Source organism: Oryzias latipes, chromosome 23 (assembly GCF_002234675.1).
Source record: "Oryzias latipes chromosome 23, ASM223467v1".
NCBI lineage: Eukaryota > Metazoa > Chordata > Actinopteri > Beloniformes > Adrianichthyidae > Oryzias > Oryzias latipes.
In genome coordinates this window covers 4,786,191-4,858,279 of record NC_019881.2, presented here as the reverse complement: position 1 = coordinate 4,858,279, position 72,089 = coordinate 4,786,191, and the positions used below count along the sequence as shown (strand labels likewise).

Sequence of the window (72,089 nt, the reverse complement as noted above, 5' to 3'; positions counted from 1 at the left end):
ATAGTCTTTATTTGTAAAAAAAAATTAAACTTTGGTCGTATTTGTGACCTTATTTTACTAATCTTATAAGTTATTTTTACAAATGTTAAATAAATGGTAAATGGTCTAGACTTATATAGCGTTTTTTATTTTATTAATTTTTTTGCCATCCTTGAAGGCCCACAGTGCTTTACAGTCACAGTCCCATTCATCGCCGACACATCACCACCAGGAGCCAGTAGGGTTTCAGTGACATGGGATCTTCTAATCGGCGGTCGAACATACAGATAGATTGGCTAGCATACAGATAGTGATATAATATTGGGGATTCACCCCACCATTGACTATGAATCATTCAAAAACTCAACTTAAATAATGTTCAATCAACCCAGCTAGATGAGTTTAAAAATATAAACCCAAATGATCAAAACTGTTCCCAGGAACTCCAAATGGAACTAAAGGGAATGTAGGATTTTCTGCCTGAAAGGATTCTTGGCTTTAAAACAACTCTCCAGAACAAGGGGGGCTAACAAATAGGAAAGGAAAATAGGGGCTCTGTCTCGGTCACGCCAACCAACAGTTTGTCTGCAGCTGCGAGGAGCCAAATGCTGCAGGAGAAACATCACAGCCATGAACTCAAAAGAAGCCGACTTAGAAGCTATGGGGCTCATTTAGGAAAGAAGCATTAAGTAAAAAAATGCAATAAACTAAAGTCACAACAAACTAACTAAACAAAAACTACATTTTTCAGGCTGCTTTCGGTTTAAAGACATTAGTACTAATTGCCCTTCTTATTTATAAACTGTTTTTATTGCTGCATTATAATATAGCACTTTGAGATTTTTTTCACAATGTAAAGCGCATTTCTTTCTAAATAAAATACTAATTATGATTATTATTATTATTTTAAAGGTTTTGACAGAAAGTTGATTTAAAAAACATTGTAAACCTTTAGGACTTGACGGACGGATTGAACTGTTGACTTGTGAACATCCTGTAGTGGTAATGCCACTGTACATGGATACCACCTATTATTATACCTCTATTCACATCACATTGGATAAATGCATATCTGAGTCTCATATCTGATCCAAACTTTCCTTAAAAATCCATTGCATTGAAAGTGGTCCATATTTTCTGCCCTGTAGTTCATCATTATTCCACTGGGGGGGGGGGGTAGGCTTTTCCTGCTCATTTCAAAATAGCCTCTTTGAAATCTCAAAATCGCTTTTGGGCGGGAAAAAGTTTTGCTAATTTTCAAAACTTTACGGTGAGAATAACTAATCCAGTGTTATTTTTTTTAAATGACTACTTGCTGTATTAAAAGAATGTAAAATTTCTTGATAATTAATTATTTATGGCACAGTTACACTACGTTAAAAATGTGTGGATCTAATTTGAGACAGTGGGTAAATAGGGTGATTTTTTTCCCTGTACATTCATGTCAATATTCACCACACTACTTAACATATCATAATAAGTACTATTTATATATTATGAAAAAAAATAAGTTGCAACATTTGTTTTGTGGATTTCACCTTAAGAGTTTCAAAAACATCCTAATTCCAAAGAAAATTGAATTTTGTGTAAATTCTTTGATGTAGTGGGCTTTATAGGGCTAATGTTGCAAATAATATAAAGAAAAGGCGTCCATCTTGTGGTTGGCTATGGCCCATCTAGACGTCAGTACAACGGTGACATCACAGAATTTGGTCAATGAAAATCTAGTCCATCTTAAATCCTCTAAATGCAACACATGAAGGCCGTAAACTAGGAGAATTTTTTACCTCTGAAACCATCATTACGATTTTGTTTACCTCGTTTATTGTTGTTTTCGTTTTTCAGATAGAGCTCTGAAATAAGCAGTAAAATTTGTAGTGAATTGAAAAAAAAAAACATGTTCGAATTCTCTTCTGTGTGTCAATGCTCCCTCTTCTCTTTAAAGCTTGAACGGTGGTGTGGGATTACGTTATCTGAACATGCAGGGATCATCAGGGTGTGCAAAGCGATAGCGAGCCTGAAGGCTAAGTTTGTGCTGCAGCGTGAAGTTGAATTGAAGATGTGTTGGGATCTCCGGTTTGACGTTGAAGGCCAGAAGAGGGAGAGATAGAAATGGCCGGATCAACAAAGGCGTGTGGCGGATAAGGGCGCCCCGAGGGGCTAAGTGAAATTTGGAATGATTAGGAGGCGAGAAAGACCAGAAGCAGTGATTTAGAGCGGGACTAGGGCTGGAAAATTGAAGAAACTTTGTGGGATTTTTCACACAAAGTTAAACTCGACATATATTTGAAGACCCACTCCGAAGAAAATCATGTTTTTTGTGTTTTTAATGTGTTCTTGTGGCATTTTTGTGAGGATGGAGGACATGCTTAAAGAAAATGAAGGTCAAAATTGTGTTTCTTAGTATTTTTTTTTTCAAACCGCTTTGACTCAGGAGCAGACGAAAAAATGCAGTTGGAAAAAGATCGTGTTTGTGAAGTGGAAAATACAATGGGCGGGGCCACAGGTTTCTTACTCCGCTCCGACTAGACCAGTGGTCTCCAACCTTTTTTTCACCGCGGACCGGTACAACGCAAGACACGTTTACCGCGGACCGGTGGGGGGGGATGAGGTACAACGCAAGACACGTTTACCGTGGACCGGGGGTGGAATTTTCTCTTTAGTAATAATAATAATAACAATAATAATAATGAACGTGAATCCACTGTGTAATCTTGTGCAACTTTATTAACGGTGTCCTCATAACGTCACACCAACAACAGAACATCACATGAGCAACATCGTTTCTACCGCGGCACACTCTGGTTGCTATGGTAAGTGTGACGGATGTAACAGAGAGAATCCGGTCACTTTTCAAAATAAAACTTTTTTTTCGAAAAAGAAAAAAAAAACACAATAAAATCGAAATTATTTTTTCTTTCTGTGCCAAGTGTCCCGCGGCCCGGTACCGGTCCGCGGCCCGGTGGTTGGGGACCACTGGACAAGACGACTAGATCTACGTACGTCTTCATTTTCCTTGTCTTAGCTGGCATCTGGCTTCAAACTGTGGGGGCGGGGTGTAAGCTAGCAAGTAAACAGAGAGCTCTCAGCAACGGGGAGGGGAAGGGGGGGGGGGGGGGTTGCTGTGTACCAACGATCCTGCCCACAACTCAAAAGGGCAATTTCTAATGAACTACTGCTGCTCTGCAGAAACTATAATCTACACAATGACAGAATCGTCATTTAAAAAGAACACTGGGAACAATTTTAGATCAAGAGATGATTAGATTGGGACTTCAAAATAACCTACTGAGATGGTTTCCTTTAAAAAAAACTTAAGCAGAACCCCAAACTGTGGTCAGATTAATGCAAAAACAACATCTTCGTCAGCGAGTCTCAGGTATTCAGCGAGAATTTTGTCCCCTGCAGGCCATTAGGGCCGAAACTCTGTATCTAAGTTAAAGCAGATGGGGTCCCTGCTGAGAGGCAAACAACAGTCGGGGAGGTGTTGCGATGTCCGTCAGGGGCTGGCATTTATTTTGGCGTGGACAAGTGGTGCAATTAACTTTTAGACCTTCCTGTTCATGGCTGCGTCTCTGGGCAGAGGGGGCCAAGCACAACACGCCCAAAATTAGCCGCCCTCCTTTTTCATGCTTCCAAACACATTAATTGGCACAAACGTGATCTTTTCTTTTTTTCTTTTTCTTTTCCCTCATTCTATCTCTAATGGTACGCTCCCCACCACCTCTGGTCTTTCCCGCCTCCTTACCTACCATTTTGCCCTTCCTTCTTTTCCGTCCGTCTCCTCCTTGCAGCACTGCAGGCAAGCTTTAGGTTCGCCGACTGCAGCGGCTTTCTGTTTCACTCAGTCAACGCAAAAAAGGCGCTCCCTTGCTTTGTAACAATTTTGTTCTCTGGGGAAAAGGGCTCGGTATAGGCCTCACAACTTCACTTCAACCACTGTCACGCAACCGCAGATGCTTAACGCAGCACTTTTTCCTCATCAGCCTGGCAGTTTTGCATTGGAATGACTGACAACATAAAGCCATCAGCGGCATGTTTGTACCATGTATGTGTCAGGAAAACTACAAGTTTCCCATAAGTTTGAAGGTTTTTTTTGTGTTTTTAAAGACGGCACTCGTCATCCTCCACCTTTCAGCTGCCTGCCGTGTTTGAAGGCAGGCTGAATAAATGAATAAGAATGAAGGAGTACCATATAAGGTAGAACATTTCAAAAACAAGTCCTTTTAGCCTGTTGTGAAGCAGCGTCAATGAGCAACACCAGAAAAATGAAAGTGTGAAACCTTCTGAAAATCACAGGTACTTTTATTTTGAAAACTACTCCTGTGTTGGCCCAAGTCTTCGTTAATAATGACGGATGATGGCTTTTTTTTTGGTTTCGTTTATTTGCGTGAACGGAAACAAAACCGGCCTTGTTTTGAGACAGATACAGGTTAGTAATGGGAAGCAGATGCACAGGTCTGGTTGCCGGCGAGGCGTTTGTTTGCACAAGCTGATTTCTCATACCGAAACCGGCATCCCCTCCTGGCAGCTGTTGCGGATCAAAGCCGGCAGCCGGGGCAGGAGGAAAGGGCTCTTGTCCACCTGGCAACACGAGATGGGACCTCGAAGTGACGGCGAGGGTAAAACATCTAAGCTAACTAATGAGCTGTTTACGGAGACGACACATGCGAGGAGCCGTCACTGTTGCCTTAACATAAATAGAGTTGAGTAGGTCAGGGACGAAAAAAAGTGAAACTGTGAGCTTATCTGGGGAAAAGAAAATTGTGTTTTTTTTTAACATGTTCTAGCATTTTTCTGATGGTGGGCATATATTAAGACAATAACTTTATTTTCCACACTAAAAAGCCCAGTTAAGACTCAGTTTTTTCAAAAAACAACAGAGCACCTTATAATCCAGGGCACCTCACATATGGATTGAATCCGGTTGTGTTTATTGATGTCAGAGCAATTTTGAGGGGTACATGTTGATTTGTCAGAATGTCGGCATGTTTTTTTTGCGAAATGCAAAGAAGGTTGATTGTTCATAAAAATATATTAACGCAGCTAAAATGTAGTAATTTAGGACTATTTTTTTTTTTTTACATATCACTAACAAGGTAGGCAATAAGCGTAGTCAAGTAACCTTTTTAGCAGTATCAATGTGGTTTACTATGTGTTACAAACAAGGTTAGGAGTTGGCGTATTCACAGTAATGTTTTTTATCATTCTGCTTTTTACTCGTCACAAACAAGTTAGTGAAGTCACAGTAAGGTTTTTAGCAAAAACATGCTATTTTTCGACGTGTCACAAACAACATTAGGAATTAGCATAGTCACAGTAACATTTTTTCTTAGCGAAAAGATGCTAGTTTTCTACTTGTTACAAACGTTAGGAATTAGCATAGTCACAGTAAAAAAAATTCAGCGAAAACATGCTATTTTTCTACGTGTTACAAACAACGTTAGGAATTACCATAGTCACAGTACAAAAAAAATTTAGCGAAAACATGCTATTTTTCTATGTGTTACAAACAACGTTATGAATTAGCATAGTCACAGTAACATTTTTTTAGCGAAAACATGCTATATTTCTACGTAGTACAAACAACGTTAGGAATTAGCATAGTCACAATAAAAAAAATATAGCAAAAACATGCTATTTTTCTACGTGTTACAAACAACGTTAGGAATTAGCATAGTCACAGTAAAAAAGTCTTTAGCGAAAACATGCTATTTTTCTATGTGTTACAAACAACGTTAGGAATTAGCATAGTCACAGTAACATTTTTTTAGCGAAAACATGCTATTTTTCTATGTGTTACAAAGAACGTTAGGAATTAGCATAGTCACAGTAACATTTCTTTAGCGAAAAATGCTATTTTTCTACGTGTTACAAACAACGGTAGGAATTACCATAGTCGCAGTAAAAAAGTTTTGAGCGAAAACATGCTATTATTCTATGTGTTACAAACAACGTTAGGAATTAGCATAGTCACAGTAACATTTTTTTTGCGAAAAACATGCTATATTTCTACGTGTTACAAACAACGTTAGGAATTAGCATAGTCACAGTAACATTTTTTTAGCAAAAACATGCTATTTTTCTATGTGTTACAAACAACGTTAGGAATTAGCATAGTCACAGTAAAAAAATATAGCGAAAACATGCTATTTTTCTACGTGTTACAAACAACGGTAGGAATTACCGTAGTCGCAGGAAAAAGTTTTGCGAAAAACATGCTATTTTTCTATGTGTTACAAACAACGTTAGGAATTAGCATAGTCACAGTAACATTTTTTTTGCGAAAAACATGCTATTTTTCTACGTGTTACAAACAACGTTAGGAATTAGCATAGTCACAGTAACATTTTTTAAGCGAAAACATGCTATTTTTCTATGTGTTACAAACAACGTTAGGAATTAGCATAGTCACAGTAACATTTTTTTAGCGAAAACATGCTATTTTTCTACGTGTTACAAACAACGTTAGGAATTAGCATAGTCACAGTAACGTTTTTTTAGCGAAAACATGCTATTTTTCTACATGTTACAAACAAAGTTAGGAGTTAGCATAGTTACAGTAATGTTTGTTTTAGCGGTATCAGTCTGTATTTTCTTTTTGAAATGTCTGAAACAAGGCTATGAGTTAGCGTAATCACAATAATGTTTGTTTTATTTCTCTGAATCTGGATTTTACGTGTTACAACAAGGTTTTGAGTTGGCATAGTCACAGTAATGTTTTTGTAGCCGTAAAATTCTGGTCTTTTATGTGTTACTAATAAGGTTGGGTGTTATTAGTATTGTGAATACGCCAACACGGTTAACGCTTTTAAAATCGATAACATGTAGCTTCTGACAAACAAGTTTAAACAAATTCACTGTGAACGCTGTAAATAAAGGTTTACTGTTGGTCTTATCTCTGACTTTTTTGTCAGGTAATGTGCCTTATAAATGGTTCGTCTTAAATATGACATAAGTTAAAAAATAGACCATTCACTGACGGTGCGCCTTATAATAACAGTGTTGTGTGATGCATGCACTTGAAAACGACTACATCCGTGTACGTCTTCTGGACTGTACAACTGGATAGCTGTAAGTTTACTCGCCATTTTTGTTGCCAATGTAATGTTAGATTGGGGGTGTGAGGTGCTGTCAGCTAGCAGGAGTGCATGTAAACAGAGAGCTCTCAGCAACAGGGAAGAAAAGAGGGGGGCGAGGTTTTATCTACACCCACAACTCAGAGGTCAGTTTTTAATGAACGACTTCTGCTCTGCAAAAGCTATGTACTAGAAAACAACAAACATTTTTTTACATTTTTGCTAAAAACGCATTAATCATAATTGAAAGACCCCTGGGAACACTTTTAAAATAGATCTAGAGATGATGGAAGTGGGACTGTAGGAGTAACTCACTGTGACAATGGCGCTCTGGCCTGTTCTACGGTTCTGCAGGCATTTGGTTTTGGTTTATATTAAACCCTTGCGCGTGTAAATGCACCGCTGTTTTTGCTGTCACGCACCATTGAACGCAGTCAGACGCCATCTCTTTGGTTTCTTTGGCCATGAAGAAGACGGTGAATCACAACAGTCGGTCCGGGGGAAAACAACTCGGAGGGGATGGCGCCCCAGTGAACCCGTCGATTTGTGCCCCGACAGCCTCCCCGCAATGGCAAAAAAAACACGCACATTTCCCTGCAAGTTGTGTGAAACTTTTAATGACGGGTTTACCCAGAGTGCATACAGGCGCTGGAGCGAGGGCTCAAGGTAAAGAGGTTACAGCTCAGTCCACAGAAAGTTTAAGCACAGCTGGCAGGGAGGACAGAGCCGACAGAGGAAGAGGACATGCAGACGAGTTTGAATGAGCTCTGTGTGTTTCAACAGGTTTCTGCATCTCAAGGAAACCTGCTCGGCCAGCAGGCTGCAGCCCCGGGGAATCGTCAGGAAATGTCCTCATTTTCTGTTTTTGGAGGCACACCTCTGCTTGAGAGTGAGAGCGTGTTTGCAAAATGCCCAGAAGCAGGTGGTTTTTCTTTTTTCTTTTTTTTAACTTAAGGCTGACTTATAAATCAACGAGTAGTGACATATCTGCAGGGTGTGCATGACTGAGTGGCAGGATTAAGGATTTTTCTATTTTCTGTTATTATCATCTCAAGCACAGGATACAGCCCACCTTGTGACCAATGTCAATTGGTAGAAACCTGAGCATCCGCCTGTTCTAAAATGATAATGCAGGTTTAAACCACAGGAGTCAGAAGAATGAACCAAACAATATTTTTTTTTGAGGAGAGGAAATCTTATTTTAATAGTTTTTTTTTGTTAATTTTCTTTAAAGCTAACAAGTTTATCATTATACAAACAATTTAAATTTGACTACAATAACTAGAGCACATAAGTCAGTAGCTTTAGAAGACAAAAATGTGAATTTTTTTGCACTTTTATCTTTAAATAATTATGACAAGAATCACAAAACTGATAAGAAAAGAATCGTCATTTGTCTTTATTACTTTTCCATGCATTTTGTTCTTTTCATTCTTTGCATTCTGTCTTCTCCTGCTCGTCAGTACAATAGAGCATCTTAGTGTCCTTTTTCAAGATGCTTTGACATTAAGATGTTTGGTTCAGAGCAGTGTTCATTTCTTTAAATAGTTAATTTTTGTCTTAAAATTTCACCTGAATTCTGACCTACTAGATGACTGAAAGTGTCCATGTCATGGAAAATCAACTTTTTGGAGCTTTTTAGTGTATTACAATGTCAATCCTCATAAAAAACAACAACCACAAAGTGTTACGCCTCCCTGGTAGGAAAATGAACACTAAAATAAATCATGTTTAATTTTAAAAAGAACATTCTTTAGTGTACCAAAGGCATTATCATATATTTGGATGTAGTTTACACTGGTGCGGTTCACTTATCTAGAGGCAAGTCGATATCTATTGAACAGAATGAAAAAAAGAAGTTAAGTTACCTCAGCTTTAAACAACATTTGGATTTTTTAAATGGATGTGTCGGGCACTGGTAGATAAAATAACAGAAACACCAAAGACCAGGTTGTTTTTGTCACTGGCATCACCTAATAACACACGCTCTGGGACCTTTCGTAACTCCACCGACTGCGATCAACGTGAATCAGCTGATTCTGTAGCAGAGGGGGGAAAAAGGCTTTGCTTAGGTTGTTGTGTAAACACGTCACTTCTGTAAAGTGTTTAGAATCCGCTGGAATGACGTTAATTGCGTAAATAAGCGACTCGTCGCATTTCGGGCAGACACTCGGCAGAATTGCAGGTTACTCCCCTAGGGCGGGTCTGTTAATTAACCCACCTGCTTAGCGTCCTATTTAAGTCAGGTGTACAATTGTTCATTCTCTCTTACCTTCAGCGCTCATTCTTTGCCCCTCCCTCCTCCCCGGCTTCCACCTGTGGGCTCCGTTACGGGGGTTGTTACCCGAAAGTGTATGGAAAAATAATTGTCTCAAGGAATTGAACGGAGCCTTATGCCAAAACGAAGTTGTGAATCAAATTGTGAATGTCATCCTAAAGATGTTGTGAAATAAATGTTCTTCTGCAAGAGTTGTCTGACTGAAATGGTTGAAGAGTTACTGTAGCTGAAAGAATGTGAACACTGGTGTTAAAAGGTGAAACAATGGAGCTGCAGATGACCTGACCAGACTCGACCGAAATCTAGACACTTAAACATGAACTTGATCAACATAAATGAAGTTTGGATCTGGTGAGACTCTTACAGAAGTACGAAAACGTCACTGGCAACAAACCAAACTAAAGGTCACCATCCACAAGCTAATACGAAAAGAAAATATCTCAACAATAACTTTGTGTAACAAGGATGTTAAAGTATTTTTAACGATTATTTGGTTGTCAGAGAAACAAAACATCTTTTGGAAAGAATAAAAAGTTGCAGTTCCTCAGATGACCTTTGGGGGCTGGCTTCAGAAACAAACAAATACTCATCTATTCCTATGTGAAAGAGTACAACTTCACACTAAAAACAAACAGTCAGGAGTTTTAAAAATCTTTTTCTGTTCAGATTGGTGGAATTCTTTTTATTTTTGAAGACCCACACTGATAAATGTTTTTTGCTATATGATATATATAAATGTATATTAAAAAAAGCTTACAGTTGGATTTCTCAGCTTTTCTCTGTTTAAATCATTGTGAATCAGAAGCAGAAAAAAATAAATGACCTACCTCTGAGTAGCTCCAATATTCCTCTCCATTTTTGATGCACTGCCAATGTCAGTTTGGGGGTGTAAGGGGCTGTAAGTCAAGGGGACTCGGCTAGAACAGGAAGTCCCCTCATTGTTGTTAAAAAAAAACCAACAACTTTATTTTAACTGGCGACCCTAACAAAGATTAATTATTAGTATTTTCTACAAATCTTACTGCTTTTGGATTCAAGTTAGAAAATAAACATTTATTTAATGTATTTTTATTTATTTATTTAGTATTCATTTCAGTCAGACAAGTCTTGCAGAAGAATATTTATTTCACAACATCTTTAGGTTGGCATTCACAACTTGATTCACAACTTCGTTTTGGCATAAGGCTCCGTTCAATTCCCTGAGATAATTCTTTTTCCTTACACTTTCGGGTAACAAAATCCCCCGTAACGGAGCCCACAGGTGGAAGCCAGGGAGGAGGGAGGGGCAAAGAATGAGCGCTGAAGGTAAAAGAGAATGAACAATTGTACACCTGACTTAAATAGGACGCTGAACAGGTGAGTTAATTGACTGACCCGCCCTAGTGGAGTAACCTGTAATTCTGCAGAGTGTCTGCCCGAAATGCGACGAGTCGCTATTTATTAAAAAAAAAAAAAAAGATACATTTTTGGACCCCAGCATCCCAAAGAAGGCGGAGTCAGTGCACATTCCATCCAGTCCATCCCAGAAGCGAGTTCTGGACCCCCCATCCCTCAGTCCCCGGTTTGCTTAGGCTTAGTAACTCCTCCTTACCTCTCCTGCAAATTAGCAGGAGAACATCCAAACAGAGAGCTCTCAGCAACGGGGAGAGGAAGGGGAGGCGGGGGTTGCTCCACGCCAACAATCCCGCCCACAACTCAGAGGTGAATTTCTATTGAACTCCTGCCGTTCTGCAGAACCTGTGTCCAAGAAAACAAAACATTTTTTTGTTTGTTTTTGGCTAAAAATGACACAATCATGATTTAAAGACCACTGGAAACAATAAAAAAATTGACAAAGGATGATCGGACTTTAAACCAGCTTTTCTTATAGCTTGCACTATTAATAGGGGTGTGTTGATTTTTACTTAAAAAAAACAAACTTTGTCCCATACATTCATCTAATTTGGGAGAATTGTTGAGATGGCGGAGTAAAAATGACCCGGTCACATCCCCTCAGGGTTCATTTTTGCTATCTGAAGCCCTCAAGGTGACGTCAGTGGTCCAGTTAATTTATGCCAATGAGTCACAGAACCATCCGAGCTTGAAAGGGCCCTAAAAAAAGCCACGAGGATTCTGAGCAGCGCTAACTATATCCTCCTTTATCACCTGTTCCTATAGGTGCCACTCCATAAAAAAAGACATTTCTATGACGGGAAAACAGCAGAGGATTGTGTGTTAACAAAGACAGACTGAGCAGGTACTTAGACCGTCGTCACTGGGGAGCTTTAACCCTGAAACCCTGACCAGCTCAGTTCAGAAATGAAGGGTTTTATGGGACGCTGGAGAGCACCTCGCCATGTAGTAAATAGAATATCCACTGATGTCGGCCCGAGTCTCAGATAAAGCTGCCAAATCTCAGCGGGTTTATTCCACTGACGGAGGTGTGTGGGGATACACAGCGGCACATAAAATGATAACCTGTGAATATAAAAAGCCATGCGGTACTTGTTATTATGCTCAACATGAAACAATATGTTCTTCTTGGAGTGAAGGGCCCCACTTTTGACACGTCACACAGCCACTTTTTGCGACCAGGCACTCGCCTACTAGCCACTACCCCAGGCATGGCTCCAGAGGGGACCCCAGGGGCCGCCAAGTGATAGGAACTGCGTAATGCCTCAGTCACTGGTTGCTACAGGTTTTTGGATTGTCCAGGCCTGTGGAGGGTTGAAGACACTGCAAGGGGGGGCTTGTGCGGTCATAAAAAGGGAACATACCATTGTCGTGGGTGTGGGAAGTGTATCGTAAAGTATTTGTAAGGCTAATGTAAGTTACACGCACTTATGACAGGAGTCGTAAGAAGCCCTTGTGCCACGGTCTAGTCATTAGTGAGGTGGGCACACTGCCCCCGTACTGACCACACACAAAGGCTATGCGCTGGATTTTGGGGGTTGAATAAACAAAAAATCTGTATGACATGCCTCCTTCTCACCTACTTACCACAGGGCGGTGGTAACCGGATCGCCTGCTGGCAGAAGCCCTGATTGGTCGATGTCACAGCAGCCGTCCATATCAAGTGCCGCCGGCCGGGTGTACAGTATACAAAAAGCAGCACACATTATAATTTTTAGGCAACATATTGCCCAAGTGCCCTAGTGCCCAAAAAGAAGGTCCAAGCCGTCCAACCACCGGAGTCTTCATGGGATGAAGAGCATTGATGCTGTCTCCCCATTTTCATACTGGACTCATGGTGGCGTGACTCGCCAGATTGACGTCTGACATCTGCTACTGTACGATTTCGAAACAATCAGACGGTTGCAGTGGGACGGCATCAGGGATAGAGGGGTGGCTTTGGGGGACCTTGAAGACCCTCCTATCAGTCAATTGTTGCTCTGCTGCCTTCCTGCCCTCCACCTGTCACTGGACCGCCACCACCCGATTTCGAAATGTGCCCTGGCGGCCACTGACCGATTTGAAAAAAATCCTGACTTGGCTGTATAGTTTCAACTTTTTCTTGGCGGTCAGCGAACAGAGTGTGAAAATGCGACTGCCGCCTCCCGATTCCAGACGCTGCCGCGCTGCTCCCTGCAGAATTTGCTGAAAAACCTGCATTTAGGTTGCCGGCATATGCGACCGAAGCATTGATGGTCTCAGAGCAAACTTAAAGAAAGAAAAATGTAAACCACACTCCTGATGTTGCCCTTTTCCAGGTGGAAATACAAAAGGGGGTAGATTCACTTAGCTACAAGGCATTAAAATGAAAGTCTATGTAGAAAAAAACAGAGAAGTCCAGATCAGGCAACAAAAATGCGAAAAGATAAGATAAGATAAAGATACTTTATTGATCCCAGCTTGGGAAATTCAGTTGTTGCAGCGTCGGCGTTAGGCTCAAGATACAAACATGCACACAATAGACGACAACAGAGAACCAGAACAATCAATCGGAAAGGAACATCAGTGAATTAGAACAGTTGTATTGCGTGCCATATCATGAGAGAAAAACAGACAGACCATAAATGACTTTATCTATTGCACATGGATGACAAGTTATAGAGTCCAATGGAGTGAGGTATGAAAGATCTCCTGAAGCAGTTTGTGTGACAGCGAAGCTGCCGTGGCCTGTTGGAGAAGGAGCTCCCCTGACCATCCAGTACAGGATGAGGAGCAGAGGGTGAAACTGCCATTGACTTTGCTTTTCTGGAAGGCAAAGAGCTTTCGCAGCTACCCAAGAATATCTACAGCTGGAATTAAATAAAAGAGCTAAATATTGATTTTTCTGCTTCCCTGACACTTCTAGAAACACTTACTTACCAGTCGCTGGTGATATTTATAGCCTTCCCATGGATTCCTTTGGTTTGCCGGATTGAACTCTCACTCGTCTATATAGCGCCATCGGCTTGCACTGCTGTGCTCACACGCTTCCAGTACACACACGTTAACAGACGCGCACGCCAAAGGCAGGCAAGGTGTATCATTATTTACTAAACAGGATGCCTAACAAGAAAAGACGGATTCCCCTGCAGGCTTGTAGCAAAACCCTGGAAGCATGGCAGCGGAGCAATATCCATCATAATTGATGTGTTGCAAAGCAGATTACACACATTAGCGCACACTGTTCTAGCTATGACAGCTCCAACCGAATATGACAAATTCCGTAACGTAGGGAGGGTAAAGCATTAAACGGCATCTAACAAAGGAGCGTTTGCATCAGAGAATGTGAGATGTTTTGCAAACGCTAGCATCCGCGTCTGTCTGCGCCTCCCCCACGCTCCATAATTGTTTGTCCCAGGATGGAGCGGAGGGTGCTGTAAACTGTTCAGGTTCTCCGACAGCTCAGTGACGGGGCCTTTCTCTGGAGGCGGCTAATCCCCGGATGACAAGGCCGCCGTCTGCGGCTGTTTATTTGCCAACGCGGCGTTATTTACAGGGGCTTGTTCGTTTTAGCGCCGGGCCTAACGTGAGGGCTGGATGCTGGAGGGATAAATACGCTTTGGTGGGGGGGAGCCGGCTTGCTACCTCCCTCCTGGCTTCCCGCCGTCTCCCCGTCACTCTCCTCTCGGCCCTTTAATCAACTCAGCAGCATTGCAACTGATGGAATTCCAGCTGTTTTTCTATAAATGCTGCTAATTTATTGTCATAATGGTTAACTAGAAAAACTTTTTTACAGATTTTCTTTCACGTATTTCTTTAAGTTTATATTGTTTTTCATTCAATTTTAAAATGTTTGGTTTTTTCTTTGCTTTTTACACCTTAAGGCGGAATCTTAAATGACTTTCTAACACAAAAGTCATCATTTAAGGTTAATTCCATGGGTGCAAATCTCTCCAACATGTCCCCCAGTTGTGTTTCAGTAGATGTCAGTATTTTTTTTTTACTTTCGATTAAAGCCAGCATATTAAGATGTGTAATTCAAATAATGTTCCTCTGTGTGAACTGCCAAATCCATTTTAATTGCAAAAGAAGGCCTACGAGTGTGTGTTTATGTGTGACCGAGCTGTTCCGAGTCGTGTCGTTAAAGCCGCACACCCACTCCTGACGACCCACTAATTAACACCCCATGTTAATCACTCCCGGCCCAGCCAATAACCAGGGACGTGCCATCATGCAGATCGCTTCATCATGCGCGGGCACACCCCCTTTCTTCCTCACTGTTGTGCCACACAGGCGTCTCAGCCAGTATTTTGACTGGCTCCAAAAAAAAAACAAAAGAAATCAGGGGGGCATTTCTGTTTTCCCTGCAGTGGAAATTGAACCAAACGTTATCGATATGCTGTAAATATGCAGCAAAAAATGTGCTAATGGTTTTTTTCTTTTCTTTTTCTGCTCTTCGTAGACCTGCATTCGGTCCAATCCACTGGTCCTGCTTAAGTGCATGTTGGCTAAATATCTCCTCAGTGAATCTGTCGTTGCATCTCCAGTAACGATTTTAATATAAGTTAAGCTGATTTGCCTGAGCTGCTGAGTAATTAACTGCACCTAATCATTTCATTTCAATTCATTTCCATTACCTGAATTCTTTTGCCAGCGTCCCGTCTCCTCTGGAAGGGATCTGCCTGGCCAGCTGTTGGCTCAGGAAGAGGCACCATTTGAATGAACCCTGTGGCAATACTGACCTCTAGTGTCAGTTTAGACTGACTTTCTGGCGGCTGAGGGAGTTTTAAAAGTGTCATTTTTACCAGCTAGTCCCATTTAAGGCAATAAATCCGCTTTGGACAAACTGCCTACTTTAAAGCTTTAGCCTGCAGATGCCTGGAGCGGGGATAGTCCAGGATAGGGCAGAGGTAGATTAGGAGTCAGGGTAATGAGAGGCAAAGCATTTCTTTAGCTCCACGTTTTGTCTTTGCCTTTTTTTTTTTTTCCCAGGGAGATTCAGTTCCTCTTCCTCCCTGTTTGCCAACTTCCCTCTCTTTTCTCATCTTCACCTGTTCTGACACTCGGCGGTTCCAAAGCAGCCTCACCTCCTTAGCACACGACTGTCAGATCTTTAGGAATACGGGAAAAGACAGACGCTCTGCGACTTCCGCCCGGTGTGCAGCACGCGGGTAAGAAGCCATAATAGGGTCAGGCCTGCATTTAATAAACAATTACCCATCTATAATAGATGAGTCCAGCTCCTGAGGCCGGCTCGCGGAGGCGGTACAGGAATACAGGAAAGAGTGGGAAGGTGAATGAATAATGCAAATGAGATGCCCATCACAGCACCCACAATGCACTGCTAATCAACTAACCCTAGCTAATGATGATCATATTAACGTCCCCTCCCCAAAAGCATCATTTTAGACATTTGAAGACCTGTGTTTTGGTGTTTTTAACATGCTGTGGCGTTTTTATTTCTCCCAATGGAGGACATATATATTAAAACTAAGCTTAAATTTATTCAAATAGTTGGGAATCACCAAAAAAAATGTTTGAAAAAGATTGTATTTGTGACATAGAAAGTGGTTTTCCTCGTCCGAGCTGCAGCTGGCGCACAGGGTGATTCATCAAAAGTCTAAGACTTAATTGAATTAAAATAAGGCTTTATAAAACCTCTTCAATTCTGGTGACAAGATCTTTTTTTTACTTTTTGACTTCCTGTCAACTACAAACATTTTCAGAATGTCACAAGTTCCTGAATTGTTCAACTGCTCATTAATGCAGGACAGTGGGAGAGTGCAAATTCATGGAGACTTGAAAACAGGGATCATTCTTAGTGGTTTGTAGAAATCCCTATGAAGCAAACGGTACAGTTTGGTGAAAAACATCTAAATTTGGCACATTGGGGGTCAAGGCAGTCGAAGTGGATGTGCAGAAAAAGAAGCAGCAGACTCCAGCTGTTTGGTTCATTTTCTTTGTACATACGGTTATAAATTCAATTTGAGATGTTCTTAAAAAATCCTAACATTTTGTAAATCTGTGGACATGCTGGGCTGGAACTGTGTAAATAGGATATGAGGCCCGCCCACTACATTTTTAATGAACTCCTGCTCCAGGAAGCAACACAGATTTTTGGATTGAGGCCTAAAAACGGCATCATCATAATTTAAAAAAACCAAAGGGAATGCTTTGAAAATAGATCAAAAATGATTGAAGTGAGACTTTAGGACAAAGAAACCCAAAATGCCAATGATTTCTCAGCTAGTTTTTTCGTATTTGAGTCCAACGGCGGCACGGACTGGGGAATACTGGCCATCTCTCCTCTTTAGAATTACAAATCAATCAGGGGCTTCTTCTCTTCTGCAGCATCCCATTCAGTCCCAAGGTTACCCAGATTGCACAAGGTTAAAGTGGTGCTAAAGAGGTGGTGGCGCACCGGGCTGCGGGGAGGGAGATTGCGGGGGTCAATTAGCATACAGCTCCGGCAGAGCGGGGGGAATTAAAGGCTGAACGGAGGTACGGCGGCCAAGCAAAGCAGCCCCCCCCCGCTCTCTGCTGTATTTGAATAGGCGGCCCAGGACACGGGAACACAGAGCAGCGGCGAGGAGAGCCTCTTTGGCCCCGAGGATCAGAGGAGGAGGACCTGTGGTGCTCAAGCAGACTGCTAGTGAACTAGATAAAGCCCCCGTGGACTCCCTCGCCACCAGCTCTGGGAGCGTGCAGCTACCCCCGGCTCCCTTAGGGTCTGAGTTTGTGGTAATAATGGGATCAGAGCCGTGACCCTCCCAGGACACCGTACCACGACTGGATATTCTATTAGTTTCCTCTGCGGCGGGAAGCAGCCCGTGCCCAGCTACGCCTCAAATCACATTTGTTTTGCTTTTATGCGGCTTTACCAGCGACTAATTAAATGAGTGAAAGTTTTCAAGAGGACACTCTGCCAACAATTGGGCAGAGCGGGGCCCCTTACTTCCCAATAACGCTGTAGTACAGGGGCCGAATATGGTGGGGGCCAACCATTCAGCCTGCATGCTTTGAACCCTTATAATCACATAAATGCAAACTATTTTTAATATTCTACTATTATACTATTAATAATTTCTGCAGAGCTAATGTCCAAACAAATGTTGGGCCAGTGGAAATGTCATGTGGCCCACGGGCCAGACTTTGGACATGCCTGCTCTAGTATGTTAAACTATGAAGGGGGACATCTTCTAATAGTCATCTAACATCCTTCATCCATGCCTATTGTAAAGCTGCGTTCATAACACTCGCGTGTTCAAATGGACACTCCCAATGAAGAGTCTAGAGGCGGAGCTACAGCAAGGCTTTTTGCTTGAACCCCCCCCCTGTTAATTTTTGAGTCAATATTTCTATTATTTATAAATAATACATTGCATCATTACAAATATTTAAACAAATCGTATCATAGAAATTCATAACAATCATACAACATCTGTTTTAATCAAAATAATAAGATAAATGTTTCAAAATACCTGTTTTAGATCCTTTCTTGTGCAATGGCCGTACACTGCTGCCCCCCCCCCCACACACACACACACATACAAAATTTTCTAGCTCCTCCACTGGTAAAAGCTCGTTACGAGCTTCCGTGTTCAAAACTCTCCTGTTCACGCGTCGCAATGCATGTTTGTTGAAACTTAAACCAGGTCAAACTTTGACCAATCAGGGACTCCGATTTTGCAGTGACTTTCTTAGTGTCCTAGTTCCCAGAAGTACCAACTATTTGAAAATTCTCTCATGGAGGAGAAATTAATAATTACCATTAGCAAACAAATGCTAGTAAACAGTGTCAACAAAAGAAAACGGAAATAAGAAGAAGCCCCTCCTTGCTTGTCGAGTGTGAACACTGTGGGCTAAACATGCCTAGCATAGCTTCAGACAAAATAAAAAATAAAAAACGCAACAAAAACAAACATAATGGCTGCTTTTGACCATTTAATCCCAGCACTGCTTGGTACCCGCGTGATACCATTAACATTAGCATCTCTGAACCCCACCCCCCCCTTTCCCCTCTGCACCTCCTTGATATGGCTTCAGCTTCAACTCATCTGTCTTTTCTGAATATCATCTGTATTAGAGCTACATATGGCTCTCCACTGGCTGTGCTGTGCAGATTTACATTTTTTCTAATGATGTGCTTTGATTCCTCCTCCACTATCCCCCCCGTGTCCTTCCCTTCACCTCCCGCCCACAGCCCTCTGTGATTTAAAACACACAACCGGACCGCCGCTTTTACTGCAGAGTTGCACCAAAGCGTGGACCGAGACACCTTTGGTCGCCCCGGCTCCCATCTGTTGCACATCTGGAAGTGGTGCGCCGAGGCACCAATAATTGGAAGTCAATTTGTTTGAAGTTATGTATTTGGCATCTGGCTGGATTCATAAAAACTCTGGAAATCGCATTAATTTTATAGCATCTCCACAAAGACCCCCCTTTTTGTTCATTTTTTTTTTTCTCTGCCTTCATCCTCCAGTTAAGGCCGTGCCGGCAGAGTGACGCAGGAGTTTGTCGGTCAAGGGTGGGGTCTCTTCACACACAAAAACCCAAAAGGGCTGAGTCCTCTAGAACCATTTACTGCGAGAAAACATTGATAAGTTCCTCACCCAGACTTGGGCGAAGTTTTTATAACTTCACCTTCAACTGTGACCGTAGCCTCAGATCATTTCTTTCTCCTGAAGGGGAAAAAGCTCAACCCGGTGCTAGTTTGCCACATTTCCAGCAGACGGGCTGACTGATTGAGAAGCAGCATGGTGTTGTTTGTCACACGGCTCTGAGTCACAGCTGAAAATAGATATGACACTTGATGTTTGGTGCCTCTCAGCCAGCTGTCATATTGTTATTCCCACTCAAATTTCACCTAATTTGTGCACAATTCTTGTCATAGTCCAGATCCTTATGAGGGTTTTAAGGTGTTTTTTTTTCCCTCCCCTCACTACTCGTACTCATATATTTGGCAACGGAGTGCAATGAGACACGCACCTGTGCACGGGAGTGCGTTTCTGCCTGCGTGTGCACATTTGTGTTTGCACACATTTGATTAGGCTTGTTTGCATTCGTGAATGTGTAGGGCCCATGCATATATGTGTGTGTGTGTGTTTTTTCCAAAGTAAGTCACCTCAGCTGAAGGTGATTAAGAGCTGCCAACTGCTGGCTCGACAGGTGAGTGCATTGTAGCACGCTGGCAGCCGTGGCGTCTGCGCAGGTGACAGCTTCTCCTGCTCAGTGGTGGTGTCAGTGTTGGTGGGTGGCAGGAGGTCTGACAACATTGTTTTGGTGACAGAACGACTCGGATGTGAGGTTCACGACACCACTTGCCTTCTTTAGATTTGTGTACTGGGAAGTAAAAGTACTATGGACTTCGGCATATACTGTGCTGCTGTGATACATTACTTTATCTGGGGTTTTTTTTTCAAATAAAATAATGTTTTCTTTTTTTTAACAGCCTTTAAAATGAAATAAAAACATCTGCTTTGCCATATTATTTGCTTTGGATTTGTTTCCACACCAGCTTAAGGTGGTGATTAAACACAGCTCACTGCTGCCATCTGCTGTTAAAAAGAGACATGACAGTTTTCTATGGATTTTTGTTGTGTAAGTGAAAATTGCTGCTGTGTTTGCAACACATATACAAAAATAACTAACTTGTCCACTTTTTTTTATATGTAAAAAATTAGAAAAGAATAAATATAAATATAAAACAAACAGGGCTTGAAGGGTTCTTTCATATTCTCTTCATGCATTAAAAACACACAACTTCCAGGCCACAATGAGCTGTTATTTGCTTGATAAGAAACAGCATGTTCTGATATCACCACTGTTCTTTTTGAAGCATGTGCATAAGCTGGGCATGGATGTTCAGCTTTTTATCCATAGAAAATAAGTTAGTAAGGAAGTGTACTGTATTTTCCGCACTATAACGCGCACTTAAAAGCCCTAACCTTTTTCAAAAACCGGCAGTGTGCGCTATAATCTAGGGTCTCTTATGTATGGATTAGTGCTGATGTTGAAGCAATATGATATTATTTATGAGTAAAAAGCAAACAGATTTTTACCTACAGTAGCAAACAAAGTTGGAAGTGACTGGTGTTGTGAATAGGCTAGCATGTAGCGTGTCAAACTGTTTTCTTGTATGTTTTTTACATGTTGCTAACAGGGTTGGGAGCGTAGTCACAGTAAAATTTGTTTTAGCTGTACTTGTCTTTTTCCAGATGCTTAGATACTGTAAACATGCTAACGTGGTAACATGTAGCGTGTCCGAATGTCTTTAGGTTTTTTTTTTTACATGTTAAAAACAAGGTTGTGAGTTAGCGTAGTCATAGTAAAAGTTGCTTTGGCGGTTTTAATCCTGTTTCTCATGTGTGCAAACAAGGTTGGGAGTTAACGGTATTGTGAACAGGCTTTTTTAAAAAAGGTTTACGGTCATTATCTGTGTGCCTTTTTGTTTTATTGAATGCTTTTTGGAGGCTGCTAACGTGCAGTAAATTAGGCAAAAAGGTTGTCCTTGTATTTCTGTGCAAAACCAACAGTGGGGATTTCGGTGGGTTTAGTCTCCCAAGACAAAAACATAATCGAAATTTAAGGTGTAAAACCCTTTCAAAATAAGTTCACTTCTTTTTTTGACATTAGGAAAATCCATATTTACCTTCCAAATCTGCTTTGGCCAATTAGCCAAAAACATCACTGACCGCTTTGTAGTTGGAGTGGCAGTACTGTCTAATGATTTATCGGCTCAGTCTCTTTTACAGATGAAGAGGAGTGAGGAAGGAATCGACTCTACCGGCAAAAACACACTAATAACGCCGAAGCATTAATTTAGTGAAGCCTTAATGAGGAATCCTTGCGGGAAGCATTGACATGTTGTTTTTTCATTTGTTTGGTGTGAATTTAAATAACAGGTGCATGTTTAATACAACAAAATCAGACAAACATCTTGCTATATGATCATTAAATTATGTAAAAAAAAAACAATATTTAAATAATTGGGTGTAATAAAAAAAGAATCTTCTGGATGAAGAAGATTCTTTAGGCAAACTACATTTCAAACTGAATAAAAGTTTAAAATCTTTTCAGTTATTCTGCTTAAAGTTGCTTCAAGTTGTCCAGCTTAAGCCTCAACCTCATCACTGTTGTTTCTGTATTGAATTTAAGGAAAATTTTCGAATTGGTAGCTTTGAGGTTTTACTTGTTTAGTTGTATTTCTAGAGTATTCCATGATTATGTGATGATAAAACACAAATTTGAAGAAGTTCCTTCACCTAAACTGACATGCTTAGCAGCCTCAAGAATACAGGATGTTTTTTTTTTAAATTTATAAAAATCTTATCTGAGTCGATGTAATTGGTACATGCTTGGTTTTTGTCTAATTTTTCTTTATTTGTTATACATTTTTCAATCAGGACTGCTGTGTCTGAGAGAAAATAATAGCTGGAGCACAGGAGCAAGCCTTCTGACTTCCAGATTGAAGCGCAGTAAAAAAAAAAAAAGGGAAATCCCCGAAGTTAGGCCAGTTCATCAAGTAACCACTAGGGGTCTTGTTATTTTTATCGATGTAAAATGATCCAAGTTTACAAGAAATCAATCCTGTCACACTTTGGTTTCAAAGGTTTTCATCTGAGTTTGTTGATTTGAAATATGTAATGTGAAGGAAAAATATTTACCTCATTTTTTTTAATTTCACGTTTGGAAGTGTTTAATTGTACTCAAAAAAAAAAAAAAAAAAGAATTGATTGATATGTCAGCACATGTTCCAAGAATGTAATAACTGTTTGGCCAAATCTGAATTGCTTCCCTACCCCAACGGCTTCTTCCTATCCCTACATTTATCACTCCAAGCGGAGAGATATGAACAAAAAATGTTCGTTAAAATTCGGACATTACTTCCACTTGATGACGTCATCAGCAGTCGACGGCTAAAAAGTCATGCAAAAACTCAGTAAACATAACACAACAGCACACCCACAAGAAGATATGCAGACAGATGAAATTGTGTTGCCACACTTTTTACATGACTTATATGGAACTATTCTGAACTGATAAATGGTAAACGGTGGGGCAGAGTAGAGTCCTATCTGCCTGTCTGATTACGTCTAATTAAGACTTTTAGAGTAGGGCACCACACCTGAATGTCTTGTCTCTTCTCTCTTCTCTTTTAATCTTTTTTAATAGATAGTTAATTGTAATTTGTGATTTTAAATTTGACCTGGACTGCTGATGTCAAAGGTGTACCCTGTCTTGTCCCCTTTGGGATTTTTGTCCAGAGAGAGGCAACTCCAGGCCTCGAGGGCCGGTGTGTCTCCATGATGTCCAGATATCCAAGCCCTCCTCACGACTGATCACCTGGATCAAATGTGTCCAGCCACATAGAGCATGCCAGAGCAGGGTATGTTGGAGAACATGCAGGAATGCGGCCCTCGAGTTGCCCATATTTGGTGTTTTTCAGTAAAGCACTTTAAATTACCATGAGTACCAATTGTTATCCAAAATTAAAATCACTTTCTGAAGACACTAATAGGATTCTAAATAGAGAAAATGATACATAAGACAGCCGTATTGAATGGAATTTACTCCACCCATACATATTGTTCCAAAAATGGGCAATTGTAATTGTAATTGGGTGGGACTTATGTGGAATAATGTTTGTTGGGTCAACCGAACTGCCAATCAAAGCCACACTGAAAGAGTTATCGTATTTTCCGCACTAGAAGGTTCATTTAAAAACCTTAAATCATTTAATAGTCTTAGAACCCGCAGTGCCTTTTACATGCATTAATTCTGGTTGTGTTTCCTAGTGTCAATGCGATTTCGAGAGAGAGAGAAAACGTTTGGTTGGGTTTTGCTGTAAATAATATTCACAGTAACGTTTGTTTTACAGCATCAGTTTTTTTTTTACGTGTAACAAACTAGGTTGGGAGTTAGCTTAGTCACAGTAACATATGTTTTAGCGGTATAATTCTTTTTGTTTATGCGTTGTAAACACGGTTAGTAGTTACTGTTGTTGCGAATATGCTAACACCTCCAACACAGCTAACGTGTAGCGATGTCGGACTGTTTTTTTTTTCACATGTTATTAAAAAGCTTGGGAGTTAGCATAGTCACAGTAACATTCATTTTACGTTATACCATGGTCCGGTTGAATACTCGATTCTGATTGGCTGCTGGGTATGCATTAAAACCTGATAACCGCACGGTGAAAAAAGAAGTTCGGTCATCTAGCTTAAATGTTTTGTATTACTGTGCCGGCTTCTTTAAAACAACCTTTTGCTTCATCATCTGGACAAAAACAAGCGGTAAGAGGTAAACTTTCTCTCTGAACTGATGCTTTATTCAAGCCATCGGGACGATCAGCATATATCTATCGCCGAAACTTGACTGCAGCGGTGGTGCGGCGCGACGCGGACTATATGTTACATATAGTCCGCTTTTTGTGAGAAAAGTGATTCAAATCGGAAAAAAAACAAGAATTAAGGACTAAAACCTGGTTAATATGTATTGCTTTTGTAAGTGACCATGGTATCAGCGGGTTAATGGCCTTCAAAGTGTGCGTTTATTACTTTTTAACGCACTTCGCGTCGGACGGTTCAGGCTTCCACGGCGTGCGTTAAAAAGTAATAACCGCACACTTCGTCGGCCATTAACCCTTATGTATTTAGCTGTTTATGGCAAACAAGGTTAGCGGTTACTGTTGTTGTGAATATGCTAACTCTGCTAACGCTTCTAAACGAAGCTAACGTGTAGTGATGTCGGATTGTTTTTCTTTTTTACATGTTATTGACACACTAGGGAGTTAGCTTAGTCATAGTAACATGTTTTAGTGGCAAGGTTGGGAGTTACAGGTATTGTGAATATGCTACCGTTACTAACTCTTCTAAAATAAAAACATTGCATTTATAGAATTAAATAAAATCAGATCCTGTTAGATATTAATATTTTTTATGAATACATGGATTAAACAAACATAAATACAAAAAGTCTTATTAAAAAACATAAAAAACACACACACACATAAGGCCCAGTACATGTTAAGCTTTGAGGTGAGTACATTAGTTCTCCTTAAACAAAGGTTGAAATACGGCCCCTCAAACGATACAAATATAAAGTAAAAATCCTTTTTCAGATTTCTTTTTTCTTTTTTTAGGACAGTATCAGCACATTTTTAGTGATTATTTTGCATATGTTACAGTGTGTAGCCACCACAGACAGTGTTGCTTTAAATATAGCAGTTGTGTACATCAAATGCTGATGAATGTCTCCCTTTTTTCATACAAGTCTGTTCCTTCTGTGTTTGAGTGGCAGACAAACACCAAAAACAAAAAAAAAGAAAAATTTCCTCATAAGGAGCAACTGGTCCCAAAGAGCATTCCCAAATGTCAGCCTCAGGGACAGTGGAGCACATCACAAGCAGATGCCTCTTTGAGAGGCACCCATTTCTATAAAGTTTGTCAGCTGTCATTTTAATTGCTTGCCGCCTTGGCAATAGTCTCTAGTAGTCAGTCTTCTGGAAGCTCTGTGTATGCCCTTTATGAGTGGAGAATGCAGCTGTAACGTGACAGCAACAGTGTTTTTGGTTGGGAAAAAAAGGCACCCTTATAGATCGTCGCCCTCGCCGGAGCTGAAGCTGCTCCTGCGGCTGCTGTCCTTGGACGCGGCTCCGGGGGAACCAGCAGAGAGGAGCGGGTCGGTCCCGAACGGCGACAGCGCCTCGTCCATGAGGATCTCGTCCAGCTGGTTCTCCTCCTTGAGTGAGGCTGTGAAGAAGTCTGTGAAGTGGGACAGCGGGTCAGAGAACGTGGTGCAGGCGTCCCCGCCAGAAATGTGGTCCTGCGTTGGGCCGGCAGCGGTGATGGACGGTATGGCGGTCACCGCAGCTATTCTCTGGAGGTAGTCGTTGTTTGGGTCCTCCTGGTAAAGAGTGGCCTGCTGTGGTTGTGGGGCCTGGGGAGGCGATTGCTGCTGCTGCTGCTGCGGCTGTTTGAGGAGGTGATTGGACAGTTCGACGGTGCCCAGGGCAGTGGTCATGTTTGGAAGTCCATGTGCTCGTGCTTGGATCTCAAGTTCCTGTGAAACGAAGAAAAGTGCTTTAGATTTTAAATCTTCTCTGTCCATACATTGGAGTTGAACTAAAACGTTTCCAACCACACCTACAACCCACTGACTGTATAGGAAAACTGGACCGAGTGAATGTGACGTCACCCATACAAACCAAATGAAGTCAATTTAGCTGCCATTTTCTCGTGATACGGACGTCACCATGTTGGAACCAGAAATCTCCAGCAAGCTGATTGGTCCAAGTCGGTCTAAGTCAACATTTCTATGGAAATCAAGAGTGAGCTTGATTGGCCAGCATGGCCTACCACTGGAAACGTTTCGAACGTTCAACGTGAGACCACAATCCTATAATTGAGGGCATCTAATTGGTCAGTATTACCCTTGTGCTATCTTAGATGACCCCACCCTTACATTGACATGTTCTCCCTACCATGATAAAGGTGGATAAAGGTGGAAAGATTTCATGTAATCCTTGGATACCAGTGAAGATCACAAATCATTGAAGAAAAAAGGTTCAGCGCACTGTCTAGTGGGTCTAGATGACCCCACTCCCAATGTTAAAGTGCCTAGGATAGCACAAGGGTTAACTTGAAAAACTTGCACAATAGAATATATATTTAGAAAACATAGGATTAGCAAGAACATGTTAAATATGAGGAAGTATTAGAGCCTCCGTTAAAAAAAAGAGAAAGACTTTAAGTAGGAAAGAGAAAGTCGTGCAATTATAAAAAAAGAAATTTCACCAAAAACAAAGTTGAAAAAACATCAAAACATTTAACTTTTTAAATGTTTTTACAAAGACAATCAAACCTTATGTTTATTTTATGTAGCGGAAATCAGGAGAAAATCACTCTGCTAAAGAGTCTGTTTTACCTATTTTGTAAATGTAAAACTTTATTTTCATGAATTGTTTTAGTTTCTAAAAGCCGGAAGTTTTTTTCTAGAAAATTGGGACTTTTACATTAAAACTTTTTAACATTACAGCTTTTATCTTTTCAACTCTATTCTCATAAAATATTGACTTTTTTTCTTAATTGAACTATTTTATTCTAGTAATTTTATTACTTTTTTCTCACAATATTACAACCTTATTCTCATAAAATGTTGGCATTTTACTCGGGATTTTGTGATGTTTTTGTAAACAAAATTACAACTTTCATTGTCACAAAATGTTGATTATTTTCTCTTAATTTTTTTGTTTTTTTCTATCATAAAATTTAAATTTATTTTCACATTTGTACAAATTTATTCTCGTTAAATGCTGACTTTTTCCTTATAATTTTATATTATTGTCATAAAATGAGTTTTGTTCTTGTAGTTTTATGTTTTTTTTCTTTCACATTCACTTTTTTAACTTTTGACATGAATTTCTGACTTTTGACATGAATTTCTAATTTTACAACTTTACCGTGAAATGCTGAGTGTTTTTCTCATAAGGGGGTTGTGTCTGAATTCTCTTTTTCCTCATGAAAGTAGGATTCAGAAAAATAAGAATTTTGCGAATATATTCTTTAAAATGTACTTATTTTCTTATACTTTTACAAATTTACTCTCATATGTTTCTTTGTTGTGCTTTTAAAAAAAAGTAGCAGAGCAAGAAGCAAGGATTTTCTGACAAAAATAATGACAGGTATAGTTGGAACGCCAGGGGGAGGAGTCTCTCATTCCAGTCCTCATATACAGTCAATGCCACTCCCTCACATTCTGAGGTTTGGGAGGAAAGTTTGGACATTTCTCTGCAACCCCTACCATTCACTCCTATCTTATTTAATCAGTTTTAACAAATAAAACTGAGATGACCATCATTCCAAGTTTTTAATTCTGTATTTCTGCAGGAGCATCTGCCTGTTTCTGGCTCTGGTTTCTTCCCTGACGACAGTTTTTAAATTCACTCACAGTCCTTCCATCACTGAGGCAGACAGAACAAATAAAGGTCTCTAAAAGCCTGCAGGTGCAAACATTTGTCTATAAACATCTCTCTTTGTTCTCTGTGAGAAAGCTGCTGTCTGCGTCTCTGTTTATCAGGCACCCTTCAATCACATGACATCACAAGGTGAAAGGAGCCCTTTTGAATACAAGTGGTTGTGATTGGGGAATGGGGGGGAGGGGGCCACAATTTGGGACCGTAAAGCTTTGAAGATCAGTTTGACACGGGTAAATCAAACAAGAACGCCGTGTTGAGTTAAAAAAAAACAAAAAACGCTTGACTGAAGATGCATGACCTGTCAAACCTCTGCCGACATCCAGCTTTCCCTCGCTGTGTTTGCCACAATATTTAACCCTTGTGCTATCTTAGATGACCCCACCCTTACATTAACGTGTTCTTCCTACCATGACAAAGGTGGATAAAGGTGGAAAGATTTCATGTAATCCATGGACACCAGTGAAGATCACAAATCATTGAAGAAAAAAGGTTCAGAGCACTGTCTAGTGGGTCTAGATGACCCAACTCCCAATGTTAAAGTGCCTAGGATAGCACAAGGGTTACAGACTCACTCCCATCATTTTTCTCAATGCGTTCCCAGTGGTCTAGCAAAAAAGGGGGGGGGGGGGAAATTGTTGTTTTCTAGGACACCTCCAAGATTAAAAGTTGGATCAAATAAGCCAGGAAAATTTCTAGATCCATGCCCGGTTCACTATATCTCTCTATTCGAGACTCACGCTTCCTACATTTGACAATGTAACGGCTGCAGTTATCTTAAGGCAAGACTCGTCTAAAATCACAGCCGTTAACATCCGGCCTAACCGCTTGACGAAAGACCCGGCAACGTGGCCCGGGAAGGCCACGGCCATTGAAGGAGGCAACCCCCGAATTTGGACACAGCCATAGTTTCTGCAGAGCGACAGTAGTTCATTCGAAATTCCCCTCTGAGCTGTGGGCGGGACTGTGAACCCCTCCCCCACTTCCCATCATCCATCTGTTTACACTCTCCTACTGGTTTGCAGCCCCTCACAACCTCAACCAATCATTACTGGTGCACCAAAAATGGTGAACAACATTTGAGTTATCCAGACGTACAGTTTTGATCCAGATTCAAGCTCTGACGGGGAAAACACAGACGTAAGTGAATCAGAATGGAGCGGCCCGCCCAGCATATTTACGAATACGATCTTTTACTGATACGATTTTCTTGGCTGCTCCTGATTCAGAGCGATTTGAATAAAGAAAGACCCGTCCGTTCACCTGGATCCTCAGCAGCAGCCTCCGGTTGGCTTGCTCCAGCTTCTTCTGACGGCTCTCCAGCTCCCGAGAGTGCTGCTGCTCCTTCTGCAGCCACCGAATGTACTCCACCGAGGCCTTCAGGATGGTGCCTTTGTTCCAGCGCATGTCGCTGCAACAAAAGGTGCATAACCCTTTTTATTTTTACCCCGTGATGTGGGCAGAATATCGTTTACACTCAAAGGAAGTTTTAACTGAGGCCTTTTTTTTTTAAATGAATAAAAAATGGAGACCTGCGCGGGGCAATTACTCATCCTTTGGACATCACGCAAGGACACCAAATGGGAATTTTAATAGAATAGTTAATGTGGAAAGTCCATTCACATTCGGTAAAATTAATCCTCGAGTAAAAATAGCACAGGAAAAATGACTTTAAGTAGGAAAGAAACAGGAAAGTGGAGCAATGGACTTAAGGTACTAAAGTGCAAGTCAAAGAACAAGACACCAGCAGTAAAACGTTCCTTTACATGAGCAAGAAGTTGGTCTGATCTGCACTAATAATCTCTTTGATCCAGTGTTAATGGAACAGTGACAATGCTAACCTTCCATTAAAGCAAGGTTCAGCTGTGAACAGGCGGAGGGTCTTCCACACTGTCTATGCTGTATGTTCCAATTATGCTTTAAAATTGGATTCAAATGTCCGACCTGCCCCTTTGAGCCGTGACCCTTTCCTCGTCGCTCATGCGTCGAGATGAACCCCAGTGATGGGCCGCGCATCTCAAAGAGCGTCGATCGCCACGGAAGTTCAAGTGCATCCTTGAAACACGACTAAAAATGTCCCCGAGGACTCCTTTAGATTCAGCCGGCAGCACCAGAGCCTCTGCGAGTTGAACCGCCTTCTTCCAGCACTTCAAAAACGTGAGTCATAAGCAATTGAAACTGGAGAACTTACGGGTCATTTGACTTGGGGATGAGCGTCCCCAGCTCCTTAATCCTGTAGTTAATGTTGTATCTTCGCCGTCTTTCAACTAAGCGGATCGAGAACAAAGAGGGAATTATTAGCGCCCTGTCAAAGTGACGTACAAGCCACAACTTGGGATAAATTAAAAAAAAAACACTCACTCAGATTGTGGTTGTCTTTCTTCTGCCTCTCTTTTGCCATAACCCTGGTGTCGTGCTCTGTCAAAAATAAATAAATCACAGAGGAGAACGAATGGGTTAGCCACGCTCGCAAATTTAGACCCTTAAAAGACAACGTCCACAACACACCAGACACACAGTCGTGGGTTGTGTTGCGCGAGTTCAGGGTCGAGGTTAGAATGTGAGGCCTCTGTGCATCACAATGCAGACACAAGTTTGACCTCCTTGCACACAAACACACACACACACACACACACACACACAGAGCCCGGCTTATCCCCTCTGGCATTTCTAAAGCTCATTGGAAAAAAAAAATCACAACCACTTTTGGAATACTTATTCTGCAATTAGCGAATTCAGTCCTGAGGAGGCACAAAAATGCGTCCATATTTAAATTCTCAGAAATTACATAGTTAGTGAGCTGATATTGGATTTGCCAATTTGTCTCTGTTGATTCAATCAAGTCAATTTAAAGTATCCAAAAGCCCATTGTCCTCTATGCACACTCGAAATAAAACTGACTGTAATTTACTTATTGGCCCACTGAGAGTAAAGGGTTCTTTAAGAATCCTTTCTATTATCCAAATCAATTAAATCTCTTTTTTGTTCTTTTTTTGGGTGATGTTTAATAGGCAAAGTCCAATTGAAGCTGACAAACTAAATGTTACGCCAGACAGAAATAAGCAGCCACTTTGCCTTATCAACGTCCTGATTGAAAATTGCGAGGTTTGTCGTTTTTACCACCTGCTTCTGTGTACTGCTTAGAATTTTTTATTTTGATTTTTATTTTTTTGCTCCTTTAACCTCCAAATCAAATATGAGCAACTCGATGGGATTGGCAGCTGGCTCGGTATGAGTTCATACCTGTGTATTCCCTTTTTACAGTGAGCTTTGTGGGGTTAGATGTGGGGCTCATTCCACCAATAGGGGGGTTCATACCTTGTTCACCCCCATAGACGTCCAGCATGCTGCTGCTGAGGGACACCTATAGGGCACAGAGAGGAGAGGAAGGGAAAGAGGGAGAAATCGTCAGTTGAAAAAGAGGAATTTCATGATTCTCTGGACCTCCCAGCATGCTTTGGGCATCGTGGTTAACAGAAGGCAAACTCTGGCTATGTCCAAATTCCCTCATTACTCCCTAAATACAAAAAAAAGTATATATTTTGGGACTAAAAGCAATTCAGACAAATGCTCAGAACTTCTTATTTATTGTTTAACGTCAATTATGACAATTTCCCAAAGTCAAATCCCCACAAATAGGCACATTTTACGAAAAGTATTTATAATTCCACTGTGTTTTGATAGTGAAAACTTGATTATTTGATGAAAAATGAATCAACTTCGTCAACCCAATGCATTGTGGTTTATATTCGCTAATCTAGTGAACGTCGGTGCACAAGGTTTTTCGCAGAGACTTCTGGGAAACTTCTGGGGCACTCCGTTTTGAAATTATAGATTCGAAAGGCACTACAAAAATGGCGAATGACTATAGTGCACCAAGAAGTGAGGGAATTCAGACAAAACCTCAGACTGAACTACGGTGATCCCTCGCTACATCGCTGTTCACCTTTCAGTGTATTTGTTTTTTGCAACAGGTTTCTTTCAGGGCAATACTGCATGCTCTTTTGTTATTGTGTTCTGCGTCCTGATTGGCTGTAGACCTTGTCAATGAACCTCTTCTGTGCTACGTCTCCTGTTTAGAGGGCTTTCCATTTAAATCTCCGGACGGATTTTTCGACAAAGGTTCAAACTTTGAGAGTTTAAACAAGAGGGAAAAGTGCAAACAATTTAGTGTTTGTCAAAGAAAAGTGTATAAAGTATACAACCTGAAAACATCTTCACAGATTATACATATTGTGGATTATTTCTACAACAAAACCTAAAAAAAAAAGGAGGAACTACTGTGCCACAGTAAAGCTTATAATGGTAATCTACAGTCCTGAGCTCCAAACTATAAGCTCATGTCTCTATGATACAAGATGTGTTGAGATCTCAAAATAGTTTAACCTCTTTGTCTTGAACAGCGGCGTTCTTTGTGTTAAAAACGGCACAGCATTAACTAAAAACATTAGCTAGGTCAACTGCTTGAACAGAGGCAAAACTGTTTTCCTACGCATCTTTTCTTGTCTGGGAAAGCGAGGCCGACCTCGCCAATAATGACGCCTTTTCACAGAGTCCGGGGTATGGCGTGCCGACAGACAAGTGTGTCTAATTCTCGTGTGTGTATTTATGGGGGAAAAAAAAAACGAACAGAAGTCGCGATGGAGTCAAAGAGGCTTGCAGCTAATTTGTTCCGTGACACGTGTGTCAAATGCAGTTGCCGGAGCGGGGAATGGATAAAAGCCGCAAGTGGGATGGAATGCCGAAAGCAGGAGGAATGAGAGGAAAATAACATTTAAAAAAAAAGGAGGGAAAACTTTTGTGTCGGTATCTGCAGCTGGTTGAAGTGTACTTTGTGTTTCTCATCAACACTGAAGAGCAGAGGAGGAGGAGGAGGAGGAGGGATGGGGGGGGGGGAAGCATGCATAGGAAAATGAAAGATTGCAACAATTCCCTTCCTGCTTCTACAGTAATCACCTCAATCCCTCTCCCGTCCGCATTTCCGAATGTGTTGACACGGCGAAACGACGTGATGCATCGTACTGTACGACTAATTAAAACGAATTGATCCATTTAAGCACGGTATTATTTCTGAACAAGCCCACGGGGAGCGTGTGCATTAGGCCGTCCAGTGGCTCAGTGGCTCCTTCCAGCAGCATGAATCAGCCCCGCTCCACTCATCTGTTGCACTTCTGTCTCCATCGGAAACCTACCGACTTCTCCCTTCCTCCTCCTCCACCCCTTATCTCTTCCTCCCTCTTCAGGAGTGTTTTACTTTTGAGTCACTTTCTTTATCTTCAACGGCCCATCAGCTTCTCTCTCTTAAAACCCCGTCCTGCTTTGTCGAGCTTCTTCGTTAATATTGCTAATTCCGAGTGAACTTTGACTCATCTCTAGACCTAATCTGACCTCGGAGGGAAGCTAGGTCCCGTTTTTCCCATGCGTGTCAAGCCTGTGCCTAAAGGTCTGGATGGGAGAACCTCATCTCTTAGTTCTTATAAAGCTTTGGGGGGGAAAAAAGCAGTACTACACTAGACTTGAAGCTACAACTAAAGCTAGCTAGCTAGCCCTAAACATCGAAAGGTGTTTCTAACATAAATAACACGCGTTCTTTGACATACCGTAACTCTTTGACCTTTTATGCAATCAACATGAATCAGGTGATTCTGACGGGGAAAAAGCAGCTTTTCATAAACACTTGGCACCATTACTAACGTCAAAGTGTTGCATAACATCGCTTTTCTCCGCGACAAATTTACGTTAATTGCGTAAACACTTCACAGCTGTAAAGTGTTGCACATCGGTGCAAAGCTGCTTTTTTCACACTTCCAAATCTGCTGGAATTATGTTAGTTAAGAGTTACAGTAGTCGATAGTGTAAACACTGGCGCTAACGCTCCGGTGTTAAAGGGTTAAAAAGCAAAAGAAACACAAAAGATCATTTGTTGATTACAGGATCAAAGTGTAGGACTGATTGATACTTACGTTGTTTTGCATTATGATGTTATTCTCCATGCAATCCAAGCCTCCATCATTGAAACCGGATTCAAGACTAATCAGGTCATCAATAACTTCATCCATTGGAAACTAAAAGAAAACAGTGATTTCAGTGTTCTCCAGGACAGACTCATGGCATTCATATACTGTCCCAGATCTCCGAGGTGTCAACGTTGAATCCATTTTTGAGTAGAAGAAAACGAGGAGGAGCCGTTGAGAAACTAATCCAATAATGGAAGAGTTCTTGGCGGCCATGTTTAGAGGCTGAATGGCGGGAAGAACATGCATCAGTTGTTAAACTACTTTCCCGCTTTGATAGGGTTCTCTCTCCTCAGAGGACTGCATGTCTGAAGTTATTGATGAACAGATCAAAGACAGGGAGAGATCAATGACGGCCCCACTTTATTTGGATGATTAGTTGCTCTGCATGAAGATGCACTGCCCGTCCACATGCAAGTGTGGCCCCCGAGGTATTCTGGACATGAACTTTCCATCATAAACTTCCAACCGTGATTCATCGGCCTTGATTTGAAACGATTTCAAACAGCAGATCTCATCTACGAGGCGGCGAAATGAACCGCAGGGAAGAAAATGTTGCGAGGAATCTGTTCTGTTGACAAGAAATGCGTCGAGGGGCGTTGCAAACTCAACGAAAGTGATGACCCAGGTCTATTTTGGCTGAGATTTTGGGTTGCGATTTCACTTTGCTCCCGGGGACATCCAGAGCTCTTTCGATTTCAATTTCACATGATTTTTTTTTCTTACCTCACTGTCATGACTGGCCAACGTGAGCAGGGTAACAGGGCTGTTTGGGTTGCTGCCGTCACTGACTGGGGCCATGTGTCCGTTCCTCATGATTGGCACGGTAGCCAGCGGCTGGCCGGGGGTGTGTGGGTGTTGCACGGCGTGACCCGAACCCGCAGAGGAGGCCAGCTTGGAGCCCAGCGTCAGGTACTGCTTCACCGGCTGGTTTTGGCTTTGGTGGAGATGGAACTTGGAGTTCTCCAGGTGGCTTTGCACCTAAAAAAGAGAAGGCCGCTGTTACAACACAGGGATAAGTGGTCTGGAGACAAAAAAGCAGATGAGGATGTGGACAATTGCACATTGCTTCTCGTTTGCTGACACAGCAGTGACTAAGGGAATTGTCACCGCAGTTTTTCGAAGAAGTTATCATCTCATTCAAAACAGATATAGCTGTTTTCCGATGCTACTCATTCATGAGTAACAAGTTTACAGGCACCCTGCAGCAGTCTGTGCAACACAGTTTAGCGCTCGGAGTGAATCATGTTTGACACATCTTGACTTTATCGTCAAATAGGATGCTGGCGTGATTTTCTTTTTTAAAGCAAAATAACTTTGCAAATTTTCAAGCTGTTTTTTGGTCATTTTGAAGCAAAATTGGAGAAGACCGCTTACACACTGGCACAAAAATCCAAGTTTTCAATTTGTTTGTCACCAAACCTTTACGCATAGATTCTAGAAGGTCTGATTGAGCCATTTTTAAACAATGCAAACTTTGATTTTCTTACTTTAGAAGCTCTGGTGGCATCCCGCATTTTGTAGTAGCTGCAGTCGCTTAAGTGTGGCATTCTCAAATAAAAGAGAGAAGAAAATGGATAGTCTTTGGACTTGTTTGTTGGTGTTGCAGCAGGTCGCCTTTAGAGATCCAGATCCGCTGCGGCTGCTATCCCGTTAGGCTGCTGACTTCCCACTAAGTGTCTGCCTCTTCCTGCCCCCTCAGCAGAGTTTTATAGAGGGACTCTAAGTGAACTAATTAGGCCTACAGCTGGGAGTAAGTCCTCAAATTGCATAGCATGATAATCACTTCAAACGTCGGATTGTTAGATCACCCAGGGTTGTATCACTGCAGGATATTTGCCTTAAGCATATATCACTAATTCCTCTGGCCCGCCCACTCGTGTACGGACAGCCAATCACCGATCACCTCCCAAAGTCCTCTGCTGCCCAGCTTCAGGGGCTGTGGCAGCACAATTGACCCTTGTTCCCTATTTAGGGTTTTAAATATCTCAATGCCGTTTTTACCCATTCATTCAATAAAAACATAGGTGAAGAGTTGTAAAGTTTTCGCCTCCTTAAGGTCTTCTTTCCAATCCAAAAAGGTTATTTTAGGAGGTAACATCTCCCCTAAAATGCCTCATTTGTCTGGTTCTCATAAAGATGTCCACTGTTGCTGTTTATTGGTTAATGTGTCTCCAAGTATTCTTAGCAAGTACTCACTTTTGTCAGTTTAAAGTCTGTCTGGCAATTTTTTTCCCCTCTCTGGCGAGATTTGTACTGTTTTAAATGAGTGCTTTCTTTCCGACAGACCACAGTTAATCGATTTAAACGGAAAGGAACTCGGATAAGAACAAATACTGCCGTGACTGAAGTGACTGGGGAAGTGAAACCCTAAAAGACTTTATTTTATTCGTCTGTTGCATTCATGAGGACACATTTAGAGCACCGAGCTTTAGAAACAGGTGACAGATGTTTTTCATTTGGCAAATCAGAAAAATTAAAGGAAAGACACAAAGAAATCAATTTTTAGTAAATTAATGAAAATGTTTTCTCTCTCTCTCTCTCTCTCTCTCTCTCTCTCTCTCTCTCTCTATATATATATATATATATATACATACAGGGAACACATTTTACATTACAGTATGGTACTCACAGGGTATCTAAGTGGTAATAAATGTACTTTTATTGTACCTACTGGATACTTACTAGGTATTAATGCAATACCTACTGGGATTTACCATTGTCTGTATAAGAGAACTGGCCAAAGTAATCCCTCCGCCATCGCGTTATAAATCATGAAGTACCTGCAGGAAGCCCAAATCCCATTTTATTTATTTTTTTAGCTCTTACTCAGTCATTCTATTTATCCGTATCGCAGAACAATTGGGACTGAATTGGCTCAATTTTGCTGGAAGCGGAAGTAAGTTGTTTTCTATGGGTGACGTCACACTTGCTCAGTCTAGTTCTCATATACGGTTCCTTGAATTTAGTTGTTGACTCATTGTTTGGTATTTACCATGTGTAGCAAGATAGGTAAACAAATAAAGAAGTTCCCAGAATTTACTTTCTACTTAGTCAAATTTATGTGCATTTCATGGTACCCAACAAATGTAAGAGGACAGGTATTCACATAGTACTCAAGTACCTAATAAGTACAATAAAGACTTGTTTCCAGTGAGCAGTATGGTACAGTCCAGTCTGGTATTCAATTACAAAATAGATTCATTAAGCAGGACCGAACTGGACCAGGTTAGACCCCCGTTGCCCCAAACTGGCCTGGACCACTTAGTGGAAACAAGGGTCAAATGTACCACCAAAAATTCTATGTAAGTACTGTACTGTAAAAAAAGAAAGAAAAAAAAGAAGTTCCCAATTCCAGCTTTTCAGGTAGATTTGTATTTTTGCTGCACTGCACTGGAAAAACTGAAAGATTTTCATTTCAAAATAATCTTGGTTTGAGAAAACGTGTATTAGCGACTAGAATTTTTTTCCTTAAAATAGGAAAACTTGGTAAGACCATTTTTTCCTTACCTCATTGGCAGATTATGATTTATTTATTTTTTGCTTATTTAAAGAAAATCTACCAATGCGGTAACAACTTCTTACTTATTTTGCAGGGCCTGTTTTTGCGGTGTATCTTTCTCTAAGCTCATTGCTGATGAAAAGCAACATTTTTTGTTTTTGCATTACATGTCAGCAACACTCGGGAATCTCGGCTTTTAGCTGGCTGTACACCCTCACATTTCCCCTTATCAGCTGGACTGGTTTTCCTTTTTCACCACTCCTCAGCTCAACAAAGTACAAGCTCATCACAATACTCAACTTGTCAGTACTAACTGAGAGTTCTTATCTGGCTTCTTTTGGCCAAACAAGATCCCAGTTGTTTCCCAATCAACATTTTTCTTTTTTTTTTTCCACCGCTGAGAGCGGCAGAGATGCCTAAACTGCTGCACACCGCATCTGTGCTGTGTGATGGCGGATTGTCCTGGTTTCACTTCGACCCTCTCACTACTGTAAATGCCGGAGACACGCTTGTTATCCACTTAAGGGGATCTGATTAGATTTGAGCTGCAATGGTGCTTCAGTCACCGAGGCCAGTCGTAACAATGGCGGTCCTGTGAACGTGTGAAGCGGTAATTCTGAGAAGGATCAGTGGCTGCCACAAATGTAGGACAGGGACAGGAATGAGATAAAAATCGAACCAATCAAAGTTTGACTTTGGAGATTTGTGGCGTTTCTCAAAAATAGTTTTTTTTTTTTTAAAGGTGCTTTTTTTTTTCAGCACCTGCTTCAACAATCGCTGCACTGTTTAGGTTTACTGGCAGGGAAGAGGTCACAGGTTCACGCTTCATTTAAACACATTTACACGGTCAACGCTGGCATGCAAACCTGTAGCACACTAAAAAAAAAACGTATACTTCGTTGTTTTGTCAACCGAAACTTTTTATGTACATTTACCTTTACGGTACTATGATAATACAACCCCCGCCCCCGCCCCCCCCCCAAAAAAAATTGATCTTTTAATAATTAAACAGCAGAATCTTGCTAAAATCGTTATTCTTATTGGAACTAAAACAAGATGAGTAGATGACGGCCCATCCCCCACATGCACAGCCCATATAGCAATCTATTTTTTATTTTATTTTTCAAATGACAGTGCGCCTTGTAGAAATTGAGTGCTAGACGGTGCTGTGTCAAAATGTTTGGTAGGGTGTTATTGTTAATATGTGAACGCGGCAAACCTGTAATGGTGTTGGACTGTGTGATTTTTTTTTATTTTTTTTTACGTGTAAATAACAGAGTTGGGAGATTTTGTTGTCACAGTAACTTCGGTTTAAGCGCTATCGATCTGGATTACTAGTGTTGCAAACAAGGTTGGGAGTTATAGTATAAATATACTAACTTGGCTAACACAGCTAACGCTTCTAAAGTGACCAACACGTAGCTGAGTCAGACTGTTTTTTATTTTTAAACAAGCAATTTTGAGAGTTACTCAGCGATTTGTAGAAATGTTTGGGTGTTTTTGTGTATACGCTAATGCGACTAACGTGTAAAGGTGTCTTTACAAACATTTTAAAAAACAAGCTTGGTCACAGTAACGTTTGTTTTAGCGGTATCTGTCTGTTTTTTTACATGTTGCAAACAAGGTTGGGAGTAAACAAGTATTGTAAATACGATAACGTAACTAACGCTCCTAACACAGCTAATATGTAGCTGTGTTGGACTGCGTTTTTACAAATAAGCAATTTTGACGGAAACATGGCGCTCTGTTGAAATGTTTGGTTGTATATAATTATGAATACGCGATGCAGCTAACGTGTAGTTGCGAAGGACTATTATATGTTACTAACAAGCTTGGGAGTTAGTTTAGTAACAGTCACATCTGTTTTGGTGGTAACAGCCTGTTTTTTATGTTTTGCGAACAAGGTTGGGAGTTAAAGGTATTGTGATACATAAACGCGGCTAATGCTTCTAACGTGGCTAACATGTAGCTTTTGTCGGATTGTGTTTTTCTTGTTACTAACAAGGTTGGAAGTTAGCGTAGTCACAGTAAAAAAAAAATTAGCGATATCAGTTTGGTTTTTTACGTTTTGCGAACAAGGTTGGGAGTTAAAGGTATTGTGATGCATAAACGCGGCTAATGTTTCTAACGTGGCTAACATGTAGCTTTTGTCGGACTTTGTTTTTCTTGTTACTAACAAGGTTGGAAGTTAGAGTAGTCACAGTAACATTTGTTTAGCGTTATCAGTTTGGTTTTTTACGTGTTGCAAACAAGGTTGGGAGTTACAGATATTGTCAATACGCTAACGCTTCTAACATAGCTAATGCTAAGTGTGTAACAAACAAGTTCTAGAGTTACTGTGAAGACAGTAAAGTCTTACTCACAAAATCTCAGACTTTTTGTCTCAATCATTACGCCTTTTAGTTCAGTGCACCTTCTATAATATATGATATAAGTTTGAAAATAGGTCATTCATTGACGCAGCGCGCTATAGTGCAAAGAATACTGGAATCCAATCCAACAAAACACCACACCGTGAAATTGCAAGAACGCATAGCAACTTCTGCAAACCGTTTTGTTTCACCCACAAGGTAAAACGTCCTCTAGCTTTGTCCTAGACCTTCCAGTCCAAAGTGTTGCAATCTCTTGCACTCCGTTCCCCTTCTGTTTGCGTGATGCAATTGACAGTGATCGTTTACCTTTTTGTAGCAAAAAGGTGGATTGCTGTTCTCCCCTCTGAAATGCTTCGCTCCCAGTGTCATTCTAAAAAACGAGACCTCATACCTTTTTTTTTCCTTCTTCGTCTTCTTCTTCTAAATCAAACGCTCTTGCCAAACTTAGTTTCAGTCTTACCCAAGTTCTTCTTTCACTTCAGAAAAATCCATCAGCTTATGAAACACTGGGGACATTAGTCAGATGTACAAATTGTGGGCAAACTTTGTAGGAGGCTTGGGTTCATTTCTGCAAAAAAAAAATCTATAGAATGAGTTAAAGAATGCAGACTGGAAATATAGATTCATGACCTGAGATGAAAGTAGAAACAAAAAGTCATCAGTATTTTTTGGGAGATTTTGCTGACCCTTATAGCCAACGTATAAGCACACACTTGCAAAATCTGCAAGGATATACGATTAAGACCGTGAATTGATCAAGAAATGTGCAATCCCTAATGGATACTCAGTTACTATCATTGAAAGAACTTATCTTATATTAATAAAGTGCAGTAACCCATCCGTGCAAACAAAAACACACAAAACCTTTTTTGGAACGTGATAAACCATTTAATTCCCCACCCCGTATCTGTGCTGCAACCCCCGCCCCTACCTGCACGAGCTGGATCTCTGTCAAAGTGACCACGTTGACCACACAACAGCGGCTCATGGCTCGGCAGAATGGCAGCGTCTCCCACCGCAGCAGATTCTCCCAGAAGAACAACTGTCACCGCAGCGATGCCTGACGCCAGACACGGGCGCAAGAAGAGGAAGAAAACGAGAGGTGCAGCAAGCCCCCTTCCTGAGCTTTTGCAGAAATATCAGAAAGGAAGGCATGACACATCAGCTTATTTGGGAGCTGCAGGGTCTACTTCCTGTGTGTGTGTGTGATAATATGTGTTCATGTTTTTTGGTTTAGAGAAAGAAAGAAAAAAAAAGAAAAAAGGCCTGACAGAGGCAAAAAAAAATCCAGATGACAGTTTGGAGGTTGGAAGGTGCATGTGTAGAAATGAAAAAAGTTGACAGAAAGCAAGTTCCTGCTTGTGGATCACTATGACTTCCTGCTTGCAGGAGATCCAGCTCAGCTCAGCACATTTTCCCAGGTTATCTTCACGACACCGACTTCCTGTGGAAGTCCATTTAACCACAACAGTCAGAGTCTTGCAAAGCAGACATTACAGATGCTGAGGTGGGCTAAACGTGGGTTTTAAAGGTCCCTCATGCCATGACAGCTTAAGGCCGTGTCACTCAGCCACTACTTACATTTTGCACATTTTCCACAAATGAAATTTCGGTCTTTCGTGATACACGCGTGATAATTCATCAGTGTTTCTTGGGTTCGTCATTCGTCAATGTGCGTCGAGGGTTTCGGCCGAAGGGTCTTTATGTGAATTCGCTTTTGAGCTCTTCAAAATCTTTGGTTTGTTGAAAATTTGTGTTTATGCATATTTTATGTAGTTTATATGCAATTATTACATAAATCTTGTGCAATTGTGTGTGATTTTTTTCAAGATGTATATGCAAATTTGTGGCTTTCTACGACCTTTTCACGTATGTCTAACTGACTTTTCATGCATGTACACGATGCATAACTTTTATACCATGTATACCCACATATACCGTCAAAATTACATAATTGACGCACAAATCACTGATGAGTTTTAGATAAACAGAGCAATAATCCCACACCGTTCATGCATGATAAGCGTATTAGGTGGCTTTTATGTTGATTTACGTGTTCTTTCCGTGTTTTATTTGTAATATATCTGGGAAAATTTCCCATAAAGACCTCAACTTTTCTCACTTTTACCACATGTATTCACATATGACCAATATTCATCTGTGTAAAATGTACATAGTGACATGGCCTTCAGATTACATCAATCGCAATTATTCCTCAATGTTCAAATGGTTGGCACTTCTGAGTATCAAAAGGGGCGTCATCCATGACCAAATCCAAGTCACTGATTGGTGTTTAGAACGTGGAAGCCCAAAACTTGCATTCACATGTTTAGGTGGACTTTATATTGGAAGTGGTTGCTTGAACCCACTTTGCCGAAGGCTGTGTGAATGCTATCTATTAACGTACATTGTACGGATGAGGAGACGATTCTTGTCTTCTGAACGTTAAAGTTTATTCTCTCGTGTGCCAACTGACTAATCACCGTATATATATACACAACAACCAGACCATGCCCTTAGCAACTGCAAAGCCTGTTGGGTGTGAAGCCTAAAAGTAAGGGTAACATTACAATATATGCAACACACAATGCTCACACTATAATTTCTTGTGGGAAATTTCCTTTTTTTTTTTTATTAGTCATTGTGACCATTTTTGTAATTCTGTTCCAATGCTGCTAAAACAGGCTAGTTGGTAATTCCTTTTTCTACATTTACCCCCACTGTGTAAATGAGTCACATGCTTTACACGCGGCCTATACTTTAGAACCGCACAAAAAGACGTATGGACTTTACTCTTTTGATCACAGACTTCTCAGCAGGAGATCCTCACAAGTTGAAGTTTTCCATACCAAACCACAATCTTAGCCAAAGAGCGGCGCACAATATTGTAAAAGTCACCCTGACCCAAATTCTGGACAGTGTGGGAATGGATTTCAAACCTGAAGTTTTAAACTCATTGCTGATTCAACAATTATCAAAAACAGAAACTGTATGCAAACTCTTTGATACCCTATAATAAACACATCAAAATGAATTTTAGGACACTGAATGTGATAACGCAAATTGAATCACAATGATCAGGTTAAAGCATGCCGATATAGATTGTGTTTTTTTTTAAAGAAGTCTTCTCTGCTGTTTAATTGGAGTTTGTTCTGCACATGTTCATAGAAGATGATTCAATTACACATTGGCCACTTTTCGTGTATAGCATTGATAGAGTTGTATGTCAATTGTTATTGAATGCAAGCTCAGCAATTATTCTTGCTTCTTGTCTCAATAGCTTGCATATTTGGCTGATTTGACATTTTTCCCCCCTCTTGTACCATTACCCATGTGTGCATTTGTCTACATTTTTTGTTTATTTGATGTCTTCTTTGTGTACGCTCTGGCAGGGCTTTCTTCCGAATCCTGGCTGGCCATTTTTGGCTCGTCTTGGGGGGAGCCACAAGTGCTCACCTTTGTTATTCCCCATGCAGGGCATGTTTTAAACATCAGGCACTTCCTGTAAGAGCTGGCCGGCTTCTGAGACAACACTTCAAAGTGCAGCTCCCACATCTGAGGAGTGTTTTATCCTGCTAGAAAAGGAATGCATAATGGACACAGCACCACTGCACTTTTAATGATTCTCATATGAATTAAATATTGCGGCTATTTTAACTGGATTACTCGTGAAATTGTGTGTGGTGGTGTGCCCTTGTTGCTTTGATGACACATTGGGTTTAAGAACAGTAATGTTACATTAAATGGAAATATATATATATATATTTGAAGCAAAAACATCAACTAGTTAAATATTTCTGTAAAAAAACTAACTGCAATTTTATCATTTTCCGTTTTAATTTTAGAGAAAAGTCTTGCATTATTTTGGGCCCAATATGACATAAGCTTTCCAATAATGCAGAAAATATAGTAGCTAACTTTACCCCCCCCCCCCCCCCCCCCACACACACACACACACATTTATAAAAAATACATATTTTTCAAAGTTACGTAAACAACTGTGTTACTGTGGGAGTTGGGATAAGGAGGAAAAAGAGGGCGGATGCGCAGCAGCCTTTCCCTTTAGTGAGTAAAGAGAAGATGCAATTAGTCAAAATGGACTAATACAATTTTTGCAGCTAAGTCAGTTAGGGCATTTTATTCTCCTCTGTGAGCGGTTGAAAAGAAGGCTGTTCACAGGAACACCTGAAAGGTTGTAGCCCCTCTGCACACGCGCTCAGATTCTTCCAGGCACGCACAGACATACCAGTAGACAGGGGTTAAACTGGGTCAGAACACAGATGCTCTCAAAAAGAAAAAATATATATATATATATATATATATATATATCTATATATAGATAGATAGATATATATCTATATTTATAGATAGATAGATAGATAGATAGATAGATAGATAGATAGATAGATAGATAGATAGATAGATAGATAGATAGATAGATAGATAGATAGATAGATAGATAGATAGATAGATAGATAGTGTTGCATAAAGTGTTGCAAATCAGCGTATAACTGTGTTTCTCCGCCACTGGAATTACGCTGGTTGCATAAATAGTCGAAGACTTATGGGGGTCCAAAACTAAAAAGTCAACGCTGGAGCTAAAGTTCAGATACGAAGCTCTGTTCACACCACCGCCCTCTGAAACAGCTACTTCCAAGGCAAAGGCTATGTAAATGCACCTTTCAGGCTTCTGCGTTTAAAACTCACATGTAGCCACGCACGTTTATAACCCTTGTGCCATCTTGTGGGGTTCAGATGACCCGATCCTTACATCGGCGTCTTACCCCTACCATGATAAAGGTGGATAAAGGTGAAAAGGATTTCATGTAATCCATGGACGCCAGTAAAGATTACAAATCATTGAAGAAAAAAGCTTCAGTGCACTGTCTAGTAGGGCAACTTAACATGCCTTGGATAGCCCAAGGGTTAAGACAGTTATTACTTTAAAAAATTACAACATTTGGTCCTTGACAGACATGCCAGGCGTTTGGGAACTCATCATGGAGGACAAATTAAATGCAGTTTGTTCCCGGCCAGAATTACATCATATACGTAGTTTCATGTATCGGAATAAGGCTGTGAAAAAAGATTTGCACCGCTTCAACATTTCGCACCAAGCTTCTTCCGATTGTAGGTGGTGGACATGCACTAGTAAACAGTAGAAAACGAAGAAGAAGCCCCTCCCTGTTTGTCTAGTGTGAACACCATGGACTAAAAGTGCCTTGAATATGCGTCAAATGCCCAGTGTGGACGTAAAAAAACAAAGTTTGCATCAAAAATAAACAAATGTCACAGCATGGAAACCTGATTTACTTGTGTATCTGGCTTTTGGAATAAAGGCTCAAGTAATTGAAGATGGTTTTCCACATTCAACCTTTATTTAACTATCTTTTTTGAATGTTTTCCATTATTTATAGCAGTTTATACCGCATTTCCTGGCTGAACTGCTCAGAACGTCATGCCAGCATAAATTTCCTAAGGATTACGATGTGCTGGGAAAAATGAAAGACTTTAACAAACAAAAATGTCTTAGTTAACTTGTTGCCTTATTTTATTTCCGTTTCCGCAGGGCTCATGTGAGTCAATGGAAACAGTTGTTCAGACGTAACAGAACTGACTTGATTTATCGTTTCCTTGTGAGTAATTAAGGAATAAATCTTTTTTTTTTTGAATGATGTATCAAAGACAAAAATCTTTAAAGATAAGAAGTTTGGCGATTGGGTCTTAGTCACATGAATAATATTTAAACATTTTGAAATTTCTGATGAAAAATTAATACGATTTTAAGCAACATCTCCTTCATTAATAAAGAAATCTGTTAAAGGCAGGGTAAAAATAAGGAACAAAGCAGAGGTGAGGCTAAGGTTATTTTGCGGTGTTATAACACTGAAAGAGGAACCTCATACTTGGCCTCACTGTCCAGTAACCTGAAACAGCATGTGATGGTGTTTGTTGTATAAAGATAAAATCTTTTCCAATTAGTTTTAATCATTCTATTTTGAGTAAATGTGTGATAATAAATGTTTCTGTTAAATAACTAATTGTATATGGTTATATTTAATGAAGGTGGTAATAGGGCTTGTAAAGAAATAATTGCTTAGATATTCAGCTGCATAGTGTTAACATTTATCAAACTAAGATCGTATTTGGGATGTAAAAAATACAATGGGCGGGGCCACAAGCTCATCTCCATTCTGAGTGAGAGGCTGTAAGCTAGTGGGAGAGCATTTAAAAAAGCAGAAAAGCAGTCACTGTGCTGCTTTTCCCTTTTTCCTATATGTATGCCAACCAGTGCTGTATGCGATGGAGATGTCAATTTCCATGCGGGAACCTCCCAAATGGATGAATAAAGTTGTCTATCTATCTATCTATCTCTCACTTATGTGTGATAGGAAAGCGGGGACATTTGTATAAACCCCTTTTTGTTTTGTTTTTATTTATTTATTCCATTTTATGTTTTAAATATACTTCTACTTTTTCTTTTTTCCCAGTGGGAAGAGAGAGGGGAAAGGTGTGAAAAAGAAAAAAGAATGTTTTTAATGAACTACTGCCTTTCTATAGAAACTATGTTCTCGAAAACAACAGCTTTTTTGATTTGGGCATTCAATAATCATTAAAAAATACCACTGGGAACGCTTTAAAGATGGCTAAAAAGAGGATCAGAGTGGGACTTTAAAGTTGACTACAAACAAAAACACCAGGAAAAACTAGTCTAAATGATTTAATCAAATTAGAAAACTGTATTTAAAAACTAACAATAAAATTGGTAAAGGATATAAGCCAATGGAAAAAAAACCATCAGGCATTATTTAAAAAAGCAGATTGAGAAAGGGCTGTTATAAATATAGTATTGGAAATAGTTTTTTTTTAAGTCTTAGAACTTTATGACTCAAATTTAAAAATTGAATTACGTAAATTATCTTTATCAAGTCATTAGTATTTATTTCCTTTGATAGCTGAAGACACTAGAAACATTTTTCCGAAGGAAACCGTATCTCACAAGCTGTCATTTAAATAAAAAAGGCTTGTCCATTTTCATTACCATAATTTGTTTGACCTTTTTTGGGACATCATTTGTTCTGCTATTTTGTTGCCTTTATTTTATTTCCCCAAAAAATTTAGGCTCTTTTCAATTCAATTTATAACATTTATATAAATTTGTTAAGTCTACACTATATTTCTGAATAATCTTTTTCTGTCTTTTTGGATTACTAAAACCATTTTTACACTCATTTAATTTTGGCAACTATTTAAGTTAATAAGCTTTAATAAAGTTATAGTTCTCTTTTCCACTGGCTTAGGTGCAGTGTGGTGTTTAATGTATCATAACAGCAACTGTAAAATAAGCAGTAAAAACAGTTAAACCTTTTTGAGGTAATTTATCGTAACGTTATTCAGCAAATCCCTGGTCTTGATTTTACAAAGAACAACAAACTCCATAATGACTTTTGAAGGCATAAATGACATCAGAGTGAAGATCCGGCCGTCTACCGCCAACATAAAGTGCATTTGTCGGCTAAATTTGTGAGACACTGTTCAAAAGCTTTTGGTGGACATATATTGATTAGTTGTCCTCCAACTCCCCCACTTTTTTTTCCTTAACTTGATTGTGGAAAATTAAATAATGCAATAGCTGTTTAATGAGAACTAAGCAGAAAATTAAATCAACTTTGACCTTACCGTAGCTAATAATATATGGATTGTGTTGCAGACAAAGAGACGTTTGTTTGCTGGTCTTGGCTATCTCTGTCCTCCTGCTGTTTAAACGACTGAGCTGCTGTGGTAGAAAGTGGAGTGCCAAAGCGCCTTTACCCAGCATGACAAGACGATGAAGGATAAAAGGAGAGTCCAAGGGGCAAAATCAGCAATCAGCTAAATCAAAAAGTTAGTGAAGTTTAAAATTATCTTATTTAATTCACATCAAGGGTGGCCTGTCTTAGAAGAAAGACTGAAAAGAAATTCCCACAGAACAAGAAATAGACAGATGGTATAAAATTTTACCAATAAAAACCTTATCTGCCTTGCTGGATCAAGCTATAAGTAGCAGATTATAGATAGCTAATTGCAACAAATAGAGTCTGTTCATTTTTGTTCAAACTTTAGTTAGAAATTTAGGCTGTGTCAGATATTCCCACCCTAATCCCTAATTACTAAAAAACTACACAGTATGGGACTATCTAGTGCCCTGATTTAAAAGCAATTCGGACACCGTGCTAACTTCTTTTTTTTTTTTTACAGCAAATACAATGTCATCGATTTCACGAAGTTAAAATTTAATTGATCTTAGGGTTTTGCAACGATCATTGATGAATCCACTGAGTTCTGAGGATGAAAGTGTTGACATTTTAGTAAAAAAAATACATTTAAACACATTTTCTTTGCAAAAATTGTTTAGACGCAATGCATTGTAGTTTATATTCACCAATCTAGCGAGCATCGATGCACACTGCTTTTTCGCAGACTTCTGGGAAATTTCTAGGGCACTTGATTTTGGAATTGTGGATTCAGACAGCACTAGAAAATGGCGAACGCACTATATAGTGAGTAGTGAAGACACAACCTTAGTCATCTGTATTTTGGAGTTACAGCTCAATATACAACTCAGATTCAAAACAAGTATAAAAAAAATCCTCAAAAATTATTGCCCAATTTATTTTGCTCTATTTTGATAGAAATTAAAAGCTGATAAACTGGTTCGTAGTTTATCGTGGGAGTTATGTTCTATAAGCTAACCCACGAAATCTGTGACACAGAATTACAAGAATTCTAGATGTTTTAAGGCTGTAAAACCCCTCACTTCACACTTTATGCACTTTTCTCAGACAGACATGAATATTTTTTTAAATAATGAAACCAAAAATCTGATCACGATCAAAGATCTATATAGATGGCGCAAATTGAAAGCATTCTGTACAGGAGACAATCAAGGCATGGAGATTGATTGACAAGGTGTACAGCCAATCAGGAGGCAGAACACAGTGCACTGCTAAAAAAAACAAGACAAAAAAAAACAACATTCTTTTAACTACAATAATCTCTCATATTCTCGTTTTAAAGTGGTTTCATTTAAAATTTTGCCTTTTTTTGAACTGTTATTTTACAGTTAAAGTTTAACTTGTTCGTTTTTGTTTTTCAAATTCTCCGAAAAATATATTTTATTATGCAAGTCTTCTTATGTTAAGAAACAATAGAAATAAAACTGAGGAATCAACCTGTTTCTCGCCTGGATTTAAATCAAAATAAATGTTTTCGTAGCTAATGTGTATGAAATACTAAAGGCACGAAACGGTAAATCTAACAATTGAAAATGGGTGATGGCTATTTCAATGTTGATATTACTACTAAACACGTTTTCTTTGAAGAGATATTTAGACGACAATCCCTATTGGAGGCTAAAAAATAGAAGGTTGAAATTTAACCAAAGTCAGGATGCTCTATGATTAATAAGGATAAACGTTTTCTAATAAAAAAGCCTTAACCAAAAGCATTAGAATGTGCCAACAATAGCTTTTCCAAACTGATGTCTAAAAATAAATCTCAGTTCTATAGATTTTTTGAAGACTACAAATGATATTTAAGCTTAAAAATGATCTGTTTTGGTTTGGAAATGATTATCCTACAGTATTAAATTAAATCATCTTTTATGTAAGTTATTCCTTTAGTGCTCATTTTAGTATTCAAAATACATGTCTTTGTACCACTTAAAAATTATATATATATATATATATATAAATAAATATCATATAAATATAAATATATGTCAGGCATCATTGCAACCAAGATAAATAGGCACATGGATCAATTCATGAGTAACACACAGAAGGGCATTGGTAGAGACTCCAAAGGAGCCAAACACCAACTCCTGGTCGACAGAACAGTCTCTCAAGACTGTAAGTCACGACACACCAACCTGTGCACAGCCTGGATTGATTACAAGAAGGCCTATGACTCAATGCCACACACATGGATCACTGAATGCTTGGAGCTGTACAAAGTCAACAGGACTCTAAGAGCCTTCATAGGAAACTCAATGAAGCTGTGGAAACCACCCTTGAAGCCAATGGGAAGCCACTTGCACAAGTGTCCATCAAATGTGGTATATACCAAGGTGATGCTCTGTCCCCACTGCTGTTCTGCATAGGTCTGAACCACCTCAGCCAAATAATAACCAAGACTGGCTATGGATACTGAAGGAATTTATATTTTTTACCGACTCAGAAATGGGGCCAACATCATTCACCTCCTATACATGGATGACATCAAGCTATATGCTAAGAGCGAGCGTGACATTGACTCCCTGATCCACACCACCAGGATCTACAGTACTGACATTGGGATGTCATTCGGGCTCGAGAAATGTAGCCGGATGGTGACTAAGAGAGGCAAGGTAGTCCACACAGGAGGGGTCTCACTCCCAGAAGGAACAATAACAGACATCGAGGACAGTTACAAGTACCTTGGAATTCTGCAGGCAAATGGCAACCTTGAGCAGGCAACAAGGAAAGCTGCAACAGCTAAATACCTCCAACGAGTAAGGCAGGTCCTGAGAACCTCATGGGAGGACAAACCCCTGCATGGGATGTACCACCGGACCATAACTGAAGTGGCTGATATCAAGAAGTCCTACCAATGGCTAGAAAGGGCTGGCCTACAGGACAGCACTGAAGCACTCATCCTGGCAGCTCAGGAACAAGCCCTGAGCACCAGAGCAATAGAGGCTCAGATCTACCACACCAGACAAGACCCAAGGTGTAGGCTGTGTAAAGAGGCGCCTGAAACAATCCAGCACATAACTGCAGGGTGTAAGATGCTGGCAGGTAAAGCTTACATGGAGCGCCACAATCAAGTGGCTGGAATAATATACAGGAACATGTGTGCAGAATATGAACTGGAAACCCCAAGATCAAAATGGGAAACACCTCCGAAGGTGGTAGAGAATGAAAGGGCAAAGATCCTGTGGGACTTCCAGATCCAGACTGATAGGATGGTAATGGCGAACCAACCAGACATTGTAGTGGTGGATAAAGAACAGAGGAAAGCCGTTATGGTGGATGTGGCAGTACCAAGCGATGGGAACATCAGGAAGAAGGAACACGAGAAACTGGAGAAATACCAGGGACTCAGAGAAGAACTGGAGAAAGCATGGAAAGTGAAGGTGACAGTGGTGCCTGTGGTAATTGGAGCACTCGGGGCAGTAACCCCCAAGCTGGAGGAGTGGCTACAACAGATACCTGGAAAGACCTCAGACCTCTCAGTCCAGAAAAGCGCAGTGCTAGGAACAGCTAAGATACTGCGCAGGACCCTCAAGCTCCCAGGCCTCTGGTAGAGGACCCGAGCTTGGAGGAGAAACCAACCGCGGAGGGTGAGAGGGGCGTTTTTTGTTTTTTTTTATATATGCGTACAGACATACACATAGATATATATAAATAGATATTAAACATATATAAATAAAACTATATATGTTTTATATATATATAACTTGAATATGTATGTTTCACATACATATATGTGTATGTATATATATATATATCAAATAAACTATATATGTTTTATATACATCAAATATGAATATGTATGTTTCATATTTATATATATATATATATATATATATATATATATATATATATATATATATATATATATATATATATATATATATATATAATACTTTTTTTTTTAGAAAAAGTACACACAAGACTAAGATAAGATGTCTATAATCGTCTTTTAGAACAAGAACCCATTGGAAGAATATTAGTTTCACTGTGCCTACACACAAATACACACAAAGTACAGTATGAAGTCTGCAAATTTCCACTTAATCACAAACTCAAACTCAATCAGGATGATGTTTAAAAATGTCCCTATTTATTTTCAAATTCTGATTGGATCATGCAGCTCATCCAGCCCGCCTAGCCGTCCCAATTAGTGGTCTAAATTGAGTAATTAGCAGTGCCTGAGTTCCATTTAGTTTCTCTGTTGTTTAGTCACTGCCAGTTCTAAGCATGCTATGAAGTCACTATCATGCCAACATTTTTTTGAGTTTGAATCCCTTAGTCTGCATGTTAGCCATTTGTTTGAACCAATCTGCCTTCTTAAGACGTCTGTGAACCTCCCCAAACTGAAATTTTGATGCTTAAAATTGGAGTTAGTCAAACATGTATCCAAAAAAAATGATCTACATTTTCGATTAAGCGGAGCAACCATGCCCCCACCTCCCCTCCTTGTAACTGAGAGCTCTTTGTTTTAACGCTCTCCTGCTAGCTTACAGCCCCTCAAAATCCCTAAGATAACATACCATACCAATGCAACAAAAGTGGCCAGCAATAGTGGAGCAATCCAGCCGTAAAGTTTTAAGATAGATGGCAGGTCAGAAGTAGGAAAATGAAGATGTACATGGATCTAGTCGTCTACAAGTGGATGCATCAGAACGGAGTGGAGCAGGGAGCATTTAGCTTGCTCCACATGCCATACCTAAAAAATAGGATCTTTTTCAAACTGCATTCTTTTTCGCCTGCAACAATTTTAATTAAAAAAAAATACTCAAATTTTGAGCTCAGTTTTCTTTATAAATGTCCTTCATTGTCAGTAAAATGCCACAAGAACATGTTAAAAACACCCAAAACACAAATTTTATTGGAGTGGGTCTCCAGTTTCCCTTCCTGTTTCACTAAACGTAGACACTTCCCCAAAATGAAAGCAGACAGGGTCACCGAAGCAACAGCTTCCGCATTGTTTTTTTGTTACTTTACTAAAAAGAAGAAAAAAAATCTAGTGTCAAAAAACTCGTCCCCAATTAGTCCTTTTTCCAGATCTTCTAAAAATTCTTCTAACATTGGTTTCTACCAATCTTACTGCTAATTATCAATAAAACCCACTGACAGGTTAGTCTATTTAACCCTTGTACTATCCTATAACCCCACCCTTACATTGACGTGTTCTCCCTACCAAGACAAAGGTGGATAAAGGTGGAAAGATTTCATGTAATCCATGGACACCAGTGAAGATCACAAATCATTGAAGAAAAAAGGTTCAGAGCACTGTCCAGTGGGTCTAGATGACCCCAATCCCAATGTTAAAGTGCCTAGGATAGCACAAGGGTTACATAAAATGTTAAAATATAAACAGAAAACTCCTGATGTTCCAAAGACGGAGAAAACAAAATGGGAGATCTTTAAAAATCTATCCATCCATCACTAAAGCCCCCCTGACCTCCACACTCAGTCTAAGATAGTGATGGTTTTAAGGTAGAGAAAAACAACAGCTATCAACTAAGATATAATTATATTTTAACATAAATACATATGTTTTTCTCTTGAAGCTGTCATTGGAAAATATTATTTTTTTAAATATTTCCAAACAGTGTTTTTTCTAATGACTTATTTCAGTGTTTTTCAACCAGTGTGCCGCGGCACACTAGTGTGCCGTGGGAGATGGTCAAGTGTGCCGTGGAAAATTGCCCTCATTAACTGATCTAAAAACATTAACCATCTCCAGGAAATCAGCTCTTTGTTCATCCAAACAGGTCCTGATAAAACACTGAGTAGTTAGGAATATAAACGATCATAAAATACTTTTTTCGTTGTGTTTATTTGATTCTATTAAAGACATTTTGATAAGAATGACGGTAACGCGAAATAGCTGCAGCTATAACTGTGTAAGGAAAAGTCCCGCAGCTTTTACTGTCTCCACGACTCCACCAATCATTCTTGAAGGCTTAATCACATGTCATCAGTCTGACCAATCAGAAGTGGTTAAAGTCTCCACTTCCTTGTTCCAATTTAGCTCATAACTCAGTCAGTTCCGACAAAAACACCAGCTAAAGCTCGTCTTTAGCGGTGTAACTTTCCACAGAATCCGGTATCAGACCGTGGAACAAGTGAACAAAACCATGAAGCTCAGAGACGCGAGTCTTTCTGCCGTTTTCTCGCAGTTTTCACACTACATCTCCCATGATGCATTGGCTTAAAGGGACAGCGTCTTGAAAACACAACGAACATACAGTTTGTATGTAACTTAACTTTTATTACATCTTTTAGAAAAACATCTGCAACTTCCTGCTTTTTCTGCCACAATTATCACAAAAATGCACATCAGATTGCCGGGGGGGGGGGGGGGGGGGGGGGGGGGGGCTGTAGATCAAAACAGACTATGAGTTTCTGCTTTTTTTTTTTTTTTTTTTTTAGGATGCTGGTGTGCCGCGGGATTTTTGTCAAGGTTAAAGTGTGGCGTGGCTCAAAAAAGGTTGAAAAACACTGACTTATTTGACCTTTTAAAGCAGAATGGTTGGCAGTCTCCTGGCTGTTTGCTGCTCTGGTTATTGTGTAAAAAAGTTAGAAGGGGTGGCAGATTGTAGCATAAATGAATAATGCAACTTTCAATGATCATTTGATCATAAGGAATCTGTCAGTTAATGCTATTTCACTCTTTTGGATGACATTAACAGAAATAATTGATGTTAAATTAGCCACGAAGAAGGCAGTCAATGAGCATTTAGACCCTAAAAACGTTCGCTGATCAGTTTTTCAGCTGAAAAAAATCCATGAAAGTGTTAAAAAAATATTATGAAAAACAAAATATTACAATTCAAAGTCAACTGATCATTGATTAATTTAAATTTAAAGTTTATGAAAGAAAAAAACATAATCATCACCATCTAATTTCCCCAAAAAGTTTTAATTTTATTATTAAAAAGGAAATAAATCACATTTCTGGTGTTAGGACTAAATCGTACGTATTCAACCCCTGGGCCTCAATGTACATTTCTGTGGGCTAAACTTGTTACCGGCTGCAGACAGAACATTTTTTTAGATAAAAGTAGCTTGTTTTAAGCAACAAATCCCACAATCTGTATGTGTTCACTTGATTTTGCTTCTATGCTTCCCGATACTTTCAGGGTTTAGCGCATTTTTTCGAACTTTTTGCTGAATGGGCATTCCTCTTAAATGCTTTCTTCTTGTTTAGAAATGGTTGAAACTTTTTTTTTATTAAGTAATGTGCAGCAACAGCTGTTTTCCATTTTGTCTTTTTCTCTCTATGAATACTGTGGTCTGCACCAGCAAACTGCCTTAACCTTTGCCTCTATAGCAGTGATCTCCAACTCCAAGGCTTGGTTGCACTTTTATTTAAAAACAAAACGTAAATAGTTTTTGTTTTTTTGGATTTTAAAGTTAGGTCAGATATAAGGAGGGGAGCAAATTTTGAAGTGAAAAATGTAATTTTTGCAATAATATTGTGTTTTTTTAAAATTGCTTTATAGTCTATAATTACTGCTTTTAAAAAAAATGTTCAAGTAATCTGAAGTCACTAGTTAAAAGAAGTGAGATGGCTAATTTTAACTTTGTAAAACAACAATGTTTTACATTTAAATAAAAGAAAAGACATAAGGTAAAATAAATCATGTAATAAAATGGTTACAGTAGAACAGGGGTGGGATTACATAAATGCTTATTGTATTGTTTTGTGCATTATTTCCTGATTGCTTGAAATAAACCATTTAAGAAAATGCAGAGAAAGGCAAGGTTAATAGAAAATAAAAATAAATTGATTTTTGCTGCCAATTAGAGAACTTGTATACTTTAGTACAAATGTGGTTTGTTTTCTTCAACTAATTGCCGTTGGTTTTGACCTTTGTGAATGACCGCAGTGGTATTTTTGGGTTTCCGTAGCCCTAAAATGATCCTTTACACATTACTATGAGATCTTTCTATCAGAAATGATTACATTAATTCCTACAAAGCCTACATTAGTGATCGTCTATGTATGTGGAAAAAAGATGTTGAGGTAAAGTCAGCCGAAAAAGATGTTTTGAAATATCCAAAAGTGTACAGATCATGTGTCATGAGCAGAAAAAGTTATGGTGATTAAATTAAGGCCTCCTCCCCTCTTTGCTCTTTCATGTCTTCTCTGGCTCTGCATGTGCATAAAGAAAAAGTTTGGAACTTTAATGTTCCTTTGATGTGACCGCCGTTTTGCCAGACGCTACCATTAAAAGGCAGATTTTTCTAAATCTGCTTTGTTTTTGAAATAAAGACAAACATCCAATAGAAATGCAGTTGAATATGATTGGTTTATGCTGTTTATTTTGGTGTTGTCATGTCATTGAAATTCACATTTTCTAAGCTCGAAAGGAAATTGGTCTATGATTTTTGTTGAGATGTTTTCACAATTGTCTCAAACAAAGCTGCCTTTTATTTTACTTTGGTCATGCACTTGGGCGCGCCAGCAATACAATTGTTTGATAACTTGATTTGAAGTTGAGGAAATGGAACTGGAAGTATACAACATTGATTATGATGCAATTTTGTTTCAAATCCAAGCATGTTAGAGTTTTTTCTGATCATCTCATCACAGTTTGCTGTGTGACAGATTATTATCATCTGACTCGAGAGAATCAACACAAGCGTTTAGCGGTAGAAGCAGTTGTTTACACTTAGCATTCGCACGCACACATGTCCTGTTGACTCACCTGTCCGTACCAGTTATATTCCAGCATTGTCACAGTCGTACCGAATTTACAAAAAAGTCACTCCAGGACCACCAAATCACAAACAGAAAAGCCGTGGTGTTTCCTCTCCTCTCAACACATTTGTGGAAACTCTCAATTTTCTCTCCTTGTGTGGAAATGCTGTTGTCAGGACTTGGGGGCCAGTGGTACACATGGACTGTCAAGCGTAGGCACTCACACCACCCTGATTCCCCTGTTGAATTTTGGCACTCCCAGGGCTTACGACCTGTTGATAATGAACCTGAACCCATTATTTTGAGTCAATGAATTGAAAGAAATAGGGCAAAGAATGAAAGCCGCAGGGCCAATTAACAGCATTCTTTGATGTATTAGCCATGCTCACCACTCAAGCAGACCGCTCTGCGCCTTTTGTCTTTATCCCCTCTGTTATTCATTAATTATTCTGAGCAGGGTCAGAGTTCGTGTGGCTAATTGTGCAGACCATCCTTCTTTGAGGATGGCTAAAGATTTGCCTAATGCTGACACTCCCCCTGACTGTGCCCAGCCACCTTGAATTATGCCAATTATTCCAATTCTTTGATTTTTTTTTTTAAATCCCTTTATCATTGTGTCTGTTTTTATTCTCTTCTCTAATACCTTCAGTCAAGTCAACGTCATTGGTGTCTATCAAAAAAAACAAGTAGCTAATGTGAAATGTTTTCGCTGAGGTATTCTCAGTCTTTAGCCTATTGTTAAAGTTTGTATTAGTTCCATCTGTTTAGTGTAATTGATTTTTTAAACAATAGTCACTAATAAAGTTTAAGTTACAAAGCTAATGAGCTCATTGCTCAGCAAGTATTATTAGTACTGATCCTGCTGTTAGCCTTGATTAGCATAGCCTACACGCTAATCTGTTAAACCCAATACGCTTTAGCTAACTATCTTAAAAAATTGTGATTTCCACATTTGCAAACAGGTTTTATGCTTGTTGTATAAATTAAGTATTATAAACAGATTAGCTTTTAATCATTCTTAGCAAGCTCGTAATAGAATGGGTCCATGAGTTCACCAAACAGTTTTTTCAATTGTTAGCATTTGCCTATGTAGTATAATATGGAAGTGGAATTTTGCATGTTTTTTTTTAAACAGCGCTTTGTGTGTGCATTGTAAAAAATAAAAAAAAATAAAAACACAAACAGGCTTTTCCTCATTAGCTTCAGAATGCTAATTTCCAGTGATGTGCAGTCATGGCTTAAAACATCCATACATATAAAAAAATGAATTATGTTTTTAAATTAAGAAATCAAAATCAAATATTAATTTTTAGACATGTATATTCTTTCAATACTTCTTTGATGAAAAAAAAAAAAAAAAAGTAGCCAATTTATGAATTTTCCTGTTCAAATACAAGAGAGAATGGCAGTGGAGGCCCAGGCTGCGCCAAACAGTGCATGCACTACTGTTTCGGTCTTTTATTTTAAAAGACGCTTTTAATTTTAATTACTTCATTTGCTCATTGCTCGTCAACTGTCTGATTACCTTGGTGCCAGTTTGTGACCCATTTAGTCTTTTTTTCATCTGCAAAAAATGTGCTTTCAGAAATACACTATATGAGGCCCGCAGTACGCCTGCCTCAAGGCAGAGGGCGCTGGTGATCCCAGAGAATGTGACACCGCGGCTAAATAATTATAGAACTAGTGGTAGCGAGTCAAGTGCAGCCGTCCAGGTTTTCTTTAATGTTGTTCTGCATCATTTTCTAAATGGAGGATTAAACTCAGGATATTCTTTAGCCATGTGAAAAGGGAGCAGCGTGTGAACTTCATTTATAAGTAAAAGTCAGTCAATAACGTTGGTGATTTTTTTTCCTGTGCTATGATTTGTAAACAGAGAAAAAATACTGAGATAAAATTTTAAACAACACACTTTAAGTGTTGCTAATCAAATGATGAAGCAGCTACTCTGTAGGGTGTGAAGTTGTGAAGCACCTTGAATTACTTTGTGTACGAATTGTGTTATACAAATAAACTTGCCTTGCCTTGCCTTGCCTTAGGGTTCAAATGTTTATAAATCTGACTGATGACATCACTGGTGATTTCCACATTTGTAAACAGGTTTTTTAAATGAAGCATTATAAAGAGATTTTTACAGGAGTACCAAAACCAACTTACCAAAAAATGCACTATGCATTAGTTAAATGATTATGTTCAGCAGCTATAAAAAGAAGGATGCATAAACAATTTTCATAATTGGATTCTCAGTAGTTATGTTGTACAGATACTTTTCTCTCATCTGTTCAGTTCAATACTTGGTCATTTGTAACCTAATAGTAATTGAGCTAAAAAGTATGATATGAATTAAATAACTGCATAAATGAAGTTAAACCTACATTAGCTGTCATAATATAAATATGGATATTCAATTTTGAGCAAAATGAAGCGTTCAAATTTTGTTTTTGTTTTTTTGGTCTACTAGACAAATGAATTAAATAAAAATTTAATAATAATTCGGAAAAATATGCAATCAATAAAAAGACTAAAAGAAGTCCACTTATGATAATTTAATCCAGTATGATAATAATTTTATAGTTTATCAATAAAATGTTTTCCAATAAGATTAAGAAAATCTTTATCATTAACAAATCTTTTTGGGATCTTTTCTTGTAAAGTAGTAAATCAAGGTAAAATAGGCAAGTTATTCTTTGGTCTCTGAAGTGTCTTTGGATGTTTTTTTTTTTTTTTTTTTTATCAAAGGCAGCACCTCTGGCTAGTTTGTCCTGAAAGGAAGCTTCTCAGACCGTGTCTCTGTCGCCGACACCAGCAGGGTCACATTCTGATTCCTTTTTTTTTATGTGTGTGAGCCTTTTGCTTCTGCAAGTTTCTCTTTCAAAAAGGGGCAAAGGTGAAAGGGGAGGGGGGCAACAAAGCAGTAGCCACAAGCCCTAATAACAGAAAGGGTTCAATGAGACGACGTGTTTTTTTTTGGCTTCTGTCTTGTGTTCTAATGTTCTTTGAGCTTGAGAACTTTTCAATTTAGATTATATCAGTGGGTTAAAAGTTCAATAAATAATTAAATCTTTGCTCAAAGCGTCAGTTGGACAAGTTAAGAACCTTTATTCATCATGTCAATGTTCAATAATTTTATATAGAATTTAAACTATGTGTATTTGTAAACTTACAAATAAAATTTTGGATCATTTACAACTAAAAAAGGAGGATTTGGTTGAAGATTTAACAAGAACAAAACTTTTCCAAATTTAATGGTCTCTCCACAGTGAAGTAATTTGCACAATGATTAGTTTTAAAGAACCCGAACCCAAGACCTAAAGATTGAAATCCTTGACTGTATATGAGAACTGGACCGACTGATCATGATGTTACCCATAGAAAATCGTTTTCATGTTAACACAAGACGACGTTGGTAAACAGGGATTGGTTAGTCCCAGTCATAGTCTCTATGGTAACCACTCTCTCCAATCAGGAGTGAGTTTATTGGAAGTCCATTACTTGAAAGCGGGCTACACGAAATCTGCCTTTGGACGTTCAACATGAAAACACACACACTTTATAGAGGCACCTGATTGGTCAAGTTTATGACTTGAATCATTTCTGATACAGAAAAAATATTGGGATAAACAAAAATTAGGATTAGCAAGAATATGTTTTTTTTAAAGGTAGCAGTGGAAGACGGGTTATACAGACACATATATTGACTGAATACTGTATTTTTGGGACACGTTTATTTAACAAAATACAGGAACAAGACCGGACATCTCGAGTGGCAAATCAATAAAAAAAAAAACTAGATAACAATAATACAATTAAATATTTGCAGGCTTCACTTCCATACCGTATTTAGTTTCCTTAAAACATCGGAGGAACTGAAAAAGTGTCAGGTGTATTATCACAACACATGAACAGTTATTTGGATAACCAAAGCAAGAAAAACATGCAAACAAGTCAATTAAACTCTTTGTATCACTTTAAATTGCTAAATCAGTTGAACTCTTCTTCGTCTGTCGCTTTTCGACAACTCCACCGAGGCCGGCGCTTCTTACTGACACTGATACACTCACCTACAGCCCCCTCTAGTGGTTGTTAGTGGGAAAATAACGAACGTGTGAGCCTTTTTTTTAAATCACATATAAGTCCCATCTGAGGATAAGTTGCAAAAATTGTGACTTATATGTCGAAAAACATGGTCATAGCTGTTTATTTTTTTCTATAGAGGTCTATGGGATTTTGGTTTCCTGGAGCCAAGGGGTACGTCCTATTTGGAATACCAGGGGGGAGGGGTAACTCATTCCAGTTCTCATATACAGTCAATGAACAAAAAACACAGACTGGCTACCCCATAGCTCAATGGTTTATCCCGTTGTTGTTGTTTTTTTTTTACAATTTTTCCAAAACATAATAGATAGCAATAGCACATAATAGCAACCTAGCAATGTAGCAACATATAGCAACTATTTAGCTTCCCGACTGAAGCTCATTTGCAAACAACAATTTACTGGATTACTAACAGGGACTTTTTGATTCATTCATTTTCTGAACCTGCTATGTTTGCCAATAAGTAGCCAACTCTGCTACTGACGGGTGAAGGCAATGTACATCCTGCACAGTTTGGGTCTTTTTTATCAGGCAACCCACTCACTCAAACTTTGAATTAGTCCAACTAAATTCAATTTGCAACCTTGTTTTAAACACAGGTTTAACTTTTGCTGTCATGAGATTTACATAAAGATAATCTAACTATATCATACTTGACCCTCTAGAACAGGGGTCGGGAACCTATGGCTCGCGAGCCATATATGGCTCTTTTGATGGTCACATGTGGCTCGCAGACAAATGTTTAATTATCCTTTTTTTTTTCATTAGACCAGTCCTTCTCGGGCGCGATGCGATCCCAGAGGCGCGCAGTAGTAGCGGTGCTTGGAGAGAAAAATCTGCGCCAGCACTCTCAGTTTACTATTATTTATTATTTCACAGGGTTTGTACCATCTGGAAACCTGTGAACTGCCGTGCCTAAAACTGCGCGCTCCCGTCTCTGAGAAAGAGCGCGCAGTTGCGGAGACGGGATGTGTGAGGAAGAAGGCAGAGGGTCGGGGGGGGTTGTGGGGACCGGCAGCAGGTGAATCGCGCAGGGATTGTAAAAACGTAAAACCTGCTGCCTGTCACTCCTGCAGCGTGGGTGTGTGTTTGGTTCCATGTCTGTCTCACATCTAAAGAACATTCAGACCTAAGATCCCGTTTAAAGTCTCAACACCCGCATGAAGCAGAAACTCACCACGTATCAACCAGACTAGACCATCAGCAAAACTACTACGAGAAATACTCATCATTTATTAGCAACAGCATAACAATGTTATTAAAAAGAATCCACAGACTTATTGTACTTTAAAAGTGTTGAATTACATCAAATGCACACATTCACTTGTATATTTAGTTTTAAACATATTGTCGCGGACTGAGTTTAACTTGGCTGTTGGGCCGCGTTAAAAGTTCTGGAGTTCATGGAACGCATCGATCAAGCAGAGATCTGATTGGCCCTCAGATCTGTCGCTCAGCCTGTTGTTAGGGTGTTTGGACCAATGGGGTTCAGCTATGGGCCGAATAAGGGAAATGGGAGGGCTGGAGCGGGAGCAGGTGAACATAAAGTTGGGAGACGCGCTCTCGTCTCGGCGGGAGAGACTTAGGAGTTGCTGAGTTAATTGTACGGCGTTTGTTAGGGGTCTGCAGTAACCAGAATAAAGAACCTTAAAAGAGGTTAAGTCTCCGTGTCTCAGTGTGGTAAAGGGACACTACATTAATGTATGGCTCTTTCGAAATTACATTTAAAAATATGTGGCGTTTATGGCTCTCTTGGCCAAAAAGGTTCCCGACCCCTGCTCTAGAACAAATTGTCAGGTAGAAATGTGACTTTTGTCCAAATAAAGCATGTTTTCATTTTTCTTTGTTTGGTTCCTTTAAGAATTATGAACCTCTATTTTTAGCGTTTTAGCTCCTCTGACGTCTATAACACGGTGTAATGCAATGTCTCTGCTGAATGCTGAGCACGTGCCGACATTCGGATGAATGTTTGACTATGATTTCATTAATGCTTTTAAACCACTTCATCTTTTGCATTTCCTGCTCCACGGTCGGGTTTGAAATCCTTCTGTTCCACTCTGGCGTTGTGGCTGTGCAGTTCATGACTTCAATGATGTCAGATAAATCTGTTTCGGCTCATTTTATCGCGCGGGGACAATAATCCAACAATGAGGGGCTGTCACCTAGCTTGTTCCTATGAACTGTAGGTCCTTCCGTCGTTGCCAAACACAACCTCAGCACTCCATCAACGCTTGCAGCAACTAGTCTAGTCCCTATTTACCTGTTTTCCTGATCCTTCTCCGCACACAAACTGTCCGAACATCGTACTTTTTTTGCCCCCTTGAATCTTATTAGTGCATGAACTTAGTTTAACTGAAAAAGACTGTAGACTTCACTCAATTGGGTCTAATAGGATTAGGCTGCTGGTATGGGCTTGAAGGTTTAAATAGGAATGGAATTTTGGCAGACACCGACTCAATCCATTGCATTAATCTCATAAAGGTTATGGAGTATGCGGGGGCCCCGGCGATACACAAGAGTTAAACAGATGAATGGCTGTTTTAAGTCAATTTGCCTCAGCTGGGACGGTATCGGCGCAGGTTGTACCAACAAGGCCAAAAGTCGCAGGTGTTGGAAATAGAAGAGGGACAGGATATACTTTGGTTTTTGTGGGACATTGGTGAATTTTGCTGTTTCACAAGTCAACTTTGGGTTTATCATAGAGTATGTTGATAACGAAATGTCGCTTAATGCCCTCATCAAGTGTTTGTTAGACCATCATTCTAGTTCAATGAACAGGAACAGTTGGATGCTCATTTGTCCAACAGGAATTTGAGCTGTAATTTACCCCTTCCTTCCCAGAACTGTCGCTCCCAGTTTCATAGCAACACTCCACAAAAACCTTTCCCGGAGGTCTCCTCACGTCTCTGGGTGCTGTTAATAGCTTTCTTGGTGGCCTCGAAACCTCCAGCCATGCCGGATTACGATATGTTTGAAGCAAAACTGGCCAATGTTGATTTTTTTTTTTCGTTGTAGGAGTAATTGCTGTAGGAGTGGGTCAGGGGTGAGGCAGGCAGGCAGGTGGTGATGTGTGTTTGCATGAGTACGTTTTTCAGGGCTGCACCCATATCCAGCGTGAATCACTTACGACGTGAATGTGAGGCATTTAGTGGGTTATTCTGTCTAATCCTATTAGTGTTTTAGATAACATTAGATTATCAGGTAGGGTCGGGGGAAAAAAACGTAATGATTTAAGACAAAGGCAGCAGTTCTATTACAGCAAGTGTTTAATTCATACCAGAAGTTGGTATAATAAAATTCCCCTGATGATTAGTGTTCATGCTTAGAACCGTATATTTAAAGTAATCAAGAAATTAACCATATTTTGAATTTTTTTCGAATTTTAAAAGAAATTTTTGTAAAAACAGTGACTATTGTACACCAACTGTGTTACCTGTATGTCATTTTTAAACACGTTGATTCCTACAAGCCTCGTAGCAAACTCTAAGCCAAGACTTAATTTAGTTTTCTAATTGAATTTACTTGATGAATCAATAAAAACTGGTAGTGGAGCGAGTGCAAAGATCTAGTTAACAGATCTCTTCGGTTTTAACCTTTGTTTTAAGCCGGTAAGAGTTTAACCTTTGGTGAAGAATGAAAGGCTTGTTTGCTCTTTTAATCACATTGTAAACCGGACATCTAATTGATGACACTGTATTTTAATGCAACTACTATGACTTTTGCCCCCCCAAAAAATGAGGAAAACTAACTCTTTAGAGTAAGTGATGTGTTTTTTATTTACTTATCAGAATTAATTCATATTTATTTCTTGTTAAACCGTCATTCAAACAGCTGTGCAGCCCCATAGATGGGTGGCCCACACCAACTGAGGCATCTATGACCTGCTTGTGCCCTTTCACTCAAAAATCCCCTTGCTTTCTTCTTAGAAACACATTCCTTACATCGCGATCCTGTGAATTGGATGATAAACCTAAGACAAAAAGCCTTGATTTTCATGAACATTATTAAGCATTCTATGGCATTTCCACCTTGTTTCCTAATTTGCATACATTTGGCTTAGTGGACAAGTGAATTTTTAATTTTTCTTTTTACTTTCGGGTACATGGCAATGGATCTTTACTTGTATTTGAATCCAGAGAATCCTTGGACTCTGGAATATGAAGGCCCCAGCTGTACGTTTGCATTGTTAACGTGGTTGCGTCTGCATTCATACATCCATGCATTTTCAGAACCCATTGAGTCCTTTTCGGGTTTCATGGGGCCGTTCGAGTCAACCCAGTTGCTATTTGGGTGAAGGCGGGGTACACCCAGTTTCCACACCTAGAGGCAATTTATGGATCCCATTTAACCTATAAAGCATGTTTTTGGATTTTTGGAGGATACCAGAGGGCCCGGAGAAAACCCACGCATGAACATGGAGAACATGCAAACTCCACATACAAAGGAGAAAGACAGGATTCAAACCTGGACCTTCTCAAAGTGAGGTGAGAAAGATGGCCCTCTAAGGGGTTGTAGATGTTAAAGTTCCACTCTGATCATCTTTGGATCCATTTTAAACTCATTCCCTGTGGTCTTTTAATTATGATTATGCCGCTTTAAGCCAAAACCAAACAACCTGTGTCGTTTTCTAGGACACAGTTCGTGCAGAGCGGCTGTAGTACATTTGAGTTGTGGGTGGGACTGTTGGCAAAGACTGCCCCCGCCCCACTGTCCCGTCGCCCTCATTTCCACCCGCTTACAGCCCCTCACACCCCCAATCTAACATTAACGGAGCAAAAAAAATTGGCAAGCAATATCGGAGCTATCTAATTTTGAGTCAGGTAAGACGAGGGAAACGAAGACGTCCATGGATCTAGCTGTCTACCAGTGGATGATCTGAATAAAGAAATACTTAGAAATGCAATTTTAAGCTTCATTTTCCTTACATATCTCCTCCATTATCCACAAAAAGGCCACAAGAGCATGTTAAAACCACCAAAAACACATATGTTGAGGATGTCACCAACACTGCAGACACAGTTTACTCCAATTACGGCAATCGGATGAATATTTTTCTGCTGGCTTGAAAGCACCCATTTCTTTTTTTTCCTGCACATTCTGTATATATAAATAAGCCAGCTGCATTTCAAGAAAAGTCTGTAGTTCCTAATTTCCTTCCCAGCTGCAGACCAAAAAATGCTCCTTAAAGACTGATGGGTGCAAGAGTTTTGAATATAAAAACAACTGGGATTTTTTCTGACAGAAGCTGCAAAACATCCCAAAAAAGTTTCCTTTTTGCAACCAGAAACATGTATCAATTTTATGAATAAAAAGCGGCTGCCTCGGCTTTTTTGAAGGCCAACGCTCACCTCCAGGCAGGTATCAACCCTTCCACACCCTCAAGCGTTTGTGTATGCCCACCAAAAAAAACAACAGGGTGGAAAATACATTGTTAGCTGGACTCTTCACTGCAGCACTGCTTTTTCCAATCGAGGGGCAGGAGGAAGAATGTGTCATTGAAATCGAGGGGCAGGAGGACTGACGTCCCTCTGTGTTTACGGCCTGCTTTGGTTTCATATGTATGGCGGTGGATGCCTTTCATGCATCTGCGTTAACAAACATGCAAAACCGTGTTTTTGTTTAACCTATAATGACATACCTGCGGTTTTACACCGGCTATTAGTGCGAGGAAGACAAACTCCCATTGATTGTAGGATTTTAAGGTCGCTGTTGTTTACACTGGGCTCATGAATGTAATGTAGGGAGGCACAAAGAAACGAGGAATATGGAGGGTAAAAGCAAACAAACAAATGTTATTTTTTATTCTTTTTATTTTGATAAAATATTCCTGAATACTGTAAAAATAACCATTAATTAACAAATATGACTATTGCTATAAAAACAGCTTCAACGTGGAAGTCAGGTCATGTTACGCTGGGAAAAATGTCCGTCTCAAAACAAGTTAAGGAATAAGTGGAAAATTTGCCAATGGAACTATTTATGTCTATTATTTTGGTAATCGCGAATATTATCTCTTAAAATAAGTGTGGATTGCTCAAAAAAGAGTTTTATACCTATGAATTTGGGTTACGTCTAAACCTTTTCTCCAAACATGTCCTATTTTAGCGATACAACAGTCCAGCTATCCTTAAGTCTAGACCACACTAAAATGAGACGTTTTAAGAAAATGTGTCTAAAGATTAAATCAAGTACATGTAAGTCTCACCATTAACTAATAAAACTTTTGCTTCAAAATATTACATAAAGTACAAAAAAACATCAGAAATGTTGCTTAAAATAAGATCTTTTTAAGATATTCAAGATTTTTGAAAAGGTTGTTACATCTTAATGAAAAGTTTCTAGGAAGTTGGTTTTGTCCAATATCAAGTGATACTTCAACTAGAAACCAGACAACAATACCCTGTGAAATTGTGTGTTTTTGCCTTTATCAGGGGAATTTTAGACATATTAAGCAGCAAAAATTATTTTGTTCTGTGGTGGTTGGTGAAAGAAAACGGCATAAAAAGTCAGTGTTACTTGCACAACTCTACAGAGATGGCCTCCATATAAGGAAAAAGGCAACTAATATTTAGCAAACATGGCTAATTTTTGTGGAGAAACTGAATTTTAACTTCAAATGCACAATTATTTTGTTCCAATACTGGTTTTGTTTGATGTGAACTAGCATTATTTGAACTTAAAAGATGTGTCTTTTGTACATTAAGTACATTTTCCTTGTTACTTAGGTGTTTTCAGTACCCTATTGTTCAGACAATTGGTCATCCTGTTACGGTTTACACATCAACCGTCTGGTTTTTTGGAATCTTTCGCGCAGCATTCACTCATCTTAAGTGAGGGCTCTTTCCTTTTTTTTTTGGGGGGGGGGGGGGGGGGGGTTCCTCTTGGATTGGGGAGTGTAGTAGCTAAGGCAGTAATCTTGTAATTTTTTTGTACTTATTTTTTTGTCTCTGTATTCTTTTATGTTTCTTCTCTCATTCTTTTCTTTTGCTAGTAGTACTCGCAAATGCCAAAAATTACATAATATTGAAGGGGAAAAAATCATAAAATGCACTGGAGTATAAGTCGCACTTTTTGGAAAAATGTATTTAACATTTTATTTTGAAAGGAAAATCATGATAACGGAATAGATGGCAATAAAAGAGATATATTAGAGAATATATAAGAATATGTGCACGCTTCACTACTGTAACACATTGATGCTTACATTTTAGCGCAGCATATGAACAATTATTAAGATAACCAGACCATGCAAACAAGTCAACTAAACTCTTTATTTCACTTTAAATCACTAAATTCGTTGAATTCTTTATCGTTTGTGTCACTTAGAAACAACTCTGTCAAGCCCGGCATAAAACAGAGCGGCACTTCTTCTGCGTTGTCAGTGGCAAATACTGACGCACGCACCTGTACTGCCCTCTAGTGGTTGTCGCTTTCTACTTATTTTTTAATCCATATAAAAGTTGTACCTGAGGAAATTCGCACCCTGGCCAAACTATGCATAAAACTGCGACTTATATTCCTAAAAGTACATCAAATTTATTTACGAAACATGATGACCAGGATTGAGAAGTGTCGCTGTTGTGCTCTCTGGAGCGTCCTACCTTCCACGGATTGATCCGTTGACGCCACACACGAGCCTCCGCTCCGCCGTAGGACTGGTGGAAATCAGGCCAGCTACACGGATGCGGCCCAGAGTCACACCAGCGTTGGCCGTCTCTTTCAGTAACGACCCACGAGCTGTCCGGGCCGGGGAACGACTGATACATGTCTGGCAACACAAGAAAGATCTAAAGACACACACACAACAAAAAAGGAAACAACACTTAGTGAATGAACTCATTTAGTCATGAAATAGTTTTGATTTATAGTGGAGTTTCTGTAGGAAGATCAAAATGAGGGGAAGATGGTCAGATGACTTGAATGGTGGGACTCTTCCAGCTTCCTGTTGAATTTATGCTCACTTGGAAAGTCATGAGGGACAACATTTCAATGAAACATCAATTCAGGCATCACACCTGGATTACAGAATATGTTCTTACTTTGCTACGACAGCAAGACAAAATCAAAACTAAACCATCCATAAACCTTTAGAAAGATTTTATTTAAATATCTAGTATTCCTATTCTGGAGTAGATAAACAAACTAATCTGATTACTGCTGGAGAAAATAGTGTCTGAATGTTAAGGTTCAAAGAAGCATTCGTTTGTTGAAGATTCATTTGATTTGAGTCACAATGTTGAGATAAATACACCATTGTCTAGAAGTTGCCAATGTTGATAATTTGTCCCTTGGAAGACTGGGTAATAATCTAACAAATGAGACATTTGGTCTGCCACATGCGACTGCAAAAACAAGAAGGGCCCTTCTGTTCATGACAGTTAATAACTCACAAGAACTCCATCCATCCATCTATTTTCCAAACATCCTGACTCCCTTTGGGGATTCCGAGGTTGCTGGAGCCTATCCCACCAACTGTTAAGTGAAGACAGGGTCTAGACTGCTCTCCAGCCCATTGGAAGCCCACACAACCACACACACTTACATTTACACCAATTAAACATACATGGGGAGAACATGCAAACCGGGAGGGGACATTTGTGGTAAGTCTCAACTGACTTTTCCCCTGATCCATGTACCAACACTGTAAGAAAACAACAGTATGGTGGAAAAAAAACAGCCTTCCAGTTGATTCTCGGAGAAATACATGTTTGAATCAATGAAAGCATATCTGCTAGTAAGCCCAACACCATCATCCACATGTGGAGAGTGAACTATGACTGTGCAGAATGATTCAAAAGCATATTTTATGGTGCTTATAAAATGTACCAGAGAGATGTTTAGTGCTGTTTGAACTTCTTTTTAAACACTCCGTTAGCCAATAAATTTACATTGGCAATAAATACATACACCTTCTAAGGTGTATGTAAATAAAAATTCAAGCTTAATTAAACTTGGCCAAACAATGGTTAACTACCAAAATAAATAGGGGTTTATTGTAGTAGTTAAGCTCTAAAAAATAACTGGCGATAGATGAAATCCGCAAAGTGGGAGGCTATAAAACTCCTCACTACTCACTTTATACACTTTTCTAAAACACACGTGAACATTTTTACATTTCAAAGTTCAAACTTTCATAAAAATGACGTCTTTTTTTTCTTTTTTCTTTAGAATAAAACCAAAGATCTGATCGCGATCGAAGATTTCTGTAGATTTGGCAAACTGAACGAATTCCAGAGAGGAAACAAGGCAAGAAAGAAAAAAGCACTGAAAATAAATCTACGAAATGGCGAGACCTTGAAAAATGAACTACAATATATCAAGGGAACACTGTATTTGGGGGAATATTGTCCAAAGCAAGCCTATAGAACTCCCCATCTTCCTGACATTCTTGGAGACCATGAACCTGTCTCCAGATCATTTCTACAAAAGTATTTAAAACCTGTATTCTATAGGTAACTTTTTGGGAATTTGTTATTGTCATTTTCCACTACACTACCATATTTTTCAGAGTACAAGTTGTGGCTTTTTGCATTGCTTGACCAGGGGCATGACTTAAACTCAGGTGCGACTTATACGCGAGTTCTCTTTTTTTAAATTCTTTTTAAGTTTATTTTCTCACATACAATCACTAGAGGGCACTGCAGCGGAGTTTATCCGTATTTGCTACTGTCACCAAAGCAGAAAAAGTGCCGCTTAGTTTTACAGCGGGCTTGGCGGAGTTGTGCAGAAGCAATCTCCACAAAGGTGCGACTTATACATTATTTCTTTTGTTTTGACTGCTGCAACTTATCATCCAGAGCGACTTATTGCCATAAAATACAATACTTATGTCATTACAAAGATGATTGAACCTATAAATGTTTAATGTCAGAGTTAAAGGATCTTTTTTCCTCTTTTTTTCCTTTAAGGTAACGGGAAACCGGCACAGCATTTGGTCGTTCCATCACAGAGATATTTGACTTCCGTGCATTGCCAACATTGCAGACAACATTGCACAAGAATTTGCCAGGCAGCTCTGTGTAAAATTGCAAAGATGGCACAGCCGTGGCATGAGAATGCTTGGTTTTTGTTACTTAAAGAAGGGGTTTTGTCCACCTCGCAGCATTCCTGCAAACAAAAAAAAATTGTCGTTGTGAACAAGTGGGTCGTTTGTGAGGATTAAGCCCGAGTCTTTGTCTGCAGTTTGTGGGCTTCTCTGTTAGGCCTCAAGCGAGGCATCCTGCAGAAATTACCTTGTTACCCCGACTCCACTGCTTACGCATGAACCGTGCTCTGGGATGGAATCAGCATCTGCAAGTGCCACGGCATAGAAGTGCTCGAGAATGGAGAGTTTTACTAGACCTAAAGCATCTTGAAAGACCAACAATAGGAGTTCTGCACAGCGCACTGCTTCAGCATAATTTATCATCATAACAATAAGAATAATTAACTCACATTCAGCAACAATAAGATTTTTTTAAGTGCTATAGAGCTTACAGTGGCTCAGAACTTTTTTTGACATTATGAATCGATAATAATCCTTTTTCTTTCTTTGTATGTTAATTCCTGGTCTTTGGGTTTTGAAAATATGTTTTTTAAAGTCCAAATCCTTCTTTTCTTCTTTTTTTATTTTGTTTGTATCCTTATGACATATGCACTGTGGGTACATATGTACTTTTGCAAAAACAACAAAAAAAAAACAATCTTTCTTACCAATGCAGCAACAACCAAAGCCTTTAGCATACTGCATACTGAGAAAGGGGCCCTTTAGTGTTGTTTACGTCCGTGGTTGCAGCCTGACTTTCAGAAATGAGGAAATTAGACAATTGGAGCGTAGTTGGTGTGGCCGTCCTACTTGCGTATCACTTGCACACCGGTATTCGTCCATGGTCGGCAAGGGGCCAGTACCCACACCTCACTGATGATAAAATGCAATACATTTACCACACGCACGACAATCGAACGTTCCATTTTTATGGACGTACCTTGACATAGCCATGCAAGCCTCAAGATGAACTGAAAGAAGCACCTCTTTAACCCTTGTGGTATCTTAGATGACCCCACCCCTGCATTGACGTGTTCTCCCTACCATGACAAAGGTGGATAAAGGTGGAAAGATTTCATGTAATCCATGGACACCAGTGAGGTTCACAAATCATTGAAGAAAAAAGGTTCAGCGCACTGTCTAGTGGGTCTAGAAGACCCAACTCCCAACGTTAAAGTGCCGAGGATAGCACAAGGGTTACGATGCAGTTCGCTACAACCCTCTACGGGCCCGGACAACCCAAAAACCTGCAGTACCCTAACGGGTCAACCTTCAACTAAGGCTAAAGCTGCGAACTGATAAACCGTGGCTCTGGAGACGTGCTGCGTGATAGCTTGGAGAAAGTGGGGATCAATCAAAGCCAATGGTTGTTAAAAAGTAAAATAATCAGAATCATGCAATACAGGACCCTTAGATTAAGTCAAAAATTCTTATTTGATTGGCAGATTTTCTTTAAATGGACAAAAATAAAATCTACCAAAGGGATACGAAAAATGGTCTTACCAAGAATACTTATGTTTAGAAAAACAATTCTAGCGCTTAGCCCTTAGATCTATTTTCTCTAATTCTCTAATATTATTTGGATATTAAATAAACTTTCTTGATAAGATTGATTTTCTTAATAAATGTCCTCCATCATCAAAAAAAGTCACAGGAACATGTTAGAAACACCTAAAACACGATTTCCAACAGAGTAGATCTATAAAATGTTGACTGCTCCGCCCTCTGTCTTACTCCCGTTTTCTTTTCCTTTTTTCCTCTTTTTTTTTTTAACTTGTCCTGTCCAACAGCTGAGCAAACAGATAAGAACTGAAGGCCTTTTTTGTTGGACGGATTTTACTGATACAGTAGGGAGTTATGAATCTTCTAACAGTGTTTGAGGTTAAACTTGACTAAAATTAGTTAAGTTTGTGTACATTTCTGTTGGACTGGACAAAATAAGTTTAGTTTTCTTGGAAGACAATTT

General features: G+C 39.5%; 1 protein-coding gene across 10 annotated transcripts; it reads right to left on the bottom strand.

The window, feature by feature from the left end:
• Positions 1–24,697: 24,697 nt before the first annotated feature.
• On the bottom strand, positions 24,698–67,880 carry tfec (transcription factor EC). 10 transcript variants are annotated; one of them, XM_020714343.1, is made up of 8 exons: positions 67,701–67,880; positions 34,402–34,656; positions 33,625–33,726; positions 30,905–31,025; positions 30,023–30,079; positions 29,853–29,928; positions 28,925–29,072; positions 24,698–25,749 (listed from the first exon to the last, which is right to left on the bottom strand). In XM_020714343.1, exons 1-8 carry the CDS (start codon positions 67,863–67,865, stop codon positions 25,279–25,281), a joined length of 1,395 nt encoding a protein of 464 aa, XP_020570002.1. In that variant the 5' UTR covers positions 67,866–67,880; the 3' UTR covers positions 24,698–25,278. The 10 variants fall into 10 exon arrangements, with proteins under 10 accessions (XP_020570002.1, XP_020570003.1, XP_011489203.1 ...); XM_020714344.1 differs by having other exon boundaries at positions 30,980–31,025; XM_011490901.2 differs by lacking the exon at positions 67,701–67,880 and adding an exon at positions 40,481–40,688.
• Between the last annotated feature and the right edge of the window lie 4,209 nt (positions 67,881–72,089).

Bases quoted from the DNA above. Each gene is read 5' to 3' on its own strand.
- tfec (XM_020714343.1), bottom strand. From the start codon at position 67,865: ATGTATCAGTCGTTCCCCGGCCCGGACAGCTCGTGGGTCGTTACTGAA. The intron at 30,080-30,904 runs GTATGAACTCAT...TATTTTTGACAG, and splicing joins TGTAAAAAGGGAATACACAG to AGCACGACACCAGGGTTATG. The intron at 29,073-29,852 runs GTAAGTTCTCCA...CTTTTGTTGCAG, and splicing joins ATCCCCAAGTCAAATGACCC to CGACATGCGCTGGAACAAAG.